General features: G+C 41.1%; 2 protein-coding genes across 3 annotated transcripts in view; one reads left to right on the forward strand and one right to left on the reverse strand.

The window, feature by feature from the left end:
* Window positions 1–10,750: 10,750 nt before the first annotated feature.
* LOC122069414 (uncharacterized protein At4g28440-like) lies at window positions 10,751–26,262 on the reverse strand. 2 transcript variants are annotated; one of them, XM_042633427.1, is made up of 3 exons: window positions 26,118–26,262; window positions 25,304–25,538; window positions 10,751–11,337 (listed from the first exon to the last, which is right to left on the reverse strand). In XM_042633427.1, the coding sequence occupies exons 2-3, from the start codon at window positions 25,524–25,526 to the stop codon at window positions 11,147–11,149; spliced, it is 414 nt and encodes a 137-aa protein (XP_042489361.1). In that variant the 5' UTR covers window positions 25,527–25,538; window positions 26,118–26,262; the 3' UTR covers window positions 10,751–11,146. The 2 variants fall into 2 exon arrangements, with proteins under 2 accessions (XP_042489361.1, XP_042489360.1); XM_042633426.1 differs by having other exon boundaries at window positions 25,304–25,560; window positions 26,118–26,251.
* A 25,073-nt stretch (window positions 26,263–51,335) lies between these two features.
* LOC122069409 (formate dehydrogenase, mitochondrial) overlaps window positions 51,336–54,258 on the forward strand; it is a gene marked incomplete in the record, with an annotated part of 3,365 nt that continues 442 nt past the window's right edge. The window contains 3 exon segments of the mRNA XM_042633421.1: window positions 51,336–51,613; window positions 52,486–52,657; window positions 53,294–53,834. Coding sequence (XP_042489355.1) covers window positions 51,524–51,613; window positions 52,486–52,657; window positions 53,294–53,834 — 803 coding nt within the window.

Genomic DNA, 54,258 nt, shown 5'->3' on the forward strand with positions numbered 1-54,258 from the left:
TAGCTAGTCAGGTAAAACCGTTGCATAAAACTACTATATTACTGTCTACTGTCAACTTGGACAAAAGTATCTTATAGAAAAGTGGGCTTGACCATCTGATAGAGCCCAGACCAAGACCCCAAACAGTTAATCATGAGGAAGAGAACAAAAGAGACATTGCTCCACTGTGGGCTGGTCCAGAAATGCCCCATCAGAGGTGGGTTTTTTCTTCTCTTTTAGATGGAATCCCACCAGAGATGTTTTTGTTAAATCAAAATGCGTGGGATACATTTCCATGTTTTTTCCATTCTCTTATAAAAAGGTTTGGCTCACACATCCCACCTTCACCTTAATAACAGCAACAATGTCAGGCACATGGCAAAATGACCATTTCTTTCTATAAAGTATTGCACTCAGCATTCTCACTTTCACAAAGCTGCAATTGAACAGTCTCAACTCAAGTTGGCTTTCTCCACAAGCATGATTGAATGCAAAAGAAGTTTCATCTTCATCTACTTTCAAGCTTCAATCCCTTAAAAATTACCCTAACTAAAATTTACTTTTCGCTACATTTGTTCATAGCTTGTTCGATGGTCCAACTCAAATTCTTAATGCATTAAGTGGAGAGAGCTCTTGAAGTATATAAAGGTATCAATGAACTGAACAAAACCATTATAACTCTCTATAAGATCAGGTGGAACCATAGAACTATGGCTCCATTTGGTTATAAGGGGAATATAGGAGAAGGCAAGTGACATCTGCATACTTAAAAAAAAATGTTTGTAACCATTCTCCCATATGACTATATCATTAATTTTAAATTATTCCATATTTGATTATTAAATTTCACTTTACTTTGCATACAAAACCCTTTGCTATAATGTGTAAAATGAAAATTACATATATATCATTACTAGATATGGTTGAAAAAATAAAACAGTTTATACACTCACATGGAATCACATGGAGTAATAACTATAAAAGTTTTTTTTCTAATTAAAATTTCACTTCCTTTCCCTCTTAATTTCCCTTGCAACTAAACATAGCCTATGAGAAAAGTATATATATTTGAGCCACGGGGGTTTTCTACAGTCCCTCATAGAGAATTATATATATATATATATATATATATATAATCTTCTCTAAAAGAAAAGGATTATTCTCTATGAGAGCTATAGGATACCCTGGTGGCTCAGAGAAGCCTTGCACTAAAATTCTATACTATTTGGTAAGGCCATTAAAAGAGGTGGTTAGATTCTTGAATTCTGACTAATGCCACCATCTTCTGTCTCTTTCCTCATACATGATACATATCTCTCTATTGGTACAATGGCTTCATTGATTCTTCATGGAGATTGATATATATATATATATATATATATCTAAGTGGTCCTAAGTCTTAATTCTTTGCATCCACAAAGAAAAAGATGGAATGAGACACTCTAGGCTTATTTGCTCTTATCATGAAGTGAAGGAACAGATAAAAAAGGTAGGTTGGTAGTTACTTTTGTATGCAAGTCTAGTTAGGAATTACAGTAGAGTATGGGAATCCAAGTGCCTTGGATAAAGGCCAACCATATCTTCATAAAATGTAGAAGAATTGGTTACAAAATTCATGTCATATAATTGAAGTTTTTGGTTCATTTTTCCTTAAAAATCTTCACGAAAGTGACTGTCAACCACTAGTGATTTGATCTTGCAAACATAAACAGCTAAAAACCTAGGAGGTAATTGTTCCTATGTTCTAGAGACTACTACCCATCAACTAATGGTCTAATTGTGTGAAGCTTATCCATCGAGGGACGGATAAGAAAGAGTAGAAAGTCCTGACATATCTATTACAATTCCAGTTTTAATTTGTTTAATCTTCTATCATGGCTACTGTGTAATATGATATTATCATCTTACAAACAAATAAAAGTTATGGGTTTAAATCTGAAGTTTCTATATGAAGTGAAGTAAGAAGAATAAAGGGGAGATGATGTTGTAATTTATAATGAGGTTAAGCATTTGAAACAATAATTTTGGGTCCACACATGCCATGATTGATTCAAAGATTTGATAGATGCAATAAGAAGAGGAAATGCCAAAGCCACTCAAGAGGCACCCACTCATGCAAGCCCACATGGATGAGCAAACCCTCCACAAATATAGATAAGTGGAGAACTCTACAAAGGTTCAATAATTGGAAGTTCTTCAATAATTCAAGCCAAGGTTGGGAATACAATGATTAAAATTCCATCCAAGGTTAAATGGGTATTTCTATAAATTTTCTATATAGGGTTTCACTATATATATATATATATATTTGTAACGATGATTTCTTTTTTTATAAGCAATTTAAGAGAGATATGAGGACAAGCATTGAACTCTATTCTCCATTGATGGTGAAGCAGAATCTCATCTCACCAAGAATGTAGGCAATCTTGTCAATCCTCATAAATCTATGTGCATTGTGTGATTGTTTGTTCCTGTTTTTCCATTCTTTATTGCATCATTTTTAGGGTTGCATTTCTACAACTGTATCCTAACCCAGCCCTTCAACTGGCTTAAGCCTCACTACCAAATGTTCATGTTCTACAAGGCCACATGCAGTATCATGATTTTGAAATAGAAGTACATATCCATGTGACACCTGTATACTCTGGTTATCTAACCTATAATCAATATCTGTGGCAATCCGTATATGTAGTTGGAGTAAGAGTGAAATTTCTGTTTGTTTGTGTGGCCAAGGGAAGTGTGGACCTTGGATCATCATCAAGCTGGCTGGCTCCTGGCTGTACTTGATATCCCACCCTAAGGCCTGAGATATGGACTAGTTTCATCTCTTGAACTAGTTTAGTAATGAACATATAATATCCTATATTGTTCTGGTGGAGAGAACCTATGATTTGATTAGTTTTTTTGGGAAATTTTCAGATGAACAATTAATTTCATTGTTACAAGTTGCAAGTCTTATTACCTTGAGGAGGTTTTTCAGTTTCTCATAGTCTCTTCAGTGATAGTGGAAAACCCTTTCAGATGTACTGTGTTCCCATGTGTGCTGCCCCACAAAATTGGATGGTTGACTTGTCAGCCCCACCCTATCACTCAAACCACTACCCCACTTCAGCATCATCACATGACTCTCTCTCTTGAGGCACACAAGAACACACCAGAGATGCCATGATTTTAAGTTGCAAAGAAAGACACCAATGAAGGAGAAGAGAGGGGTACTAAAGCAGTGGCTTCTTCTAGTTATGATCTTAGCTTTTGTCTTACATTGCCTCTATAACTTTACTCTCAAGAACCTAACACTCACACCAGTGACTTTTCGTTTCCAAGATGTGATATCTAATTGTAATTACACATATTTAGTTGCCAATTACTAACAATTTTAACAAAGTGGAAGGTTTAGTGACTGCTTGAATGTAACCCATATATGTGTTCTCTCCCCTCCCTTCAACCCAAACAATAAAGAAATGTGGTTTGGCCTCATATCTGATTTGTTTCACAGTACTTAAAAAGAGTATAAGTCAACCATTTACTGTTGGAGAATCTTCTATGGAAGCTTTGTGGTTATGAAGGTGAGATTTTCTACAAGTTGCTTGACTGCTATTGTCTTTGAAAGTGAATGAAATTAAACAAAGGGGAATGATACTTTTTCCTACTTTATTGTTATTTTCTTAGATAGGAAATCACATGGGGTAAAAAATGAGAAAGTTTCCCTAAGAAACTCCATTTGGTTGCTAGACAAACTTACTTTTCTTCTCTAACTTACTGTTCCTCTGTCTGGTTATCTCAATGTGAGTAGAAAAATTGCAAAAGAAATCCACAGGAATGTAAAAAACTCTCTCAAATTTTTTTATAACAAAAGGGTTGAATGTATATCAGTTCACTTTTTCCTAACTCACTTTCTCTGTGCAACAAATGGAGTCAGAGGGAAAAGTGATCTCCATTTGAAGTTGGAAAATTAAAAGTGAGAAGTAACTTATATTGGAAGCGGAAAATTTTCCATAATTGATCTCCATTGGAAGTTGGAAAATTAAAAGTGAGAAGTAACCTAAATAGGAAGGAGAAGCTTTCCTCTATCATATGTGGAGTACACATCTAGGGTCATAAATGCTCTGGCTTGAATTAAGAATTTAATCACCAACCCAAGGATTACCAAGTCTGATAAATCCCATATCCTCATTATTTTTTCAATCACATCCTATTTTCTCTGGCTTATGAGAATAATCTGATTTTCAGAAATACTAAGCCAAACCCTTACCATCCCCTTAGCCAGATTAGCAAGTGGGAATGTGATCTCCAACTATCCTCTTCCAGCCCCCCACTTTACCTTAACCACCCAACTGATAGCCACCCCATCATTATTATTGATGGTAGTTTGACTAGTTTCAACCATGGTTTAAGAACTCGGCAAGATCTTGCTGAGATCTCGTTATTTCGAAAAGGCGAGATAGCCAACCTGGTGAGGCAGAAAAACAACAAAATCTTTAATGAGATTTCGAAATCTCGCCGACATCTAGGTCGAAATCTCGAGTCGATCAGTTTCGGTCCACTTCCGTCCATTTTCTGGCCCAAACCACACTATATATACAAGATTTTGACCCCAAGAGGCTAGATATCTCGCTAGTTTCGCTTGGTTTTGTCTCTGGGACCTATTTTTGAGAGAAAAAATACACAAAATCTGTGGAATATCTGTTCTTTCTTGGAGAGGTTCACTCTTAGTTGCATTGAAGCAAAGATATTCAAGACTAGTGGTGGCTTTTCCCCTCAAGAACACTTTAAGGTAAAAACTTTTTCTCAAATCCATTTTTTTCAAAGTAACATCATCAAATCTTTTTTCTTACGATTGGGTTTTTTATGTGTCATGATACTAAGGGTGATCTATACATTAGAAGAAAATTAATTTTCTGTTTATAAATTAATTTTTATATTTTTCTGTTACAATAAATGCTTTTCTTGGAAAAAAAAATTGAAAAAATATGATTTATGTAACATGTTTGGTACTCATTTTTTTAAATGGTGGTCACCAAAGGCTGATCTACAGCCTCATGGTGGCAATTTTTGTTCATCCAATAAATTAATTAATTAATTTTCTGAAATATATATTATATATTAAAAAATTATGAAAAAAATTTCTATTTTCAACGGAAAATTACTATAATATTGTGTAAATATTGTTTGTATATTTTGAAATTAAAATGGTGTTATTATTTGCATTCTAGTATACTTTATTGTAAACTTTGATTTATCATTAATAAAAAAATATAATTTAAAATTACAGAAAAAATTATAAAAAGTAGGGGATTAATAAGTAATAGCTACAAGTTATTGAGTAGCTCTTAATGCATGCATTCTTTACAATATATTGTTTATGTTGAATAGTTACTAACTTAATATTTACTAATTCATGCACAAACACTTTTGCGTAATAGTGTTGAAGACTTGAAGTTAGGGAACAATGTCTACTTCTCATGGTGGTGATATTGCATGGTTACATGGGGATCCTATGTCCGATGATAAAAAAAAGTCAAGGTGTAGGTATTGTCAGAAGTTGATAAATTCTGGTTGTGCTACTAGGTTGAAGTAACATTTGGTTGGGGGGTACAAGGATGTTGCCAAATGCCCCCAAGCACCATATGAAGTCATAAAAGATGTACAACTAAGAGGTGGAATGTTAAAGAAAGTAGAGAAACAAAGGTTGAACCAAGAATTCAATGAGGCAGTCTTAGAGAGTCACCCTCACCCAACAACAGTAGATGTTGAATCTGATGACTCTAATAGTGATTACAACCCACAATCAGGTATGTTAAGGGCAGAATGGATAGAATTACAAAAAGTTAAGGCAGCAAGCTTGGTCTCTCATCAACTAGCAAATGTTAGGCAGGTAGACATGAAGAGAGGAGCAGGTGGCTCTGGTTCTAGAGCAGTTGCATCAGATGTACCTCCTACAAAGGGAAGAATGAACAAGAAGCAAAGGAATGTAGATGTGCCTCTAAGGCAAGCTCAGAGTATGAGGGTTGCCACATCCCCATCACCGCCCCAAAGAGATCCTGAGGAGAGGCAAAATCCCTTGTTATTTAGACAGCAAGATACATATCAAAGAATCATAAAGCAAGCTTGGGGTTCATGGAAACAACTTGGGAGTGCAATGTCAAAATTTTTTTTCTATAATACCATCACAGCTAATGTTGCACAAGATACATATTACCAAGCCATGATTGACACTGCAGGAAGGTCTGGTCTAGGAACAAATGGGCCCACTCCTTATTAGATGATGAATGTTTATTTACCTCAAGAGAATGAGTTAGATGAATACATTATTGGCTTGAAGACACAATGGGCACGATATGGAGTTACTATGATGTGTGATGGTTGGACTGGACCAACTAGACAGTCCATCATCAACTTCATGATGTATTGTGATAGGAAGTTTGTATTCTTAATGTCTATTGATACATCCAAAGAGAAGAAGGATGCAATGTACTTATACAAGTTGTTAAAGGATGTTGTTACATAGGTGGGGCCTATGAATGTTGTTCAGATTGTCACAGACAATGGGAGCAATTTCAAGAAAGCGGGGGAGAGACTAATAAATAATAAGAGCAAACACATCCACCTTTTTTGGACACCATGTGCTGCCCACTCCATTGACTTAATGTTTAAAGAAATGGCGAAGAAATCTTTGGTAGCAGGTGTGGTTGAACGGGCAAGACAAGTGACCACATTTGTTTACAACCATGGAGTTGCTCTCGCTTTGTTGAAAGAAAATTGCGGTGGAGACTTGGTAAGGGCAGGTATGACCCGATTTGCAACCAACTATATTGCATTGAAGAGCTTTCAAGATGAGATGGTTGGTTTGAGATCCATGTTTGCCAGTAAAGAGTGAACACATGGAGGGAATCGGGTTCGCTAGGTAGTATCGTAGCACAGACCACCATCTCTAGTGAAGGATTTTGGCAAGATGTGAAGAATTTTCTTCTTATATTTGGCCCAATAGTAACTATCTTGAGGTTGGCAGACTCAGAGAAGCAGCCTACCTTACCATATGTGAATGCTACAATGAAGAAAATGAAGGACAATGTGAGGGCATCTATCCCTAGGGGTGTAAAATCTTACATCAAAATTATTGAGGAGAGATGGGAGAAACATTTGATGCATCCACTGCATAAAGCTGGTGAGTTTATAAACTTAACTATTAAAGATTTACTTTACACATTACAGTCAATGACAACTTATGGAATTTATAACGTATTATCTCAATCCTATGTTCCACTACAAGTACGATCTAAGAATGGATGATGAATTGATAGAAGCAATGGAGCTTGTGGTGGCAAAGTTGGTCCCTAAAGCTAATCTACAGGCAGCATGCAACACTGAGGTGGGTAGTGGGTTAATGTTTAAGATATACATAGACTTATAGGTTATAGCTTTCCAAGTGTTGAAGTACATACCGTATTGTATACTAACTTGTATTCAATGTTTGAAATATGTGTAGATGAAAGAATTTAGGGATGCTAATGGGAGTTTTGGTAGGGTAGTGGCGGTGGCTGGGAGACAAACTGCTACCCCGGGTGAATGGTGGGTCCTATATGAAAAATATGCACCTAACTTGAGGAAGATAACAATCAAGGTACTCTCCCAAACTTGTTCTGCATCTGGATGTGAGCATAACTGGAGTACATTCTCACTGATCCACTCCAAGAGGTTGAATCAACTGGGTCATAAAAAGCTGTAGCAATTGGTGTTTGTGCAGTACAATGTGAGATTGAAGATGCAACAAATATGTCGACGCCAAGAGGGTAGCAGTGAGCCAATTGAACTCGCCAACATTTTCCAAGAAGACTCAAATCCTGAGGAGGATGATCCCTTATACCAATAGGTAAAGGATCGAGGCGATACTTATGGATCAGCCAGGGGGTAGGCCTGACCCCGTGGTAGCTAGTCAAATGGGTACGGACGTAGATGAGTATATATCTCAAGAGGGTCGTGTGCTTTCACAGATACTTAGGCCTTTCGAGACCCAAGCTACTGGGGTTAATGTGGAGCTTGAAACTGTTTTGTCACCATCCAGTGATGATGATGATGATGGATGTTGGTGGTGGTGGTGATGATGATGCAGGTGATGGTGATGGGGATGGAGATGGTGATGCTGATGCTGATGGGGATCCGAATGGTGGTAATGATGGTGGTGATGGGGGGTTACGCGAGAGGTACCATTACACTGAACCAAAGCAAGAACAGATTCGGTTCACAGGAGAGACTCTGTTCACTCATGCCACACATGACATTGACCATGGTGCACGTTCCCGCGCACCCGCACCCACACCCACACCCACACCCTACAGGAGAGGCTCACGTCGTCGATTCTTATCTGGTGGAGAGGAGCAGGATAGTGTGGGCTCCATGGAAATCTCTGTTAGGAGCTTGACAGACACACTAGGAGGCTTAAGCATAGAGAGTGGTACTAGTACTTGTATTCTTGGGGAGCCGTTAGATGCACCTTCAGCTATATATGGCACAGGGACAACCGGTTCAGACTATAGTTTTTATAGTCAATTTGTCCAGTTTGGATACCCACAGCCACATGCCAGCTCGTACCTCTCTGCCACTGAGTATGGGGGTCAGTTACACGACTCACATTTCCAAATTGGGTTAGGTTTTGTGGATAGCATCTTCGGGGCTCTAGAACCTCGACCCCAGCCCCAGCCCCAGCCCTAACCCCAACCCCAACCCCATCCCTACCCTAGCCATACATGGTGATTCCTGTCCATCAAGTACCAAGGAATAGCTATGGATTGCGTTCGAGCTCATTTAGTTTCAAATATATTTACCCAAGGATTGGGTACCTCCAGTTTGTTAGTGATGATGTTTATATGGCTTCTGTGGCTGACTTTGAGTATTACTTCCGTCAAACTATGACATGGTCAACCTTTGTGATTCAATCAGAACAAAACATACTTCAACACCAGCAGCAATAACATGGAGGCTATGGTGATATGGCCCGTCACTCATTTCAGTACTAGGAGTCTTGGTTTCTAGGATGGAGATGTTATATAATTATTGTTTTTTGTTTGCTTGCTATGTTGTTACTTGTTAGTTGTTATTTGTTATATTACATTGTTACTTTTTAGTTGTTAGTTGTTACTTGAATGTATGTGATTCATCAATCAGCAGTATGAATGTAGGAATTAGAAATTATGGCTTTTATATATTCTAATGATTAAGTTATGTCAAAATGGTGATTGTGGAAGATGGATTGATGAATATATCATACTAGATGAAGTGTTCAAGATTCCCCGCATACTTACATAGGGTACGTCAAAGTACTATTTTGAGTTTGTTTTTTATAAATCTGATGTTTCTATTGTGCTTAGAATGGCTAAAATAGGGTAAATACACAGTCAGGGCCTATAAAGGCCATATGCCCACCGAGATCTACTAGAGAGTTGACCGTCCAAAAAATACAAGGTTTCGGCGAGATCTCGGCGATCTCGTTTTTTTGGCATAGTGAGAAGGCTGACGAAATAGAGTTTTAAAACCTTGGTTTCAACCAATTTACTAAGGAAGCAAGCTGTGCAGCCATTGTTATTTCTAACAATCAATTCTCTCTAGCACATATGAACTTTGGTTATGTAGGAACACCCTAAGAAGCATAAGCGAGAGGGACCCAGCAAGGTGTCTTCAGGGTTTTATCATTTGAATGCGAAGCCATAGAGATTTGGACAAATTCAGAAATGGTACAATGGCTTATGCAACCAGAGCACAACCCTTGGCCATTGGAGCTTTTCGCCATTCTTTTCTATTTGCAATCTACTTCATAAGACTTGGATTATGTGTATAAGACGGACAGATCAAACATTACCATAGCCCATAATTTAGCTATTAACGCTAGAATATTGCAAGGAACCTCCATATAGGGCAATAGAAGAATGCATTTCTGGAATTTCTGTTGGGTTTCTGATGTTCTGCATTGCTCGATTATAAAACTGTTAATACAGAGCAGTGCTAAAAAGAATACCCTGTAACCAACAAATGGCTGATGCCCTCATTGTTTGAGGAATAGGAATTCAAAATCAGGTCATTTCTACGGTTCAGGCCGATTCCCGTTCAATCGGAATCAGAACCTGTGGAGGCCAATTCCGTTGCCGCTTAGTTGAACCTTGGAAGGCTCTCATCTAAGATGCAATTTATGTATTAATAACCTAAAGCTTTGACACCTGAACAACGCTAGTAACATTAACAAATATGGCACCTGACTCTACCCAGACAGCTGAAACCTTCAGGTCATCCCCTACCCCATCCGCACAATTTTTCAACATTGTGATACACACCTCAGACTAATATTTATTTCCCTAGGTTCAACTTGGAGCATAAGATTTCAATATTCACCCTGCGCTACATTTGTTTAGGAATACCTGCAGCTGCGATGCCAAGGATCTGGCTGAAAACCAGTTATACGATGTGCATAAAGACTCTAAACCAATCAATGCATACACTCAGAATACGCACATCCCTTGCAGGAAGCAGGCACTGGAGAAGCCCTCAAAAACCAATTTAGAGAAATACCAGCATCGATGGTCGCAGATCCATCTACTCAGTACAGTTAGGTCCATAATGCAAGCAGCGTGATAGTCTAAGGATTAGCACGGGCATGATCATCGTCACAGTGCTAGGCTGCTAGCACTCCACAAATTAAGCGAACTTGATTGGCATACTCATCAAGAAGCTTATGTTTTACCCCATGAAGAAAATGAATAGCTGCAAAGAAGTGAGAGCAGTCTACAAAAAACATTAAAACGCTGAAATAACTGTGGCCATAACAGGCAGGGGGAAGGAAGATCCATGTTAGAGCATGAAATTGAAGTACTACACTTGTGGAACATTCATATACATTAATCTCATTACTGATAATTCTGGTCCTAAGATCAACAGGAAAGCACTCCATAAAACAACTGCTCTTGGCAGATGACTTGTCATCAGTCAGGTGTCACAGCTTAGGTATAACCCGACTCCCTTCAGTAGTAGTAGCTTCAAGATTTCCTAGAAGAGAATTTTCCCAGGCAACAAAGAGCCAGATGCCCAGGAAAACAACATATTGCCGACCTCAAAAAAAATCACATTCACATCTCACTTCATTTGATTTTCTTCAGAGGGGGAAGCAACTGATTCACACAAGTCACTCTTCAACAACATTCACCAATTCATATTCCACCAGCGACAGGTTGTTATCTTCCTTCACAGTGAAGCTCGCTGGTTCAGTCACTTCAACACGGCCCCACTTGTCTACAGCAAGCCTCATTGAACCCTTGAACATGTCGATTTTCGCATTACGCAGGATTACAGTTGTATCAGCTTTCATCAAATCCACTGGGAAAAAAACATCTTGTTCACAATATGCAACTTAAAATAATATAAAAAAAATACAAGAACATAGGAATAATGATTCAAGCCTTCTGATTCAGTACCTATCATAAGTAAGAAGAGGAAGAGGAACTAGCAGCATGTGCTAGATTCCTAGGTTAGTAGGAATACAGTCCCGTCAAAATTGTGGGCCAGTTATATTTTATTTTCTTACTTTCTGATCTTACATCTGAAACCTATCTTCAGTTGATTTCTTGCCATAAGACAGAAACCTGTTTCTGAACTTACATTTTACTATTCTGTATCTGGTTTCTTTCCTTCTCTGTTATCCACATCTGGAAACAGTATCAATTCTGTGTTCTGTTAATCCAAAATTGTCTCTGGTAATTTCCTATACTGATTACTTAGCTGAACCTGCTTTGTCATTATTAAGCTCTTTTAATAGCTAAGAAAACATGAAAGTAGGTAAAACACTAGGCCTGGATGAGGTACCAATTGAAGTGTGAAAGAGTGTGGGTTTATGTGGGATTGCTTAACTAACCAAATTGTTTAACAAGATTATGAGCACGAGAATGATGCCCGACGAATGGAGAAGAAGTATTGTAATACCAATTTACAAAAATAAAAGCAATATACAGAGCTGCAATAACTATAGAAGCATAAAACTTATGAGTCATTCTATCAGATTATGGGAGAAGGTTATCGAGGTCCGAATTAGAAGAGAATCTAGTATTTTGGGGAACCAATTCAATTTTATGCCAGGGAAATCCACGACGGAAGTGATTACCTACTATGGAAGTTCATGGAAAAAGCTAGAACCTACAAGAAGGATCTTTATATGATCTTCATCATCTTAGAAACATGGTCGGAAATTTCTTTTTTTTTACCAAGTCGAGATGTGCTACGAATTACATACAGGTAATCATCTCAGTCGAAATTTCGCCATCTCACTGAAACAGTACCACCCAAGGCTTATAAATACTCAAATCTCGTTGGGAGGAAATCGAAATTTCGACTCCAACTTGACTGTCTCGGCGAAATTTTGGCTCTTCCTTGCATTTGAACACAAAATCACTCCATTGTTCACTAATTTGCCACATCATCACATCTATTGCCTTGAAGATCTACACATTTCAAGCTTTGGAAAGGTAACCCACTTTCCCCAAAACCATTTTTTTTAAATAGTAACATAAATACATGTTGGATAGGGCTAGATTTTTTATATGTTAGACACTAGAAGCCGATCTATGACCTCACAGAGTCAAATTTTTTTTTTTTTGTCCATAAATATATATTTTTTTCTGGTTTAAAAAATATATTTTCCTTCAACATAAAATGAATTTTTTTAGGGTTAATATAGTTAATCATGTACTAAATATTAGTTAATTAATGTTGAGGTATGTTTTGATCATGGCTTAGATGCATTATTTACTTATTTTACTATCATATAATATCTTATTTTAGCAATATTTCATAAAATCTCCAAAATAGTTCGACGGTTGCTGTCAAACAAAGGTGCAACTCTAAAACATTCTCATATTCAAATATTTTTGCAAATTCAAGTTCTAAGAATGTTTATTAACCTTAAAATAAGCTCCCCACCAAGTTTCAAGTCATAATATGGTCGTTTGACCACCGAAATAGTCAACCGAATTAAAAAAAAAAAACCCAACTCGCCAAGATTTTGGTGGTTCTAAAACCACCGAAACAACGAAACGAGATTTCGAACCTTGCCTATAAAAGGCCTACGACAAAGTCCCCAGAGAACTAACCTGGCATGCATTGGAAAGGAAAGGGGTGGCTAGTAACTATGTGGACATAATTAAGCCATGTACAAGGACCTGTTGACAAGTGTGAGAAATATGGAAGGTCATGGTAGTGAGTTCCTAATCACCATTGGGTGACATCAAGGATCTGCCTTAAGTCCTTATCTATTTACACTTATCATGGGTGATTTAACCAAGAACATTCAAGGGGAGGTTCCGTGGTGTATACTTTTTGCCCATGATATCGTTCTAATGGACGAGACAATGGCAAAAATTAATGATAAGTTGGGGTTATAGAGATCTACTAATATAGACCAGGGTAGAGAGTCTAACCAAGTCTCAAACTACAGGAACTTTTAATCAAAGAGCAACCATAACCAGCCCAACAACATAACAGAAAATCAGAATGATACAAGAAGTCCAGCAGGCCATCGATTTCAATATGGCAGTACCAATCAGATCACAACAGCAGCAAACCCTTAGGACTAAACTAGGGGCTGAAAGTAGTTCAATTAGATTCAAAAACAACTGTAATCCATGAATCAAAGCCTAACACAACAACAGGGTTCAAACCAGTCCAATCGATCTCAATACTGGGTATGGCAGGTCACTAAAAGAGAAGAAGATGGTGAATTTTAGTAACTCCAGAATCAGGCTTCATCTGACCACCAGGTGGGGGTCGAGTTCTTCCCTAGTTGCAGGGACCCTTCACTCAAAACATCAGGCCAAACTGTCGGCTGGGTTGATCTGGACAGAACCAGAACACTGACCCAATCGATCCTATCTTCTCTAGACAGAACTGAGAAAAGAGAAAATACCTGGTTTGATAGAATAGTAATGGACCCTTATAGTAACCTTGAAGAAGAAAGAAAACACTTGTAGCAAATCCTCCCGGGATTCCCACCGCAAGGAGTCGAATGGATCAAACACCACTCCCTTCCACTGTGATCAAACACACAACAGTCCCAACAGAGACATAGCAACAAGCTTCTTTTTTTCATTCATCAAATTCATCTAAGCTTTAGGAGCCTCCTTTTCTTTATTTATAATGTTGATGAGGGAGGGAATTACAAAATAAAAGGTTCCTCAAAAAGGAAACCAAATATTCTCCTAATAAAATAGATACTAAAAACTGAAATTAGAAACTAGTTGAAAAAGGAAACTAACTACTAATGACTTGACTCAATTAATAACTTGACTCCTACGTAAATATAACTTAAATCAAACCAAACTAAAAAGGAAACTAACAAAAATGGAAACTAACTAGTAATCCCGTATGCATCCTTAGAGCCCCCTTTTTAGACCCATAAAAGTGGTCTATTACACTCTGTTGTGCACGTATTGCCACATATAGAATAGTTCTCAGAATAAGGTGGTAATTGGAGTTAAGTTAGAAGTCTTAAGTGGAGTTGAGTTAGGAGTCTTAAGTCTTACTACTAATGGGGGTGGTTATTATTTGAATAAGTCTTTGTAATGGGTTAAGAGTCCGAGTCTTAAGCAAGAAATGTGGGGTTGTTATCATTGTGGGTAAGGTGACCGTTTCATCCAATGTGAACGTTGCAATGAGGTGGCGGTTCATCCATAGAGTATGGGAAGTAGCTGCTAAATAAAAGGAGTGTTTGTAGGAGGTATCAGTTTAGTACGTTGCTATTTATTTGGTATTGAGTTTGTAATGAAGGGATGAAAAAATTATCTATCAAGCTTTGGCTTAGATTATTGGAGGCTGGTTCCCTCGAAGAACCAAATAATCGACTTTCATATCTTTCTTTACTTGACAAGATAGGGAAGAACAAACAGAAAGGGGTAAGCCGAGAGTTAAGACAGCTGGCTCGGGAAAACATTCTCGACCAAAGCGAGTCATTAAGGAGTTGCACTAGGTCCTCAGGCCGAGTTCGTAACAAAATGGTATCAGCGCCAGGCTCTACCGAGCAACGGCCCGGACAATTGGAAACCGATATGGGTAACTTGGCAGTGACACAGGATCAAAAATTTAAGGAGATGATGGACTCAATGCAACAACTCTTTGCGGCCGTCAATACAAGGTTGGACAATGTGTCGGGCAACAGAGAGCATGGGGAGTCCTCTCAAAATCAGCCACGTCAAAATGGGGGTCACACTCATGGCGGAAACCACCCGGGGACAACAAGTGGAACCGTTGGATCATATCTTCCCAAAATGGCGAAGATAGATTTTCCTCGGTTTAACGGACAAGAGGATCCTACAAGTTGGATTTGCCGTGCTGAGCAATTTTTTGACTTCCACCATACGATCGAGGAAGAGAAAGTTCTATTAGCTGCCTTCAATTTGGAAGGTGATGCACAAGTATGGTTTCAGCTCATGAAAGAAGAGCAAGGAACTATTCCATGGCAGACTTTTAAGGAGGCCCTTCACGTGAGGTATGGTCCAACTCAATTCCAAGATTTTTTTGGAGACCTAACTAAGTTACAACAAGTAGGAACAGTTAAAGAATATCAAACCCAATTCAAAAGGTTGCTGATTCGGGCGGGTCGATTGACACAAGAACAACAAGTGGGTTGTTTTATTAGTGGGCTCAAGGATAGCTTGAAGGTGGATGTCCAAGCTTGTAAACCCATGAGCTTGTCAACTGCAATTGGGCTTGCCCGCCTTTATGAGGCCAAGATTCAATCTATAAAGCGTGCAGCACCAACGGAGCCAAGAAAGATCTTCACAAACCCACCCAGTTCAAGTCGCTCCACCATGCCAATCAAAAAAATGTCACCAACTGAATTAAGCAAGCGACGATCCAAGGGCTTGTGCTTCAACTGCAATGAGAAATGGAACCCCGGCCACCGTTGTAAAAAGTTCTTTTTAATTGAAGGCATAGGATCAGAAGGTGAAGAAGATGAGGTTGCTGTGATTGAAGAATCAGAAGACGAAGTGCCAGAAATATCTATCCATGCCATCTCAGGAGCACGGAATCCTCAAACCATGTAAGTCCAAGGGAGGTTGGGTCAAAAAAGGGTAACTTTTCTGATTGATTCGGGTAGTACCCATAATTTTCTAAATACTCATATCGCTAACAAAATGGGGTTGGTTCCTAATGGTGAAGGAAAATTTGAAGTTGCAGTGGCCAATGGGGAAAAGTTGAAAAGCTCAGGACGTTGCAAGGGGGTGAATATGACTCTACAAGGAATCCCAATTGTAGTAGATCTTTATCTATTACTATTGGAGGGATACGACGCTGTCCTAGGAGCCCAATGGTTGAGCACGTTGGGTCCGATTTTATGGGACTTCACAAAATTGAGAATGTCATTCAACATGGGTGGACAATTGGTGGAGCTACGTGGATTGAAATCACCTTCAAATAAAGTAGTGGATGGAGCTGAATTTGAAAAGGAATTTCAAAAAAAAAAAGAAGGGCACTTACTCCACATTTATTCACTATCATTGCATGACAATCATGATACTGATTTGTCTCATTCTCATACTTCTAATGGTTGTACTAATTCCAATTTTCAGCAGCTATTGCAATCTTATGAGGACGTGTTCCAAGAGCCAAAGGGACTCCCTCCTCAGCGTGCTCAAGATCATAGAATCCCGTTAAAAAAAGGAAGTGGCCCGGTCTCTGTCCGTCCTTACCGTTACCCTCATTTCCAAAAGAATGAGATTGAGAAGGTGGTGGCAGATTTATTAAAGACAGGCGTAATTCGTCCAAGCACTAGTCCATATTCTTCACCTGTCTTGCTCGTTAAGAAACAAGACAACTCATGGCGTATGTGCGTGGATTACAGAATGCTTAACCAGTCAACAGTAAAAGATAAATTTCCTATGCCTATGATCGACGAATTGTTGGACGAGTTACATGGGGCTAATTATTTTACTAAACTCGATTTAAGATCGGGTTATCACCAAATTCGCATGCACCCGGGGGATGTTGAGAAGACGGCATTCCGCACGCACCATGGGCACTATGAATATTTGGTGATGCCATTTGGATTGACGAATGCCCCTTCAACTTTTCAAGCTCTAATGAATTCTATTTTCAAAGAGTATCTCTGTAAGTCTTTATTGGTGTTTTTTGACGACATTTTAATTTATAGTAAGACTTGGGATGAGCATTTGGAGCATGTGGGAAATATTTTTTCTATTTTGAGATCTCACCAATTGTATGCAAAAAGAGAAAAATGTAGTTTTTGTCAAGCACAGGTGAAATACTTGGGGCACATTATCAGTAATGAGGGAGTCTCAGTGGACCCAGAAAAGATAACGGCAATGCTTGAGTGGCCCAAACCGCAATCTGTGAAGGCATTACGGGGATTCTTGGGATTGACTGGCTATTACCGTAAATTTATCCAACATTATGGGAAAATCGCCGCTCCACTCACCAACATGTTAAAGAAGGGAGGCTTCAACTGGGAGCCACGATCTGAAGAAGCCTTTGTGGCACTTAAACAAATCATGACACAAACTCCTGTTTTGGCACTTCCAAATTTTTCTCAACCATTCGTGATTGAGTGTGATGCTTCTGGATCGGGCATTGGAGGAGTTTTGATGCAAGAAAACCGGCCAATAGCTTTCTTTAGTCATGCATTACACGGTAAAAATTTATTTTTATCTACTTATGAAAAAGAAATGCTGGCATTGGTCCTCGCAATCCAACGATGGAGGCATTATTTATTGGGTCAACAATTTATTGTGAGAACAGACCAAAGAAGCTTGAAGTATTTATGGGATTAAAAGATTACCACACCGGCCCAACAAAAATGGCTAGTCAAGTTAATGGGTTATGATTTTTTGATTTCTCACAAAGCGGGGAAGGAAAACGTGGTGGCAGACGCGCTATCTAGGAGAGATGAAAAGGGAGAAAATTATGCTATCACCAGCCCCGTTCCATGTTGGGTTGACCCAATCCGAGAAGAGGTGGAGAATATTCCAGAATTGCAGGAAATTAAGAAACGAATACAAGAAGGGGAAGCGGTGGGACCGTGGAGTTACCGTGAGGGGATTTTGTTTTTTAAAAACAAAATCTATTTGCTGGCAGATTCTCTCCTGATTCCTACTATTGTGGAGGAATTCCACTCAAGCACCCATGAGGGTTATCTCAAAACTCTCCAAAGGATAAAATCTGTTTTTTATTGGAGTGGAATGAGGAGAAAAATCAGGGAACATATAAAGCAGTGTGATACGTGTCAACGGCATAAATGGGAGAATACTTTACCTGCGGGTTTACTCCAACCACTTCCAATCCCTACCCAAGTATGGACTGATATTTCCATGGATTTTATAGACGGACTCCCAAGTTCAAGGGGAAAATCTACAATATTCGTGGTGGTAGATCAGCTTTCAAAATTTGCACGTTTCTGCCCTATCTCCCATCCATATTCAGCCACCTCAGTGGCCCAATTATTCTTTGATCAAATTTTCAAATTGTATGGAATGCCTAAGACTATTGTTTGTGATAGGGACCCAGTTTTCACTAGTCAATTTTGGAAAGAATTGTTCCATTTGCAGGGTACAAAATTCAATTTTTCATCAGCATATCACCCTCAAACGGACGGACAAACGGAGGTGGTCAATCGGACAGTGGAGATGTATTTGCGGTGTTTTACCGGTCATAAGCCAAAGGAATGGGTCCGATGGATCCCTTGGGCTGAATATTGTTATAATACCAGCGTACATTCTGCGACGAAGAAAACGCCTTATGAAGTAGTCTATGGTCGTCCATCCCCGACACTATTATCATACATCCCTGGGACGACTCAAGTGGATTCGGTGGATAAAGAGCTCAAGGATCGTGAACAAGTTCTCAAACAACTTCAGGAGCAATTACAGGTGGCACAAGCTCGAATGAAAAAGGTGTATGACAGTCACCATACAGACAGGTGTTTTGATGTGGGAGATTTCGTGTTCCTACGCCTCCAACCATATCGACAAACTTCAGCGGCACTTCGAAGGAACCTCAAGTTATCGCCACGCTATTATGGACCATTTCAAGTACTTGAGAAGGTGGGCCAAGTAGCGTACAAGCTTCGGTTGCCACATGGGTCAAAGATCCATCCGGTGTTTCATGTATCGTGCCTTAAGAAGAAGGTGGGAGGAGGTGCACAAGTACAAAAGGAGTTGCCTGAAATTTCAGAGATAGATGATGCCATGGTCGTTCAGCCTCAAGCTTTGTTGGATCACCGAGTACGAAAAAGACGAGAGGAAGTGCTAGTACATTGGACGGGGTTGGCGCCTGCAGAAGCAACGTGGGAAAATTGGGAAAATCTAAAGATGAGATTCCCTAAAGTCACCCTTGAGGACAAGGGTATGATTTAGGGGGAAGGAATGTTGTGCACGTATTGCCACGTATAGAATAGTTCTCAGAATAAGGTGGTAATTGGAGTTAAGTTAGAAGTCTTAAGTGGGGTTGAGTTAGGAGTCTCAAGTCTTACTACTAATGGGGGTGGTTATTATTTGAATAAGTCTTTGTAATGGGTTAAGAGTCCGAGTCTTAAGCAAGAAATGTGGGGTTGTTATCATTGTGGGTAAGGTGACCGTTTCATCCAATGTGAACGTTGCAATGAGGTGGCGGTTCATCCATAGAGTATGGGAAGTAGCTGCTAAATAAAAGGAGTGTTTGTAGGAGGTATCAGTTTAGTACGTTGCTATTTATTTGGTATTGAGTTTGTAATGAAGGGATGAAAAAATTATCTATCAAGCTTTGGCTTAGATTATTGGAGGCTGGTTCCCTCGAAGAACCAAATAATCGACTTTCATATCTCTTTCTTTACTTGACAAGATAGGGAAGAACAAACAGAAAGGGGTAAGCCGAGAGTTAAGACAGCTGGCTCGGGAAAGCATTCTCGACCAAAGCGAGTCATTAAGGAGTTGCACTAGGTCCTCAGGCCGAGTTCGTAACACACTCAAAACATATCGGATCAAAAGCCCAACATGTATGGAACCCAACCCTAGGCTTATTCCTAATAAAACAAGCCTTTTTTTGGTGATTAATCTGCATCTACCTTGGAATCAAGATGTCTTAAGATAAGTAAAATGAAAACAGAGTACATGGTGTGTAAATTTTGTCGTTCAAGGACTGATACCGAAGTGGTGAAATTTGAGAGGAAAGAGATTCCACAAAACAACCATTTAAGATATTTGGGGTCAACCGTAAACAAGGAAGGTGAGAAAGATTATGATGTTTCTCACAAAATAAAGTAAAATAGATGAAGTGGAGAGGTGAATATGAAGTGTTGTGTGATCAACGTATTCCTCCAAAGCTTAAAGGAAAATTCTACAGGACTTTCGTAAGACTAGCTATATTGTATGGGGCGGTGTTGGGCAGTCAAGAAGCGTAACATAAATCAACTGAGTGTAGCAGAGATGAGGATGTTGAGATAGATGTTCGGAAAAACTAAGAGAGATTGAGTGAGGAATAACAGGGTAAAAGCTGAATTGGGAGTGGCCTCAATTTAGGACAAGCTCTAAGAATGCCGCTTAAGGTGGTATGGCCATGTTCAGCGGAGGCTTTGGGATGCTCTAGTAAGGTGGAGTGATCAGATCAAATTGGAAGGAGCTAGAAGAGCTAGGGTATGCCTAAAATGACCATTGATGAGTTGGTAAGGAAAGACATTCAGAGGCTAGGTCTGGATCCTAGTATGACATTAAACAGAGTTGTTTGGAGGGCAAAGATCTAGATCTATGCTGCCGACCGCATTTAGGTGGGATGTCCCGAAGGTATTACATTGCTTTGTCTTTTCCCCTTTTGTTTCTTTTTTCCTTTTATCATATATTTTTGCGGATACATGTAGCCAATCCCATTTAGCTGGGAAAAGGCTTTGTATTTGGTGGTGTCGTTGTTATCGTATATATCAATACATCTACGGAGCTGTGTGCAGCGGAGATATATATATATATATACTTTTGCATATCTGACGGCACAATTATCTTTAAATAAGAATGAGATCCATAGCAGATGCATGATAAAGATAATGTTTGTGCCATAAAATAGATCAACCACCCAAAGGAATTGAATAATAACGTCACACTTGACTTATAGAATAGAAAGAAGAAGAAAAAATAAAAAACAAAAAAGCTACTACATGAAGAATAGATAAGGGAGACGGTTCTTTGAGCAAGTGGCATAAAGAAGCACACCAATGAGGTGCGGAAAAATAGTGTCATACATTGGAAGGCAATGAGGTCTTTTTTTTTTCTCTGAGGAGAAGAGAGATAGACATAGAGGTGATAGCGTACCCTACCCCACAGCTCAAATAGCTTTTTCCTTAAAAATAATTAAGCAGAAAAAAAAAGATAATTAAATAAGTAAACAGCAAGAACCATTAAGATTACAGATTAGCAAAAACAACAGAAACCATAAGACAACTACCTTGAATATTGTGAGCAGCACAAACACTAGCAAATAGATGTAACGAAGTTAGAATGTGGCACCAAAGCGGCAACACTTCACCAGACACTAGAAAACAAAGAACTCCAGCGCATAGGAACTACAATATTACAACTCCTCTCAACTTGACTCGGCCTTATACATTCTAAATGGGATCAAGGCCACATGGGTCTTCTTTGTCCAATCGGTTCTATTCAAAATTCCTGTTAGCTCCTCATATATCCCGTAAACAGCCTCATTTATAGATTTAGAAAGACAATAAATTAAGGAAAGGAATCTAAAACAAGGGTAAAATCATTCCTATTTTACAATCTTACTTCTAACCTACTCATAAAGATTAGAACGAATAGGGTTTTGAAGATATGCAGCCAAGTAGAGATTAGCTCAAACATTTGAAATGGGGTTTCATATCCCTTTGACGAAGATGAAGGATACGAATGAGGGTAGTAGCGCTGGTTGTCGGGTAAAGTGGGTTGTGGTTTTAAAAAAATAATGGGTTGAGATCTCCTCACCGTTGGATTTGTACCAAATGTTGCACAAACAAGGGTCATTGTGTGCACATTGTAGAAGAGCCCGATCCGACTCATCCTACCAAAGTTGACCCCTCGATCTGGTTGGAGTTGTGGACTGCAGAGTTGAGTTACAAGTTGTCAATATTCATTCCGCCTCTAGCTTAGGAATCTTATCCTAAAGTCGCATCTTGATTGAAGTTCTGAGTTGGAACTTCCAGCCAGTGCTTTGATACCAATTTAATGTAAGGGTAATTGAGAGATCAATAAGCCCCTAATGATGTTCCCCAAAGCTCCAAATAAACTAAGCACAATAAGGAAAAAAATTGGAAATCAGATTTAGAACCAAAACCCAGACTAGAGTAGAATGGAGGGAGACCTGCGATTGGATGTAGAAGCCTTTGATGGGGCTCAAACTTGCATCAAATGGAGGCCCTATGGTACTGATGAAAATCCCAAAGACCTTGGCAAACTGATGGCTGTTTGAGAGATCCAGCAAGTCCTGATTCCAGTACCTTAAAGTAGGAAATTTGAAGAAGAACTTGCAGAGAATGATCCAACCTTCAGAAGGAGCTCCCCAGATGGTCGAGTCTCTCTTCTATGATGACAAATAAAACCCCAAAAGATCTGGGAAAGCTGTTAGCTGATTAGGGAAATCTGCACCTTCTTGATCTTAGGTCTTTAAATAAGGAAACTTGAGAAATCTTCAAGAACAGAGGATGGAAGCTTCAGCTGGACACCAAAGCTTGGTCGAGTGTCTCACTTGAGACCTGGAATTGAGCCCCAAAAGGCCTTGCTGATCAGGTTTCAGACCTAGGAGATATGGCCACTTGATTGGTCTTCCAAAACCCTAACTCCTTGCTTCAATCAATTCTGATTTGGGGGCAGCTCCCCATTGTTTCTCTAACAGCTATGATTGTGTCCTGTAATAACCCCAACAGCCTTACAATTGATAACTAAATAACAGAAAATAAAAGGGGTAAAGGGAGAATTCAATGGAGGACTAGAAAGGGGGGAGGAAGTGGTTGGATTGGGTATCTCACCCCACTATTTTAGGCAGCTCACCCTCTCAAATAACAGCTCTCTCAGCCAAGAGTTCACACTCACTTTGCACTTTTATCAAAGTGTCTTTCCATTCAATCAATGGCCTCTTTATAGCCATTAATTACAAAATTGAGTTAAAATAGGGAAACTCTTAACAACTTAAAAAATAACTAGGAAACTAACTACTTTCTCCAACAAGAGACAAATAAAAGGAAACTAACTTGGACTCTTAAAAGGAAAATAATTAAGTAACTAACTAATAAACTAATTTGTATAAAATAAAAAGAAAACTAATCCTAAACAACTTCCATAATTTGACGGTTGTTGGTTTCCTCCATTTGAGGCTTCTTTCTTCAACAATGAGGGACAATTGGTTGCTTCCTGAAGATCTTCAAGGGGAATGGAATCTGATACATGCATCTGAGGATAAGAGGGTTGGCTACGCGAATGGGACGGTTGGTACATGCATAAGGGTCCCACCTCACAAGGGTGGAGTTACTATTCTACGTAACTGGGTAACTAGTTCATGTAGTTGAGCCTGTATATAATTCTGATGTGGTTATTTATGTAGTTATGAAGAGTTATTGTTAGTGGATGATGGGAGAAGTTATAAGAGTAGTAGTGGAGATTATGGGGGAAGTTACATAGCCTTGTGTATGTTATATATTAAAGCAAGAGATAATGAAAGGGGGAAGAAAAACGACAAACAAATGCTCAGTCATTGAGTAGAGGCGGGCTACTTCCAAATTAGGTCGGACGTCATGGCTTCATCAGTAAACCTAAACCTATCCCTTTTCTTGTGTTATTTTATCTTTTTCAGTCTCGAATTGTGTGTATGTATCATCTGTTGAACCTTCTACTCCTTGTGTGGGCCCATAAGCAAACCCGACAAGGTTTCCAGACCTCGGGATCGCATCACTAGGGAACCATAATCCAAAGTGTCTTGGTTAAAAAAAAAAAGGAGCATGAAAACTAGTAACACAATATGCACAAAGAGGTGCCCCATAAAAGAATAACCAAAGTGTCTTGTTTTAATGTACGGTAAGGAATATCAAATTGGATGTTGTACATCAAATAAGAACCAAGAAGATTAGTTAATGCAAATAAAGTGCAGTGCAATAAATGTAGACCAATCAAACAGAAGATAAGATTTTAAAGAACATCCTTATGACACACCATGCAAAAATGTCCAGGGAAGATGATACATATAATTGGGTAAAGATACCATCTAACAATGACAGGTGACATGTCTAAGTATGGTATTGTTATTCAATAAGTTACAGGATTGGCTCTAGGTTCCCCCCTAATCTCAGTGAAGAAGAAATTTTGGAAGGAGGTATGGCACCCTTTTTTGGGACTTCTTTGGAGTATGCTGGCCTAGCCATCTTCCTTGACATTCTTGACCTAGCTTGGTTTTGGATGGTATCCGGGGGGAATTTCCCCGAGGAATTAGGAATTCTTGACCTAGCTTGGTTTTGGAGGGTGCCAGGGGATGGGGAATTTTCTTGACAAATACTCTTATGAAGATCTTGTTGCGGAGGATATGGGACAAGAGATATAATCAGATTCACAAGTATAACAGTAGAACAACTTGTAAGATTTGTGAGTATTGTGATTTGGCAGCTCATGGGCCACAAAGCAAGTTCTGTGCGATCCCACTTGTTTATTTACTTAGGTAATCAATTCCTGGGAAGCAAAATGTTTTTTCTTCCCAATGGATCGGCATCTGTACACTATCCAATGGATCGGCATCTGTCAATCCCCAATCCATATACAGATCAACAGTTGCATCTGGTCCAATGCCGATACTTAAAAATGGCTGTATCGCTATAAATGTTTTTTCTTTTTTTACCTTAAACAACTCATCGCATTGGAGATGATATGGGTGGAATATACAACTAATTCTTAGAAATATTTTCAGGCTACTACAAGCCAACTGAATCCAGTCTTATGCATTTGGGCCCAATAGAGTTGAACCTTGCTATGGATCTACCCTTAACCAATCCAAGTTCATTCAACTGCAAGTCCTAGACATACTGTACTGTATAGCTTCAACAAGATCACATAATGCTTGAAGAATGAGACTGAACTCAAAAATTCCTGGGAAGCAAAATGAAAAACCATAGCAGCAGAATCATATAAGAGAACTAAAAACTAAAATAAAGTAGAAATTCTGGACTATGATTATGTCCATGGTGCATGACTAAAATTTCCATACGATTTGGTCATTCCAGCCCAAGCCATGATACAATTACAGGATTTAGACCTTGCAATAAGGTAGTTATCAACTACAGAAACATTACCTTGGTCATTCCTGGCTGTAAAAACAATAATTCCAGTTTCATCTCCAACCAAGCATTCCGCTATTCGCATCTGACGTACTTGGGGCCCATCAGGGCGGACTTTCTGCAACACCATCTTCGAACTCACCACCTTCACCGTAAGTGTGTGTCCGCTGGTTCCTGGCCGAAGTTGATCAACCTTGGTGAACACTGGCTTCCTCATTCCAGGTTTTGCGTCTGCCATTTATAAAGCAACCTTGGGAACCCAATTTAAGAACCTTTCAGAGGAATATGCGGCATCAGAACAAAAATTAAAACATCAAAAGAGCAACCAAAGTAATCCAAAATCAACAATATCAGAACCTAAAGCAAGAATGTAAGAGAGAGAAATTCCAGACTAAAAAAAATGATAAATTCCAACTGAAAGAGTGAATTTCTCAGTCTTTCGTCACTCAAAATTCTACATTTCACAAGCATTTCTTGCATTTGAGGCGAGTATATAATCCTGATTCTCCCCACTCAAATTTTTCGTGAATTCTGGCTAATTTACGATTTTAAAGGATCAATACATGAAAATGAAAGAAAAAAATAGGCATAACAAACCCTACACCCGCCAAAGAAAACCAAAAAATATGAAAGCGCCTTTAAGAAATCTAGACAATGTCAGAAAACAAAAGAAATCTCCGAACATGAGATTCCGATCCACAAGTAACATAAGCAGATTATCGCAAACGAAAACCTAGTTTTTAAGATCGATCAAACTGATATTGAAGAACATTGTCTGATCCATTTGCAATTAAAAGTAAAAAAATTAAATCACATCAGTCATATTCACCTTCGTCGGAGGAGCGAGAAACGCAGTGACAATGGATTCGCGAACTGGAATTTTCGATAGATCCTTTGAGTTTGTCTGGAACTGGATGAGAAGTGGCGATTGGCGACCATTGACGAAAGCTTTAGTATGAAATGTTACCATATTCGTAACCGTCGATCTTCAAGCAACCAGTGATATCTCAACCGTACATGTGGACTTCAGAGACCGGTCTTATGAAAGGAAAGGAATTTCGGTAATTGTTTGACTAGGGAAATGGACGAGACAGCCCATGCCTTAGGAGGAATTATTCCTTTTAAGCCAATCATCTGTAGGGATTGAAGGATATAACTGTAAATATGCTAGGGTTGAGTAATCCAACTTAGATTAGCGTGCAATTACAAATACACCCACTTTGGGGCTTCGTCATTTCCTCCTGATCCGCATAGGTAGGAATAGGAATCGCAATGGGTTGTGTCAATCAAATGTTGGGAAAAAAAAATTCTTTTCATAATAAACATTCGGGGCTAGGGTTGTCAATGGTCTGCCCGGTTGGTTTCAGTTGGGCCTAATCAGTCTTTACTAATTCAAGGTTTTACGATTATCATTCAATTGGGTAATCAAGCATTGTAGGCTGGGGTGTGAAAAATCATCTGATTGCACTGATGTAGTGAGTATTGGGTGGTTGGGAGCCTCTTGAGATGCGTGCCCAGATGCTCTCAACTATCCAATGCTTACCGCACCTCACCACTCACTACAGAGGATGTGGATACTAGGCTAGGGCATGAAAACGTTTCTACGATCACTTGATTATTGTTTAGCCTCAACTTAATTGGGTTATAATCTACCTTTAAACATGTTATTTTTACCTATTCAGACTATAAACGATTATCGAACGGTCCCGCTTGAGTGACTATCAGGCCAGTTCTTTGCACTTGAAACACTCGTTTATTAATCATTGGTGCTTGAGCCTACCTGTTTAGTTATCAATTGGGCCAAGTCTCGATCTTCAATCGATCGATTTAGATCGAATCTATTAATAGGGGCCAATTTTTGACATCTTTAATGAAACCCAAGGTTTAAAAACTCTGTATTGGAGTATGAATTAGTCACCATTGGTTTCAATTTCAATAATTTTGGAGTTGACCTCATGCGGTTGGATATCGGACTAACTTGGCTTAACTTGGTTGGATTCGATACATAAAAACCTCATTCAATTTCAAATTGAATGGCCGATCCAATCCGATCCGATCCAATCGATTTTAAATTTGTACCTGATACGGCCAAATTAATTACCCAGTAAGGTAAGAACAAGTGGTATCCAAGGGAAGGACACGTGCCGCCCACCTGGTAGAGGCTGCAAGGATTCTAACCACGTAAACCCCGTGAAGAGAAGATACCCAAAGGGGGAAAATTCCCCACGAAGGGGATAGGACATATCCGAGTAGGACTTAGAAAGGGAAAGAGGCGGACCCGAGGGGGACTCCCAAAAAGAAACCCTAAACCCTAAGCACTATAAGAGAGAGCCCGAAAGGAGGGGAGAGGTAAGTGAATAGACCCACACCATTACTCCTGTGAAAAACTATTCTGTCGGTCTGTAACTTGGGCGTTGGAGGACTAATCCCGGAGATACCTCCGGGCCTCTGCCTTTTGTGCTTGTGCAGGATCAACTCATACGGATTTTCGGCAACAACAGATTGGCGCCATCCATAGGAACGACAGTAATGGTGGGGAAAATCTACAATCGTAAGAAACACAAGAGCAGCTCCGAGTATAAACATAGATGAGGAGGAACCTTCAGGAGGGCTCCCTCCCTCGACAAAAATCAGTGAAGAACGGGGAAATGATGATCAGGAAGGTTCCATGAGGGACCAGCGTTCGGTCGGATATTCGATGCGTAGAGATAGTAATCCTCCACCCCCTCCTAGGGTGTAGGAATATGTGATACGGGAGCAGTTCGAAGCCCTTCAGGAGAAGTATGAGCAAATGGCTGAGGCAATGAAGGAAGTCTCCAAAGCAGTCTCTCAGAAGACCGATGGAGCATCGCAAGGCCCCCATATCCAGCCAGAGCGAGCTCAAGACGAGGACTGGAGTAGTATAGGATCGATAAGGTCCGATCGGAATCCTCGAAACCGAGCAAGGAGGGAAAGCCCCCACCTGAAGAAAGGACGCGGAGCACCGCCGGGGCCAGGCATGGGGAACCACGCTAAGGAGACGGACAGAGACATGAGGACTCAGGGTTGAAGCAGATGATCCTAGACCTGAAAGATGAGATCCGGAAGGTAGCAGAAAACCATACAGGAACTTACGATCCAGACCTCACTAATGACACGGCTCTAGCTGATGAGGTTATGAGGGATCCGCTCCCGGTCGGTTTTCGTCTGCCCAAATACGACACCTACGATGGGTCTGGAGACCCTGTCGATCATCTGGAAGGCTTCAAGGTTGCTATACAATTCCATCAAGTCTCGAAAAACATCATGTGTCGCGCCTTACCTTTGACGTTCAGAGGAGCGGCAAGGTTATGGTACAATCGCTTGCCGACGAAATCGATGCACAGCTTCAGCGATTTAAGTTACTTCTTTGCCAAGGGATTCTCCAGTAGCCAACCCCTTCAGAAGACCACGTTGAACCTGACCAACATCAAACAACATGAAGGAGAGTCACTGTGAAACTACATGAAGTGCTTCCAGCAGGAGAAGATCACGATCAGAGGTCTGGACTAGAAAGAAGAGTTCACAACCTTGCTGGGAGGCGTCAAGGATAAAGAGCTAAAAAGATCTTTGGCAAAGCATACACCAAGGGACCTAGCCGAGTCGAGGGCTCGGTGTGATAAGTACATCCAGATGGAAGAAACTCTTCAAGCTGATGAAGAAGCCGAAGAGAAGACGGGGAGGAAAAGGATCTCAAGAGGCAACGACAAACCTTCCGAAGAGAGCAAAAGACGAAAGTTCGAACGTGGTCGGGCACCCAGCCCACCGAAGAAGTTCGAGAAATACGAACACCTGAATTAGAAACGAACGGATGTGCTAATGCAGATAAAGGACTCCCCAGATGCCAGAGCCATGAAGTAGCCAGGGAAGATGGGACGATACCTTGAGAGATGCAATATGGACAAATATTGTCACTTCCACAGGGACACGGCCACGACACCGAAGATTGTTGGCACTTGAAGGGGGAAATAGAAGGAATGATCCAAAGAGGATACCTAGGTCTATTCGTAGAACCCGAAAAGGAGGATGTCCAAGATGGTAATGACTGTAGGGACAACCACCGTAGAGACGGTAGAGGCCGCCATGAAAGAAGGGGGCCAGCCCGTAGGGGCAATTAGGAACGGTAAAGGGACCAGACACTCGAGGAAGCTGACCATCACCTCCAAGACTATCATAAAAGCCCAACTAGGGTTATAGTGACAATCTGTGGAGGCCTAGCAGCTGGAGAAAGTTTAATTTCGGCCAGGAAAGCAAAAGCCTATGTAAGAAGCGTGCATGTGGCTGAATGGTCGAACAAGAAGGCTAAGACGGGGATGGTTATTTCCTTCTCGGATGACGACCTGGAAGGAGTGCACACGCCACACGACGACACCCTGGTAATCACTATGACCATAGCCAATTGTAGAGTAAAAATGATCTTGGTGGATAATGACAGTTCAGCTGATATCCTGTTCCTTGAGGCTTTCCAAAATATGGGCCTGGACGAGGGAGGGCTGAAGAAGGTTAAACACCTGTTGCAAGGATTCTCCAACACCCCAGTCAATGTGAAGGGATCGATTGAGTTGCCAGTAAGAGCCGACACCAGAGACTGCCAAGTAACAATCATGATCAACTTCCTGGTGGTAGGCATTACTTCGGTGTACAACACCATACTAGGGAAAGTTGGTTTAAACCTACTAAAGGCTGTCGTCTCTGTTGTTTTATGGTTGTCCTTGTTGGCAACCTGGCCACGTGGCAGTGATGACGTGGCCAGTTTAGATGACATGGATGAAAATGATGTTATGGCAGCGTCCAGTGTCACCAATGAGATAACAAAGCCGCTTGGTATGCATGGAGTGGTTTAATACATCATTAATAGGTGGTGCGGGTTTCTGGGTCAAAACTGAAAAAATTATCCTATTTAAACTCAGGGGCATTTTTGGTATTGAAAATGACATTTTTGGATGATTGGTTCTTCATGAAAAAGATAGATTGTAATTTACCTAGTCCAGTGTATTTGATTTTGTCACATTCTGATACCGTATGAAGAAGTTACGGCATTTGTGGCAGTCGAGGGCAGTTACGGCATTGAAGATGACTTTTTTAAAGGAAGTGTTCTCCATGTAACAATACGACAAAAATCCAATTTTTCCAATGGTTTTGATTTCATCACATTTCAATTCTGTATGAGAAATTTACGTCATTGGAAAGGTATAGGTGCATTTTGATCTTTTTACATGGCTGAGTCAGACGATTAAGTCTTCTGAAAAGCCGTAGAGCATCCAGTTATGGTTCCAACGCACTTTGTTTCATCTCGATCAGATATCATATGAAAAAGTTATAAGTGTTTCCGTGAAGCCGGTTCAAAAATCCGAACTAGAAAATCAACAGATGTTCTCGGTGTTGGGTGGATTTTCTGGATTTTAATTTTGAAATTTCAAGGGCTTTTGTGTAATTTTAAGGTTTTAAAGGTCTGAGTTGATAAGGGGTTTTTGGCATTAAAGTTTATAGAAGCAGGGGCTTATGTGTATATAAGAGAATCAGAGGGATCCTTAATACACGGCTCAGATTGAGCCACGTCGGTCAAATTCCGATCTGATGGTTCGTACAAGAGCTTGCGTTGAAAATGCTTATCCGAGGCTTTTCATTGGTGGAGTGTATTAGATATGATGGTCTGGCGCTACACCATATTGCATTGACTAGTGTGTGTCGCATGTGCATCATTGCCGAAGCTTAGATTCCAATCCCTTAGATCTTGATCAAGTAGATCTTATAGATCCAGATCTAATGGTCTATAAATGATTCTCCTTTATGGGTTAAGCCGACATAGATCCGAAATATACGCTGATGTAGCCAATCTGTGGTCGACAACACTTCTGACGATGTCAGCGCCTACGTCATGATGATATCATCAAAATACAAATCTAATGGTTTGGATCTATTATCCATTGGTTTAATCGGACGGCTTAGAGTTTAAGATCTTTTATATGAGATCTACGGTCAGATTTCGCCCTTGTTGCGCACGCCGCCGGTGTAGCCTACGCCACCCCTACGAAGATTCCATTTTAGGCTATCTCATTACTTTAACTTCAAATGGTCATATCTCCCTCATTTTAACTCGGATTTGGGTGATTCAAGTTGGAGATTCTTCATCTCTCCGAGTCTACATACCAAAGGAAAGAAATCAGGAAAAGGGGTTGTTGAGGTGGTCGAAAAAATGAGTTGAAGCTCATGGAAGGCTAAGGGTTTGAATGAAAGACTTCCATCCTCTTGCACTTCATCCATAGCCCCCATTAGAGGCTTAGGAAGCTGCTGGAAACCAAGGTAGTAAGCTCTATTGGTTGTTGCCAAGAGAAAGAAAAAGAAAATGGAAGAGAAGAGAAGAAGAGGGAAATAGAGAAGAAGTTTTTCCCTCTCTTTGTGTGTGTCTTGAATGCCTCTCAAGAGAGATTTTTTCAAATCCAATTAATGGAGTTTGATGGTTCTTGTTGAGAATACTATTTCCCCATTAAAGCTTAAGGAAGACTAAAAGAGAGAGAGAGAGAGAGAGAGAGAGAGAGAGAGAGAGAGGAGTGTGTGTGTGTGAATGTGAATGCCATTGTTGCTCCATGATAGTAAAGACAAGGATAAAAGAAAGAAGAAGAATAAGAACCTAGAATTTGGTTCTTGCGAGTTGCTTCAAGAAACCCAAGTGCCAACTGGGGTTGAAGTATTGGCGGCACCGAGACAATGTGATTATGGTCCACATCAAGTGGAGATCGATATTATTGCATCTCCGACGGTTACTCCTTGCCAAGGTAACCTCACTTTTGCCAAATTTCCATTGTTCTAAATCATTGTAGGCAAGATGTTTGATAAAATGCCTAAGTGATAGTTATAGTCTATTTGAGGGAAAATTTGCATGTATGAGTGCTTCACTATAGGGTATTGTTATAAGTCCAACTTTATTTTTTTTGGTGTTCAGTTGGTGCTGGACACAAGGGCTGTGTGTTCATTGGTAGTTACAACTACCTAAACCTATTTGCCGTGGGTGCGGCCTCTCATATCATTATGAGAAAACTAGGGTGAAGACCTAGCCATTGTATATCATTGGTGGAAACTGGGAATCTGTTCCCTTGGCTATGGGTACAGTCATAATTAGTATTGAGTAAATACTGAGCCCGATAGTGGGCATTACTCCATGCATGTAGGCAACTGGTCGAAACACATATTTCTTGTGTTGTAGATGTGTATGCTCGTATTTGTATTATGGATTGGAGTGTTTGGCTGTAAAATGGGTGTGTACATCTGGTAGACCTGACCACTTGGTGGTGCAGTGTGGATGTGCATACGACTGTGTATGTATGTGACAGTGATTACCGTGTGAGGTTTATGAGACAGCTCTGGGCAGCAATACAGGTTATGTGAGTAAATTCCGTACAACAGTAAGAATGGTTAATATTATAGATAGCAGCTCTAGGCAGCATCAGTAGACTGTGCTATTGAAGTGCAAATAGTGATTGCCACATCAGGGGTATAGCTGAAAAATGAAAAAATATTTGGCACACTGATTCACCCCCCTCTCAGTGTCAATCAGGACCCAACAGTCTCCACACCACACCTCAAGATGAAGTTCCCAACTAAGAACGGTGTCGGTGAGTGTCAAAGCGATCAGGAGGCATCCCGGAAGCGCTACGCCACCAACTTGTGGGGAAAAGAAAAGGCGGGCGAGACGCTCCCGATAGAAGATCTACGCAATGACACCAGTTATCAAAGGGGGGAACCGGCTGAGGAGTTGATACAAGTTGAAGCCGAAGAGGGGGATAACACTAGCCAATTCCAAGTGGGGGCTACAATGCCAAGGAAACAATGAGAAAAACTCATCTCATTCCTCCGAGAATATTCTGACGACTTTGCCTGGTCAGCCTTATACATGCCTAGAATAGATCGAGAAGTAATAGAGCATCATCTGAGTGTCAACACGACTAAGAAGCTGGTACAACAGAAGAAGAGGACCTTAGCCCACGAAAGGCAATAGAAGATAGATGAAGAGGTAGAGAAGTTGTTGAAGGCCCAGTTCATCCGTGAAATCCAATACCCGGAGTGGATATCCAACGTGGTGATGGTCCTGAAGGCAAATGGGAAGTGGAGGATCCGTATCGACTTCACAGATCTGAACAAGGCCTGCCTAAACGATGGCTACCCCCTACTGAAGATAAAACTCCTCATCAATGTCACAGCAGGACACAAGGCACTAAGCTTCATGGATGCGTACTCGGGGTACAATCAGATCAAGATGTCTAAGGCTGATGTCCCGAAGACATCCTTCGTGACCGAGGGGAGATTGTACTGCTATGAAGTCATGCTCTTCAGGCTAAAAAACGCAGGGGCCACCTATCAAAGGTTGGTGAATAAGATCTTCAATGAGATGATCGAAAAAACCATGAAGGTATACGTGGATGATATGCTTGTGAAAATCCTGAAGGCAGAACACCATATTCGAGACTTAGAAAAGGTGTTTCAGGTGCTGAGGCAGTACGGCATGAAGCTGAACCCGACAAAGTGCGCATTCGGAGTAGCATCGGAAAAATTTCTCGGCTTTATTGTCTCAAAGAAGGGAATTGAAGCCAATCCGGTGAAAATACAAGCCATTCGAGATTTGAGATCACCACAGAATGTGAAGCAAGTCCAAGAGTTAATAGGTAGAGTCGCCGCTCTGGGACGATTCATGTCTCAGTCAGCTGACAAGTGCCTCCACTTCTTCAAAGTCTTGAAGGGATCCAAAAAGTTTGAATGGACAGAGGAATGCGAAAAGTCCTTTGAACAACTGAAGGAGTACTTGGCCAAACCCCCGCTACTGATGAAGCCAGACGCCAGGGATACCTTACTGTATCAGCAGTGGCGGTAAGCGCGGTACTGACGAAGGAAGAAGGAAGATAACAACGGCCAATATATTACGTTAGCCAGCCCTGTTGGATGCCGAAACAAGATACAGAAAGACGGAGAAAGTGGCGTACGCCCTGGTAACAGTGGCAAGAAAGCTGAGGCTCTATTTTCAATCACACATGGTATGCGTGCTCACGGACAACCCCTGAAGAAGATACTGCAGAGACCAGATATGTCCAGCCACCTAGTAAACTGGGCCATAGAGTTGAGAGAATTTGACATCTAGTACAAACTGAGAATCGCAATAAAAGCATAGGCCCTAGCAGACTTCATAGCCGAGACAACGCTCGTTGATTATCCCTAGGAGTTTTTCGAGTCCCGGGTAGAAAAGATTTGGACATTGTACGTGGATGGTGCTTCCAACAGCGCGGTTTCAAGATCGAGTATGCCCTCCGGTTCGACTTCGATGCCTCTAATAATAAAGCTGAGTACGAAGCGTTAATAGCTAGAATTAATCTGGCACGGACTTTGATGTTACAGGAGTTAGTGGTGCACAGTGACTCACAGCTCGTGGTACAACAGGTGAATGGAGACTACGAAGCCAAAGAACAGGATGGCTGAGTACTTAAAGATAGTGTGAGAGAGAATAACAGCCTTCAAGGAGTTCGAGGTGAGGTAGGTGCCACGAGAAGAGAATGCCAGTGCAGACGCACTATCGTAGTTGCCCACCTTTGACTTCACGGACCTTAGACGATCGGTGTATTTTGAAGTGTTACCCCAACCAAGTATCGAAAGACCCCAAGAGGTGTTACCCGTTGGCGAGAACGGGCCCAGCTGAATGGATGCCATAATTAGGTACCTAAAAGGTGTACTCCCAAACGATGGGGACGAGGGAAGGAAGATAAGAAATGCGGTCAGCACACTTCATGCTAAAAGACGAGACATTATATAAGATAGGGTTTACCACACCATACCTCAAATGCCTGAACCTCATCGACGCCAAGTACGCACTCCAAGAAGTACATGAAGGGATATGTGGCCAACATCTCAGAGCCTGGGCCTTGGCCCACAAAATGCTGAGGCAGGGCCTATTTTGGCCATCTATGAGGAGGGATGCAGAAGAATTCGTCAGGAAGCACGTTAAGTGCCAGATGTTTGCCCCCGTCCATCGGCAGCACTCTACTGAGCTTTCCTCCCTGTCAAGCCCGGTACCATTTGCCATGTGGGGAATGGACATCCTAGGCCCATTCCCTTGGCAATGAGGCAAAGAAAGTTTGTTGTGATGGTGGTATACTACTTCACGAAGTGGGCAAAGGCCAAAGCATTAGCTACTATATCCAAAAAGAATGTAAGGGACTTCTTCGAGAAGACGGTAGTCTATCTATTCAGAATCTCCCGGGTGGTAGTAACTGATAATGGAACACAGTTCGCCAACCCGACTTTTGATTTGTTTTGTAATGCCCTCGGCATTGACCACAGGAAAACATCCATCGATTACCCATCGACTAACGGGCTGACAGAGGTAACCAATCGTACCCTGCTCCAAGGAATAAAGAAGAGACTGGATGATGCCAAAGGGTTATGGGCAGAAGAGTTAAAAAACATCCTCTGGGCTTACCGCACTACTGAGAGATCAGCCACCGGAGAAACACCCTTCATTTTAACCTACGACACCAAAGTTATGCTCCCGGTGGAGGTAGGAACCATGACCCATCGGTTTCAGTATTACGATGAAGAAGAAAACGATAAAGGACTCCGAGCTAATTTAGACCTCGTGACTGAAGTCAGAGATGCCTCGCAAGAAAGGATCATCGCCTACCAGTAAAAGGTTGTGAGGCATTACAATTCTAAAGTCCGAAGAAACGAGTTTAGAATGAGTGACCTCGTCCTCAGAACGGCAGAGATATCAGATCTGAAGCATCAAGGAAAGTTAGCTCCAAATTAGGAAGGACCTTACAGAGTCACCAGGATAATACGACCAGGGTCCTATCACCTAGAGACTATGAGGGGAGAAAGGGTACCCCGATCATAGAACTCGAAGAACCTGAGGAAATTTATCAGTAGTCGTAGCATACACATTTGTTTAGTTTTTGTTTTTGCTTCTTAAAACAATCTCAGTTTGTAGTTTTACACCCCTGGGCACTTCCGAGGATTTTTATTACGAAAAATATATAAGTTGGTTTACGGCAATTGATTTTGGACAAGTCTCTAAGAAATATTCCTCAGTTGGGGGGCTCAGGCTAAAGCCGGGGGACCCAATCGAAGGTCCATGCCTCAATTGTGGGCTCAGGCCAAAGCCGAGGGAATACGATCGAAATTCGTTACCTCGAAGGTCATTACCTCGGTTGGGAGTTCGGCCTAAGGTCGAAAAGGTCAATGGCACCCCCTAATCTCCGTACATAAGGAAAGCTCCCTCGATGGAGCTGAAGAGAAACACTAACACTTGGTGAAATCCTACTTGTACAAGGCCTCCCTCCAAGGCTCCTGCCCTCGGATTGGCCGACGCAATAGGACCAAGCCTTGTACTAAGACAGGCCAAGGCACATATTACACTTGGAAAAAAGTACTGGCATAAGGGCTCTCGGCCTTCGTGTACCAACCGGCGGGCTAAAGATCCCTTAGTAGACTTCAAAAAGAAAAAAATAAAGATAAGGCGAGGAGTAAAGGGAACCGAAGAAACTGAAACATTCATTCCATGAAAGAGCCCAAAGGCTTAAAAAAAAAAAAAAAAGGTGGCTTCAGGGGACGTCCAGGGTTCACAGTCTCGTCCTCGGCATGGTGGGGGGTCTCCCGATCGGAGCCATCGTGACCAGGAGTCAGAGGCACCTCGCATTGCAGCTGAACCTTGCCTTCCTTGCTACGGCCTTCATTGTCAGCGTCGGCTACCTCAGTGGCTGTCATGGTTGCCTCAACACCCTCCTCTTTGAAAATGAGCCCGCAATCTCAAAGGAGACCTCTGGGTAATGCTCGAGGACCCAGTCTCGGACCTCGATGGGACCCATTGTGAACCCAGGGGTGATGGCACGCCTGACCTCCTCCCGAAAGTCCTCAGAGGCCCTATACTTCTCGGCCCCTCAAACCTCGACCTCCTGAACCCTTACCACCATCTGCGCCTTCAACTCCGTAAGCTTCCGATCGCATTCCTGACAAGTACGAAGAAGGTCCGCTTCCAGGTGCTCCACCTTCTCGAGGAGGACCAAATGCTCATTCTCGAGGGTAGACTTCTTGCGTTTGGAAGCCTTGAGGTCTCGGGCCAAGGCTTCAGCCCGGATCACCAGCTGACCCACTTGGTTTTGGGCCTGTGTAAGATACTGATGTCAGAATTTTGTAATGATAATAAATTAAGGTTTTGAAGACCGAAGCTTACCCCTGCCATGAAGATGCGGGCGCTAGTTATCATAGCCGCCGTCCCCTGGGGTTGTGCTTTGGTGGCATCTCAGGGGAGACTACCCTTCTGTTCCAGCTCACGAGCTACACGCCCGATAGACAGAGTGTCGTTCTCCTTGACCGACCACAGAGGGATGAATCCAACCTTGCTTGGATATTTGTGACCCTTGGGCTTCTGAAGTCAGCCACTGGAGAAGCATCTCTAGCAGACAAGTTATGGCCCGAAACAGCGAGGGCCTGGACCACTTTAGTGCTGGGTCCTTCGACCCTGGCCCTTTTCTTCGAAGTGGGAGCTTCGGAGGAAGGGGCCCCTTTCTTCTTCTCCTTCCTCTTCTGCTTCTGTTGCTGCTGCTCATCCCACGCCCTGGCCTCCCTTATTTGGGCCTGCCTCTCCACAACTGCAGCCCTAGCCTTGGCCCTGGAGATTTGCATTGCATGAAGACATGAAGGAAGTTAATACGAGGTATGAAGACTGATGAGCACATTTATGTGTGAAATCTAGGGTAGTAAAACATGCATTTTACATATTTAGAATGGAGCTACCTTGGGTTTTATTCTCTTTTTGCAGGTTTATATTTTCAAGGCCTTAAGGACTATCGGGCGTTATATCTTCAATTTTACACGTAAAGAGGTCCTATTTATTTCTATGGTTGCGAAGAGGACGAAATTCTGAGCAAGATGGACATGTTCAATTAAAAGTACACATTCGTTTGGTCACCCGTACAAATGATTATTCTTTTTCGGGTCAGAAAAAGAATAATGGATCATAACTGAACCGAGATGCAGAACCAGCCCGTTTGCAATTGTCCCAGAGGTATAAGGAATACTCCAAATACCAACAAGGATCGATGGACCACACCCTTAAGTGATTAAAGATTTGTTTTTGGTAACAACAACTACCTAGCTTAGTTGGTGAGCTATGGTGTACAAAATTCCCTTGCTCACCAAGAGGTCTCAAGTTCGAATCTCATGGTTGTTTTTTTTTGAGAATTTGTTGAAGATTTCCTGCTTTTCACTCACTTAAAGCACTAAGGGCATGGAGGGGATTTCCACATCAAATTAGAAGCAAGCAAAATCGCGGAAGCAAGAAGAGAAGAAAAAAAAAAGGAAAGAAAAAAAAAGGGAAAAATAGAGATTGTCCAAATCTTCTCTCTCCTCCACATCATCACCAAAGATTGTCCAAATCACACAAAGGAAGAAAAAAAAATCGTCCCTAGGAGAGAGAAAAAAAAAGGAAAGAAAATAAGAAAAAAATTATGGCAAAATTTCTCAAAATTTATTTCTCTCTTCTCTCTCCTCCATCTTAGCACTTTTGGACTCAAAAGATCTCACAATCTCCCTTTTAGGAAAGAAAAAATTGTTACCCTATCTCCCCATTCCCTATAAATACAATTCATGTAAAAGGAGGAGGGACAATTCATTCTTCTTCTAGTTTTTTTTAGTTGCTCTCTCTCTCCCTCTCTCACTCTTTGGTTTTAGTTCTTCTCTATTTTTGTTTTAATCACTTTTGTAATATTTTTTTTTTATGTCAATTAATGTAAGCACTTTTTTTATTTTTATTCAGTTCTTTTTATGTTTATGATTTATGCAATTGAGTTGTAATTTTTTAAGTTATAGTTCTAGGCTTAGATCTAGGTGACAAGATCACGAGCCGTGGAGCAATTTTTTTTCAAGTTCAAGCATTGATTCAAGTAAGTATGCTCTTTCAGTAGTCTTCTCTCCCCCCTCTCATTCCCTCTTCTGACTACCCTTTCTTTCTTAATTTAGGATTTTTATTTTCAGTCGTTACATTATTGTTATTCCTTTCCCCCAAGGTTCATGGCTAGTGTATGTGTTGGCTTTGCCCCTCCTAGCCATAGAACCATCAATTTATTGTTTTTATTTTAATTGTCTCCCTTTTCCTAAAGCCAAGTAGAGTTATCCTTGTAAAAGTGACTCTCTGGTCAAGTAGGGAAGCTCATATTATGATGCATCCCTCGGGCTAAGTAGAGAAACCTACTTGTGAGTCTCTCTCTAGCTTTATCCCCTTTTTTTTACTTTATTTTTATTTCAGCATTTTTTTTCCTTTATTTATTTATTTTTTATTTGCGTGGGTTGTTTATTTTCAGTTATTTATTTAATTTTAATTTTAATTGCGTGGCTTACGTCTTTAAATTCTTAGATGACGAATGGTTAGGACGTTATTTTTAGGACGGTAATTAGAATTAGATCACAACCATTAATCTGTTCACTTTCGCATTATTAAAAGAAATAAAAAATAAAGTGGCTGCTCTCCTTGTGTTCGACCCGTAGCTACACTGATCCGTACGCTTGCAGTTATATTTCAAATCTCAAACAAAGACCTGAGGCAAATTAACTTGGGCTGGCCTAAGACTCACCCAGGCTAAGCCCGAATTTGAATAAAATAGCATCGGACTTAAGGTTGTCGAACTCAACTGGAGGGCAAGTGTCTTGACGCCTCGCCATAGCCATTGACTCCGTGTTTGTCCCAAAAAGGGCAGGGGCAGAGTTCATCGTCCTCAAATCGGGGATATCCCAGATAGTACCGAAGGGCACCCCCTCGGATGACCTCACGAAGAAGAATTTCTCCTTCCACCCGTGGATCGACTTTGGGTAACAGTTCAGTAGCCGAAGGTCTTTCTGAGGGCTGAAATAGTACCAGCCCGAAAGCCCCTTACTGGCCTGGAGGAGGAAGCAATTGACGAAGAGGGGGAGAGAGAGAGGCCTTTGGTGCCTAGAGAAGAGGACGACGAAGCTGAGCATCTGCCACCATCCGTTCGGCGTCAGCTGGGTCGGACAAATCCTGTAATGCCAAAACACTCGGGGAAAGAAATGGTGGAAGGGAATCCGAAGGCTGGCCTTGAAGGCCTCCTTGTATAAGTACAGCTCTTCGGAGTTCTGATAGTTGGCTCGGTTGGTCAATTTTGGTAGTCGGAGCTCGAAAGCATCTGAAATATTGAAGGAGGCCCTTAGTTCCCCCAACTCCGGCTCGTCCATGGTGGTAGCAATGTGGAGAGCTTCCACCTCAAGGGGGTCCTGGGTCTGGGCTCGGGATTCAAGCACCCTCTCTCTGAACCCCTCACCGTTTGAGCCACTCTCAGACCCAGACGGCGAGGCCACGGACGATGAGTCATGAGATGAGGGCAAATCTGGGGAAGAGCCCGAGGACATCCTTGGGATCCCCCTAGGGCTTCGACCCCTTCGGTTGGACATTGTCCTCTCGGAGGACGAGGGGCTGTACCCAGATGTACTGGACATTGTACTTACTTTTGATCTAGATGAGATGCTAAAGAAAAAGGAAACTGAGACCCAGGAGAAGCTCTCCGAGAGAAACACCTAAACCGAAGGAAGGCTCTCCGAGAAAAACAAAAGGGTCCCACAAATGGACCCCCACACTTTATAAATGGAAGAAAAATGATACGATTGCCCGAGCATTAATGGCGTTGTCACGTCATCAATCACCGACCTCGAGGTTTGAGCCACAACGGACCTGGTCGAAGGTCCTTACTTCGGTTGGGGGCTCGGGCCCAGGACGAGCAGACCTGACCAAAGGACCATACCTCGGTTGGGGGCTCAGGCAGAGGCCGAGCAGACCTGATCAAAGGTCCTTACCTCAATTGGGAGCTTAGGCAAAGGCCGAGCAGACCTGACTGAAGGTCCTTACCTCAGTTGGGGGCTCAGGCGAAGGTCTGGCAGGCCTGACCGAAGGTCCTTACCTTAGTTGGGAGCTCAGGCCCACGCCGAGCGGACCTGATCGAAGGTCCTCACCTCGGTTGGGTGCTCAGGTAAAGGCCAAGCGGACTTGACCGAAGGTCCTTACCTCGGTTGGGGGCTCAACCAAATGTCAGCAAACCTGATCGAAGGTCCTTACTTCGGTTGGGGACTCAGGCCTAGGCCGAGCAGACCTGACCGAAGGTTCTCACCTCGGTTGGGTGCTCAGGCAAAGGTCGAGCGGACCTGACCGAAGGTCCTTACCTTGGTTGGGGGCTCAGGAAAATGCCGAGTGGACCTGACCGAAGGTCCTTACTTCGATTGGGAACTCAGGCCCAATTCGATCAGACCTGACCAAAGGTCCTCACCTCGGTTGGGTGCTCAGGCAAAGGTTGAGTGGACCTGATTGAAAGTCCTTACCTCGATTGGGGGCTTAGGCAAATACCAAGCAGACCTGACTGAAGGTCCTTACTTCGGTTGGGGACTCAGGCCCAAGCCGCGCAGACCTGATCGAAGGTCCTTACCTCAGTTAGGTGCTCAAGCAAAGGCTGAGCGGACCTGACCGAAGGTCCTTACCTCAGTTGGGTGCTCAGGAAAATGCCGAGTGGACCCGATCGAAGGTACTTACTTAGGTTGAGGACTCAGGCCCAAGCTGAGCGGACTTGACCGAAGGTCCTTACCTCAGTTAGGTGCTCAGGCAAAGGCCGAGCAGACCTGACCGAAGGTCTTCACCTTAGTTGGGTGCTCAGGAAAAAGCTGAGCGGACCTAACCGAAGGTCCTCACCTCGGTTTGGTGCTCAGGCAAAAGTTGAGCGGACCTGACTGAAGGTCCTTACCTCGGTTGGGAGTGCTCAGGCAAAAGTTGAGCGGACCTGACTGAAGGTCCTTACCTCGGTTGGGAGCTCAGGCCCAAGCCTAGCGGACCTGACCGAAGGTCCTCACTTTGGTTGGGGGCTCAGGCAAAGGTCGAGTGGACTTGACCAAAGGTCCTTACTTCGATTGGGGACTCAGGCCCAAGCCGAACGGACCTGACCTAAGGTCCTTACCTCGGTCGGGGGCTCAGGCCCAAGCCGAGCAAACCTGACCGAAGGTCCTCACCTCGGTTGGGGGCTCAGGCCCAAGCCGAGCGAACCTGACCGAAGGTCCTCACCTCGGTTGGGTGCTCAGGCAAAGGCCGAGCGAACCTGACTAAAGGTCCTTACCTCGGTTGGGGGCTCAGGCAAATGCCAAGTAGACCTGACCAAAGGTCCTTACTTTGGCTGGGGACTCAGGCCCAAGTCGAGCAAATCTGACCGAAGGTCCTTACCTCGGTTGGGTGCTCAGGCAAAGGCTGAGTAGACCTGACCGAAGGTCCTCACCTCGGTTGGGTGCTCAGGAAAATGCCGAGCGGACCTGACCGAAGGTCCTTACTTCGGTTGGGGACTCAAGCCCAAGCCGAGCAGATCAGATCGAAGGTCCTTACCTTGGTTGGGTGCTTAGGCAAAGCCGAGCAGACCTGACCAAAGGTCCTCACCTCGGTTGGGTGCTTAGGGAAAAGTCGAGCGGACCTGACCGAAGGTCCTCACCTTAGTTGGGTGCTCAAGTAAAAGCTAAATGGACCTGAGCGAAGGTCCTTACCTCAGTTGGAAGCTTAGGCCCAGGCCTAGGAGGCCTGACCGAAGGTCTTGGTCGTGGGCGGCATGAAAGTCGAGGCCGAAGGGATAAGGCCTAAGGGACAAATGAATGGGAAATAAAATGACGAAATACATGATTACTCCCACAGGAAGAGCCTCCTAGTGGAAGTAAGGGGGCTGCTGATACGGCCAAATTAATTACCCAGTAAGGTAAGAACACGTGGTATCCAAGGGAAGGACACATGTCGCCCACCTAGTAGAGGCTACAAGGGTTCTAACCACGTAAACCCCGTGAAGAGAAGATACTTGAAGGGGGAATATTTCCCATGAAGTGGATAGGATGTATCGGAGTAGGACTCAGAAAGGGAAAGAGGCGGACCCGAGGGGGACTCCCAAAAAGAAACCCTAAAAACCTTAAGCACTATAAGAGAGAGCCCGAAAGGAGGGGAGAGGTAAATGAATAGACCTACACCATTACTCCTGTGAAAAAATGTTCTGTCGTTCTCTAACTTGGGCGTCGGAGGACTAATCCCAGAGATACCTCCGAGCCTCTGCCTTCTGTGCTTGTGCAGGATCAGCTCATGCGAATTTTCGACAGCAACAGTACTCATAGATTCTAAATAAAAATAAAAACACATAGCTTGGCATTCTATTCATTTTGCTTCAATCAATCGAGAAAGATATTACCAAAAAAAAAATCAATTGAGAGAGATGATACTAATTCATTGACCAAACATGTCAATAGAATGTTAGAGGAACGAAAATGTAAATCTCTTATCTATTGCTTAGGCTGGTAAGATGGCTAAAGCCATTCCTTAGCAGCTCTAAGGCAATTCCAAGCAAGGCTTAAGGAAGTGAATTGGGGTTTTTGTAACATTTCAAACTCATATCAAGCGATGTTATTGTTTGATTTGGGGTAATAACAATGTCTCTCCTATTTGTTATTGTCTAACCTTCGAGGCTTAATGGATCTAGATTATTTCTTAGTTCAACGGATCTAAGTTTTTTTTTTTAACATGGCATTCTCCCCCTAGAGACTGTATTTTTGTTGTGATCCCACATGATGTTAGGGTTTGTTTTGATACTATTTGTAATACTTCAACCCCATAGATCTATACTAAGCTACAATTTATCCATCTTGAGGTGAATCCCTCACGAGGTTCAATGCATTGTGACCAGGGAAGGGATGCTGGAGGTTATCAATTAAACTTAGTCTCTTCCCTTAAGTCAATGTGGGATTAAAGAGTCTATCCCCTTCTCTCAAATGCCTCTCCCATTTCTTTTCCAATCTTCGTGATTTAACGGGCCTGGGCAATTTCTTGGACATGATAATTATCCTACAAACCGATCCTATTCATATTCAATATAAATTAAATAAATAATTCTCAAAACCTTCTTCATTCATCTCACATGATAGGAAAGACTCGATTTTCTAGTTTTTTTCTTTTTTGGGTAAATGACAACTAAGGTATCTAAGATTTCAAGAAATTGCAACTAATGTATATTATATTGTGGTGCCTAAACCAAGAATAGCATTCACCTAATTAACAGGTATTTTGTTCTTAGGAATCGGATTGATGAAGGTTTCCATTGATATTGATATGATATCGATGCGGATCATTTTGAATCAATCTGAATTGTTGATTTTATCCCTACTTGTCATAAAAATTAAACAAGAAAGGGTTTTTTTTCATGATTTACCCACGATCTGACAATGATACCTAATCTAGGGTTGGCCATCGAATATGGATACCTCATTCCCTATTGATTAATCAAATTTTTTTATTTTCAATTTTACCCTTGATATATCTTCACTATTCTCCTTCTCCCATAAATTATGGCATTGTTCATCTCTCACCTCTCTTATTCTTCTTCCGCACCCAAACTACTTACCCTTTTCTCACCCCCATCCACACCGTTTGCAACTCCCTTATCCCCATAACTCCCCAATCCCACCTCCATCTTCTACTTCTACTATTCTTCTTCCCCACCCCCATCTCCCACCTCTCTTCTCCCTTGCAATTTCTCCTTTTCCCCACAACGCCATCAGAGAGAAGAAATCCGGTGATCGGCTTTACTTCTTCAACTAACATCTCCCACATACGTCTTAGAATGTATAGCAGTAGAGCAGTGTAAGAATGTTAAGTCAATTTGGTGTCCACAACTCCCCACTCCCACCATTTACCCCTGTCCCGTCTCTACCCACCCATGCAACTCCTTAGCCATACCCCACCCTTGTCCCAGCCCGTCCCATTTTTAAAGCACGCATAGTAGAGGTGATAGAGATGGGGAAGAAGTAGATTATGAGGGGGAAGACAAAAGGAAAGCCTACGTTTACAACAGTTGTTTTCATCTACTTAGTTGCAGAACTAAAGCTGGTCATCAAATTTCCACTCTCTCGGATAGGTGGGTGGGGAAGAAAAATTGCAAGGGAGATGAGAGGATGGAGATTGGGCGGGACAGTTGAGTGATAAAGATGGGGAAGAAGAATAGTAGAGGTGGGAGATGGTGGCTGGAAAGGGGAATGGGTGGGGAACAAGAATAATGGATGAGCATGTGGGAAATTGGGTGGCACAGGGGAGTGATGGAGATGGGGGCGAGACAAGGGAGTGAATGTTGATGGGGGTGGGGACCAGTGTAACTAGATGGGTGGGGAAGAAAGAATAGGAGAGGTGGGAGATGAGTTTACTTAGTTTAAAGGAAGAAGAATGGTGAAATTATATTAAGGATAAAATTAGAAATTTAAAAAGAAACTAGATGGGTGGAGATGAATGGTATGTATTTATCATAAAGCATTTAAGACGCAAAATCACTCTAGAAAAACAGAAATGCAAAAAGTGTCTGACTCATAATCAAGGTTAAAAAACAGAATCGTTATAGTACAAAGCCTAAGTTAATGTTATCTTGGTTTAAGTACCTCAAACATAATATATGAAATTGTTACTTAGGTAGGTTAGCTGTACTTTCTTGGAATATTTAGGCTTTGTACCATAACGATTCTGTTTTTTAAACTTGATTCTAGATGTAACACACTTTTTTCTTTTTTTTTTGGAGTGATTCTGCGACTTAAATGTTGTATGGTAACAAAAAAAAAGATTTTGGAACTTGGAAGAAACAGAAACCTATATGGTTCACACTTAATAGAATCATTTATGTTAGAAACCAATATTTACATAAAATGCCATATTCACCATGGAGAGGTCATGAAGTAAAACTTTCACTAAATTCATCAACTACAGGCAAGCGTTGTTTCATTTTTCTTTAATTTGGTGAAATTCGAAAACCAATAACCGAAGAGATAATATTTCATTAAATTTTATTTTCCCAAACAAAAAATGGGGCTTGCATTAATGTATGCCCGGAGTTGGATTCAAAATGTAGAAACGTAAAGCTGAATTTTTTCTTACTTAAAAATTTTTTTGAAAACTTTTTTAATAATTAAAGTAAGAAAAAAATGTTTTTGTATGCTCGACTAGAAATGCTTGCCATTTTCTAACCACGTGAATTGATAAGTTAACAAATTAATAATTGGATAGCTTGAGGACCTATCAAATAGGCCACTTGTGAAATTTGATAGTGCATCTCAATTATATGATTGTAATTGATATACCATATATCATATCCTGGTTGACCAATCACCGGGTATCTGGTATAACATACTATTTTTTAGGATTTATCCTCTCTAATTTATTTCTTTGATTTATTTATTTATGGGAGAAGGATAGGTATGCTGCCGATATCAAGTATGCTAGCGGATAGCACCAATAGGAACACATGATGGAGTATCATTCAGGAAGGATATGGGGTCATTTCAAAAAAAGGGAAGAGAGAGATAGACACAATGGGTGCTAGCATACTTGATATCGGCGACATACCCAACATTTTTCCTTTATTTATTTTGCTAACGTGAGAACCATTCAATTTTCACTAAAAAATGAAGGGCATTAAACACACCGTGTGAGTGGCCCAAGGTGTGCCTAGTAGAAATCAAACTTAAGACATCCAAGTTTACGATTCATACCAAGTTCGTTGCTCACCAACTACGCTACCCCTTGGGTTAATTCTTTGATCTTCACCATTGCACTAATCCACCAATCGGCAGTTTACCCTATCTCTTATTTCCTCGATTTGGTTTTTGTCACTTCCATGGATCCCCGACCAGCCAACCAAAGAAAATCCAAAAGCTCAGATGCTTTGATTTGATTTCCTTTTGTCTTCACCATTACTCTAATACACCAATCAACTACTTGCCTTCTCTACTATTTATTTGATTTGATTTGTTGTCATTTTCGCAGTCCCCAACCAGCCAACCAAAGAAAATCCAAAAGCTCATGGGAGGCTGCTTAGACAATTGATGTGGCCCCTCTATTATTTCTTGATTTTAATCTTATTTTATACAATCTGAATTCAGTATTTAAGGCAAAACCATTCGATATGGTCATCCTCTTCAAGCTGTTAACAGGCCTGTAGTTCTTAAGGATAGAACAGTGGGCAAGGCCATGTTTATACGTACAACCTTGCTTGAATCCATCTCTGAAGGCTTTGAGAGAATTATCATTGAGTCTGATTATCAGGGTGTGATTTTCTATTTACAAAAGGGAATCACATCATAGCCTTTGAATGTGAGATGTATCCTCCAAGATATGCTCCACTTATCTTTATATTTAATTGATTGTATTTTTCACTTTGTTCTAAGAGAGATTAACATCTTAGCTGACTCCTTAACTAAGAGGACATTGTTGATGATGTATACAAGACTGTGTGGCGAAAACCATAAATTCACAAAAGTGACTCATGTTGAATATGAATAAATATACTATTTTTAGAACAAAAAACCGAAAAAAAAAAGAACATATATTGTTGCTCACTTCTTTTCTCTCTTCTTCTTAGGCTTGATTTGTTATGATTTCTATTTCAGAATTTGTTTGGTTTGATTTTTGTACGTTATTTCAATAATATAGAAATCAAGTACACATGGTTAATTTAATGGGCAAAACAGTAATTTCATGTTAAAAATAAAATATTTTGTTGTTACAGCAAGAAATCGTCATAGTCTATCGTGGAACTTGCAGAGAGGAAAACACAAAGGAGTGAGCACCGAACTGATCCGGTAGAGGATTCTCCGATGCCCAAGTCAAATCTCTCAACAAACAAATAATGCAAGTAAGAAATGAAAAGTTTTCGATCATTTGGGAAGGGGTTTACCTAGGTATTCATAGCTAGAGATGGAAACCACCGAGTGAGAGTCCCGCTTTTGTAGTTTTCTAATGCTAGTAGGAGTCCAAGTATGACAAGAGTTATAATAGGAAAGTGAATATGGAGGACATCCCAGTTATGAGAACTCCATGTACATGTATTGACCATATCTCGGGGGATAGAGCGAGATATCCTTTTTCTAGGGAAGATCCAATATCCCTCCAAGAATCCTTCATGGACTAGGACACGTTCGCTCCTTGCTCACAAATCACATGTCAGACCTGAATGGCCTGTCAAAGCATATCTTGGTGAGGAAACCCATAAGACTTATGCCGAGCAACTTGATCAGGTGGTTTAGTTACTGAGCCACTTATTCTGAACGACGGGCTACCTACGTTGCTTGTCGCTTGGGTTGGTGAGGCCTAGGGCCTGGTGTCGTTGAGCTGTTTAGTTGTTCGGATTATCGTTCGACGCTACTTTTCACATGCTGTATTTGACCAGCTATTTGGTAGTTGAGGTTCTTTAGTAGAGTAGGTCAATCAATCTGCTCCTGATCTATGCGCCAACTTCAGATTGAATAGGTGACCCAATTGGGCCCAGACCACTCGTTTGGGCTTGTATTAGTGCCTTTTACACATACACTTTGTTACCCATTAGGTTCTTGCAGTACGCCTTTGATGGTAGCATATTTTGCTATAATACTTCCTTCTTCTTCGATAGCCTCACCAATAAAAAACCTATGAATGTCAATTCCACGCTCACCTTAAAGTTGTCAACAAGAAAATCCGATAGCTATTATAATTTATGAGAATTCCTAATTAAAAAAAGGGCAAGAGAAATCAATAGTGCACGGGCCAATGGGAGGGCACATGGGAACATTGTATTATATGTTTTTTATTAGAGTATTACTATACCTATCATATCATAAAAATTATAAAGAGGATTTATCATGAACGAAATGTGTTTTTGCTGCACAGTCTTCCAACTTTTATAATTATTTTTGAAAACTCTTTTATATCCTTATCTTATCAATGCGAACAAGACAAATATTTAAAAAAAAAAAAAAAAAACGGATTAAGAGACAAATCCTCAAAATACACTTGTAGAGGTCTCATTTAAATTTTAAACATCCTATTGTTTATTAGAGTGTTACTGTAGTTATCAATAAAACTTTTAAAAAGAGGATTTGTCCTCTAACTCTTCTGGGTCAATCCAGTTAGACCCGTCTCTTTTTTTTTTTTTTCTGGTAGAATGACCCGTCTGTTAACTCTTTCATACTTTTACCAAAAACAAAAAAAAACCTCTTCCCGTACATGGAAGGGCAGTTTTGTAGAAGCGTCTCTAACTCTTTCCATACGTCGAAGGACAGAGTAATACAACTCGCAAAGACTGTGCGCATCATACCGTACATCCCGGTAACTATCACTATCGGATTAGTACACGTTGCACACAAACTGGACCAGATTCTTATCCCACGGTTTACATTCAATAGCGTGCTCTAGAATCTAAAATAACTATCACGCACGCCCTCTTTTTTTCGACGAGTCCCGGCGCCTCTTGCTCCAACTTTTGAGACGTTTGACAACCGACGACCGTCAATCGTGAACCATCTAACGTGAGTTCCGTGACCTGCCAATAACCGCCGCCGCTCAAGGAGCTGCGCCGCCCCTCTAAAGGGCAAAAAGGAAAAAAAGATACTGACCCGACCGGACCATGGTTTCAGAGTTACGTTTGAAATCTGCAAAATTGATCATCGGTATTCATCGAGATTGATCCTGAGGAGAGTTCTTGACCTATCGATTCGGATCAGATTGTATTGAATAAATTTACCCTTAATTTGTACCATGTTGATATCAGTCAAGGCTATTTCAATCCAACCTGAATTTTAAAACCATTATTCTGAGTCGTGACCTATTGATCCATTGGTACAACCAAAGGTAAAATGGTAATAAAAATCGATTTATATAAAAAAAATTATCTAATTGTCCGATCTAATTTGATTCAGAACATGATTCAGGAACTTGAAAAACTTGGAGGTTTTGATGATCCTTGAGACCAAACCTAGGGTCCGTTGGATTTTGTTTTTAGAAACATGTTTTTCCGTTTTCTTATGTTCAAAAATGGAAAAACATCCAAAAATTCGTTTAATTTTTCTGTTTTGTTTCACTTGTTTTTAAAACAGAAATAGAAATTTATGCCTATTTATGTGTCTAAAAATTGAAGAAACACGTTAGACTTGTTTTTCTATTTTTAGGAACAAATGGAAGGTCCCAGATAATATTCGGGATTAAAAAAAAAAAAAAAAAAAGAACAAATGGGAGAGATAAAAATTATGAAAAACCCGATACTTCACTCGACCTACCCCAACCCCAATCAATTGTTGAAACTTCTCGTTATTCAAATGCGGCGATTTCAACCTGATTGTACAAAAATCACAGTTTCGAATTGCCTGCATCCTTCTAAAGTTCATCTCGACAGAGCATATCTGCAACTCCAACGTCATGCCTTTACTCATGAATTGTATACCTACAGTGTCGTACCTTCTCTCATGTCTTGAACTCGACTACACTATTGAAAACATTTGGGGAAACAGAAAAATCAAACATTTTTTTGTAATTTAAAAAATCGCTTCTTAGTACAGAAATGGGAAAAACCGTTTCTAAACACAGAAACAAAATAAACAAAATCAAATGGCCCCTAGATTCACTAAAATTTTGAAAATCTTGACTCAAATTTCAGAAGTTTTAGTAAATTTTGATAAATTTCAAAAGTTTCGAGATATTTTTCAACCTAAATTTCTAGTAATAGTCCAGAAAAGAAAATCTGATTTTGGAGCTTTCATGGTTTCAACTCAAATCTCAGTGTCGATTTCCGAAACCCAAGATTCGGAACCTTATCTAGATTCCGGAGTAATTCGGATTGGTATCGGTCTCGGTCAGGGTCTCGACCGATACTATACTTAAAACCAATTTTTTTGCGTCGCACGATAAAGACGACGACTGGGGAGGTATTATTTAACAATAATGATAAGGAAGACGGGAAGGTGTCAAAAGCCAAACGAAATTTGAAAAGCCGATATAAGGATATCACGCGAGTTAGGGGTGTCTCACCAGAGTATCTCGCCTCTAGGGGGTATTATGGTAGTTAAACAAATAACTTAGATACCTTTCTCAGCCACATGACTTGTTGGGTGAAATAATTTCGTCACCAAATGGTGATGTAATTACTATATTATCTATTAAACCAAATCATGCCGTCAAGGAGGCCGAGTTCTCTCTCTCTCTACACTACACTAAACTGAATTTCTGAATTTCTTCAGTGGCTTTGCTTCTTTGAACCGTATAAATGCTTACAGACCCTCGTTGAGTTCGCCATCCACACCATATCGAGTGACCACTGATCACTTCTTCTTCTTGAGAGAGAGAGAGATAGAGAGAGAGACTGATTCTCTACTGATTCCTCAGAAATGGCAATGAAGAGAGCTGCTACGTCTGTAATTAGAACCGTTTGTGGTCCCGTTGTTGCAGATCCGTTACCTATTTCCCGATCACTCCATGTATGTGTATGCCTTTCTGCTACTCCTGTTTTTTCCCTCTTTTTTTCATCTCTTTGAAGTTATTGTTTGGATTTTCGATCACAATTCAGTTCCCCTGCTATTTTTGCTTCCCATGGTTTGGATTTTCTTTATTTCCTGTTTTTATCTTTGATCTGTTGTTAATTTATGAGTCATAGACTTGGAGCTGAGCTGATGATACTGAAATTGCATGAGGGTCTGATGGCTGGTTAATATGGTCCTTGTGTGTGTTTGTGCATCTGTTTTTCTCCATTTTTATACATTTCTTTCCCTTTTCCACCAATTTTCTTTCACTCTTAGCCCCGGAATAGGTTTGAAACTTGCTATGCCAACGGCTGAAGATAGTTGCAGTGCATGATGGAATATATTATTTATTTTGATAATTTACTGATGGACTATTATAGGTGTCTAGTTCTAACAATCAAGGATCATCCAAGCGACGAGTCACGTGGGTTTGGATTCTTCCATAGAAAATATGGAGTCCTGCTTCGAAACAAATGAACAATTCACTGATCTAACAATGGGTCTTTTGGTATTGAGTGATTTGATTCTTCTCACCTCTCTTAGACTGTAAAAACTGGAGAAACACATTCTATCAGATGGTCACAATCATCTATCTCTCAATAATCTGGGTCCCATTGATTGGAGTGTCCAAAACTGCAGTCTATGCATTGTGATTACAATTCTATGTCACCATACCTGTGTTCCCATCTGCCTATTGTGGTCCTTTATACTACTCAAATACAAGTTCTGCCTCTTATAAATGATTCAAGAACTTATTGCATCAGTACCACTGAAACTATGTATTTCATAGTGTATGATTTGTTCATTATACTTACCTTCAATTTATACAGGCATCTCCTGGTAGCAAGAAGATAGTTGGGGTGTTTTACAAGGCTAACGAGTACGCCTCAATGAATCCCAACTTTGTGGGTTGTGTGGAGAATGCCTTGGGCATACGAGAGTGGCTGGAATCAAAAGGCCATCAGTATATAGTTACTGACGACAAAGAAGGCCCTGATTGCGGTCAGTATACAATATCTTTGCTGCTTATTTTCTCTTTTCGTTAGCTGATGTTATGTGAAATTTTATTCATGATTCCAGTAATGTAAGAGTCCTTCCATTATTACCATTCTGTTTGCATTTATGTCATGTCAACCTTGGATTGCAAAAACCATGCTAGAAAATGTGAAGTGACATCCATGGGATACAGTGAAAGCACTTGTACTTCATCTGTTCATCAACACTGAATCACTGATACAGGACACCGTGGATTCTTCTGGATGTCGAATTGGTTTCATCAGAAATTAGTAAATTGAATCACCTGAGAGTCGCCTCCAGTCATTTTGCATGTCAAAATTGTCTCAGGTTACCAAAAACTGGCCAGTCATTGGAGAGTCGTTAATTTATTGTATTCATTTGCAGCTGGTGAATCTTTGTCGATGCCCTTAGGGGAACCCTCTGATAATGATTCTGATTAATTTGCATGTATACAATGTGCGAGGCACAGTTTGTGCATGGAATTTTAGACGTCTGAATGTTCTATAGTTTTAAGAGGCAATGCTTTTGAATATTTTCCCTTATTCCTTCCTAATTTATTATTATTTTTATTTATTTTAACTAATGCTTTTTCCTTCTTTTTATTTTTGGATGTTGATGCAGAACTTGAAAAACATATTCCTGATCTCCATGTTCTGATATCAACCCCTTTCCACCCGGCATATGTTACAGCAGAGAGGATTAAGAAAGCCAAAAATTTACAACTTCTTTTAACTGCCGGAGTTGGCTCTGATCACATTGACCTGCAAGCTGCAGCTGCTGCTGGACTAACAGTTGCTGAAGTCACTGGAAGTAATGTTGTTTCAGTTGCGGAAGATGAGCTTATGAGAATCCTCATCCTCGTACGAAATTTCTTACCTGGTTACCATCAAGTAATTAGTGGGGATTGGAATGTTGCTGGTATTGCTCATAGGGCATATGATCTTGAGGGGAAGACAGTAGGAACTTTTGGTGCAGGACGCATTGGTAAGCTTTTGCTCCAACGATTGAAGCCCTTCAACTGTAATCTCCTCTATCATGATCGGCTCAAGATGGACCCAGAGATGGAGGCTCAGACAGGGGCAAAGTTTGAGGAGGATCTTGATGCAATGCTTTCAAAGTGTGACATAGTTGTTATCAACACACCTCTTACGGAGAAAACAAGGTATGGATTTCATCTTGTACTCAGGATTACTCTTTTATGCAAAGGATTTTTTTTGCTGGATGTGTTTTTTGCTGCATTGACTCGTACAGAAGCTGATTCATACCTTGTTTTCTCCGTAAGAGGTGTGTTGATAAAACACCTTTGTTTTTTTATGACAACCCATTAATTAGATCAAACTTCTGAGCCTATAGTTATATTTTTAATGATCAGTGGATTGTTTCTAACCCAGAAATTAATGCTTCATGTGTATTCTCTGTTGGTTCTCTTCCTTGATGAATAAGATGGGATTTTTGAGGAGGGGACTGGGGAGACATGACCATCAAAATAAGGGATGATCAGCCCTTTAAGACTATGTCAAAGATGCATCATTGAGGATCAAACTCCTCCCAGTACCACACCCCACACCCACCCCACCCCCCCCCAA

The sequence above is a fragment of the Macadamia integrifolia genome, unplaced genomic scaffold, assembly GCF_013358625.1.
Source record: "Macadamia integrifolia cultivar HAES 741 unplaced genomic scaffold, SCU_Mint_v3 scaffold602, whole genome shotgun sequence".
Classification (NCBI taxonomy): Eukaryota; Viridiplantae; Streptophyta; class Magnoliopsida; order Proteales; family Proteaceae; genus Macadamia; species Macadamia integrifolia.

Excerpts from the sequence above, each read along its gene's own strand:
- LOC122069414 (XM_042633427.1), bottom strand. The coding sequence starts at position 25,526 with ATGGCAGACGCAAAACCTGGAATGAGGAAGCCAGTGTTCACCAAGGTT. Across the intron at positions 11,338-25,303 it reads TACAGCCAGGAATGACCAAG|TGGATTTGATGAAAGCTGAT; the intron begins GTAATGTTTCTG and ends TTTTTTTCCCAG.